General features: G+C 45.5%; 1 protein-coding gene across 2 annotated transcripts; it reads left to right on the top strand.

The window, feature by feature from the left end:
- The first annotated feature begins 563 nt into the window (after positions 1-563).
- Positions 564-60433, top strand: SAE1 (SUMO1 activating enzyme subunit 1). Of its 2 annotated transcripts, XM_020978413.2 has the most exons (9): positions 567-805; positions 13694-13805; positions 19051-19227; positions 21228-21370; positions 23521-23620; positions 33150-33255; positions 53921-54065; positions 57490-57559; positions 59498-60433. In XM_020978413.2, the coding sequence occupies exons 1-9, from the start codon at positions 711-713 to the stop codon at positions 59588-59590; spliced, it is 1041 nt and encodes a 346-aa protein (XP_020834072.1). In that variant the 5' UTR covers positions 567-710; the 3' UTR covers positions 59591-60433. The 2 variants fall into 2 exon arrangements, with proteins under 2 accessions (XP_078001956.1, XP_020834072.1); XM_078145830.1 differs by lacking the exons at positions 57490-57559; positions 59498-60433 and adding an exon at positions 33714-33817 and having other exon boundaries at positions 564-805; positions 53921-53995.
- The last annotated feature ends 250 nt before the right edge of the window (positions 60434-60683 follow it).

Here is a 60683-nt window from a genome sequence, read left to right as displayed (position 1 = left end):
TATCCCTAGGTCAAAGGGCAATGACACTAGGGAAGCTGGTGTGGTTTCTAGAGCCCCGGACTTGAAGTCAAGAAGACCAGGACTCCAGAGCTGTGTGACCCTAAGCAAGGCACTCTGTGCCTCAGTTGCTGAGTCGGTGAAAAGGGAAGGATCCTCCCAGGTCTAAATCTGTGACTTTAGGAATAGAGCGCTTGAGCTGAGTCATGAATGAAAGCAAGGCTCCGAAGCAACTGGGGCGACCATTGAGGGCCCTGCAGGCCGCCAGTGCAGAGGCACAGAGGAGGGAGACGAGGCGGACATCCTGTGTGTGCAACAGCCCCTAAGGAAGCTCGGCCGAGTCACAGCGTGAAGAGGGGAATAATAAATGGGATGAGAACGCAGGGAATGTGGGAAGGGGCGCAGTTGTGAAGAGAAGTGGGAGAGGAGATAGGCGGTGTCACGGGGGAAGGGGAGGGGGCGAGGGCCCAGGGCGGGTCACGTGGCACGGGCACGCACGTGCTTGCCGGCGCGGGGGAGGGATGCGGTTCTGAGCAGGCGCGGAAGCCAGCGCTTGCGCACACGTCTCCCGGAGCGCGCGGCTGGGGGAGGGGTCCGAAGAGGTTGGCGGTTGGCGGGTAGGTCGGGAGCCGGCGCGCGGGGAAGGAGCTGGCCGGTTAGACGGCGTGAGGAGAAGGAGGGAGGCGGCGTGAGGAGCGGAGCCCGGCGGCACCATGGTGGAGAAGGAGGAAGTGGGCACCATCAGCGAGGAGGAGGCGGCTCAGTACGACCGGCAGATCCGCCTGTGGGGGCTGGAGGCACAGAAACGGTGAGGGGTGGCCGCCGCCGCCGGCGGCGGAGGGGGAGGGGAGGGGAGGCGCGGCGCGGCGGAGGGGCCCCGGAAGAGGCGTGTCCGGGGGCGGGCCTAGCCCGAGGGGGGGGCAGGGCTGAGGGTAGGCCTGAGCGGAGGCGGGGGTCCTGGAGCTCATTCTGAAGATAATGGCTCCCTGCCTCCGGCGTGATGTCTCCCTCTAGATTGGAAACTCCTGGAGGGCAGGCTCCCTTTTGTCCTTGTGCTCTCGGCTCTAGATCTGGTGCGGGATAGATGCTGGTGCTTAATGTGTGCAGAAACAGCAGTGTAATTTGAGGGAAGAAAGGAGGGGGTATTGGAGGGGCATTCACGTGTGCATTGTGAAGAGAGGACTGCCTAGTGAGCCTGAGAGTCCTGGGTTCAAGTTCATGCTCTGACGGGACTCATTTATCCGCCCATGGCAATAAGTTTTGGAGAACTTGGGACCTGAAAAGGGGAGGGGGAGGGGCAGCTTTCCCCTTCTGGTCACTGTTGTCCCTGAAACCACTTTTAAACCCCAATCCCTAATTTCACGGATAGGAGCTTTTGAAGGTTGGAAGGGTAATTCACTATTAATTTCGAAAGCATCTAGTTTAGAGGTGGGTACCTGGGGCCTGGAGGCTACATGTGCCCTTCCAGATCCTCAAGTGTGGCCCTTTGATTGAATCCAAACTTTACAGAACAAATCCCCTTAATGAAAAGATTTGTTTTGTAAAACTTGGACTCAGGGGCAACTAGGTGGTGCAGTGAGATAGAGCTGCCACCTTGGAGTCAGGAGGACCTGAGTTCAAATCTGGCCTCAGACACTTGACACTTACTAGCTGTGTGACCCTGGGCAAATCACTTAACCCCAATTGCCTAAAGAAAAAAAAATAAACAAACTTGGACTCGGTCAAAAGGACGAACCCAAGGACTTAGAAGGCCACAGGTTCGCCACTCCTAGTCTAGGTTGCACAGTGGGTAGAGTGCCCAGCTTGGAGTTAGAAAGCCTTTCAAATCCAGCCTCAGACACTTATTTGTCATGTCACCCTGGCCAAGTCAGTTTTCTCATCTGTAAAATGAGCTGGAGAAGGAAATGCCAAAACCACTCTGGTATTTCTGCCAAGAAAACCCCCATGGGGTCACAGAGCATCTCTTGAGACTGAAAAACGTAAAAGAACCTGAACAGGCCTAAGCATTAGGAATACAAATAAGAAAAAGATAGCCCTTGCCCTCCTGGAGCTTACAATATAAGGGGAGTGGGGGTGGTGAGAGACAGTCGGAAAAAGGGAACTGAAAAGGGAAGGGGAGTTAAAGGGAGTTCAAGCAAAGCAGCAAGACAGAAAAATGGAGTTTTGTAGAAAGTCCAGATCCCAGCCCTCTATAAAGAAAGGCTCCCCCGATACAGACCTCTGGAGAGGAAAAGCAGCTGACTGAGATGTGAAGGGTTGAATACCCCAAGCAGACCCAGTCTGGGCTTATTCTGGAAGGGGCCAACTGAGCTTGGATGGAGTGTTAAAATAAAGGGGAGTAAGGAGGCATTTGGGCTCCTCCTGAAAGAGAAAAGAGTAGGAAGGAGTTTGTAGGGTGATCTGGAATCTACTGATCTGGAACCAAGAGGTAGACTTCTGGGTGGGAGAGGAGTAGGGTCTCACAGTAATAATTTGCTGCATGTTGGGGTTTTTGTAATTGTTTTTACTGGACTCGTGATTTCATTTGCATAGTGTATGAAGTAGGTAGCATATTATTATTCTCATTATTTGATGAGAAACCAAAGGCCCAGTTTTGTCGTAAGTTCATGACACAAATTATTCAGTGGCAAAGTGAGGACTAGAAACCAGGTCTCTAGGTTCCTATTCTAGGCATATGTTCCCTGACAGACTCTTTAAAGCAGACTTATTATGTGCAATACATTGTGATAGGTGTTGATCACAGTTATTTTGGGAGTTTGAGCTGTCTTTGGGCCACAAGAGAAGCCCTGTAGCAAAGAGGAGAGTTGAGAGCAGGGGAAAATGTTGAAGACAGTAGGTAGGTAGAGTAATAAGACTCAGCTATGGTTGTAGAAAGAAAAAATGATAGTAAACATAATTTCCCACAAAGGATAACTTTCTGTAACTTCTTACTGTCTCTAACCCCCCCCCCCCGCCCCAATATGCAATCATTTACCCAGCCCTGTAGATTCTAACTTAATGTCTCCTATACACTTCCTACTCTCTTGACACTGCAGCTACCCTGCTACTGGCCCTCACCTCCTCACACTGAGACTGTTGCTACAGCCTTCTCTTTGGCCTTAAGTCTCTCCTCATTCCAGTCCCTCTTCTATTGAAGTGATCTTCCTAAAGTGTAGGTCTGACCAAATCATTCCCCTTGTTCAGTAAGCTCCACTTGCTTCCTTTTGCCTCCAGGATCAAATGTAAAATCCTCTTTGGCTGTTAAATTCTTTTTGTGTCCCCTTCCTACCTTTCTGTCTTCTTATACATATACCCTATAGTCCCATCACTCTGACTTCCTTGTAGTTCTCCCTCGAGACAGTCCATCTCCCAATTCTGTACGTGTGTACTGGATGTCCCCCGTTCCTGGAATGTTTTCTCTCTTGTCTTCTGGCTTTGTTCAAGTCTCAGCTAAAATCTTACCTTCTGTAGGAAGCTTTTCCTGGTCCTCTTTAATGTTAGTGTCTTCCCTTTGAGTTCCTCTCCAACTTAGCATTTATATGTTTGTATGTGTGTATATACACATGTACGTGGATATTTGCATCCTGTCTCTTGCCATTATTAGATTGAGAGCCCTCTGAGGCCGGGGACTGTTTTTGCCCTTCTTTATATACTTAGAACAGTGCCTGGCGAATTATAGGGGCGTAATAAATGCTAGTTGACTTGACTTTCGGATTGAACTGGGAGGGTTGGGTGTTTGAGGGGATGTCAAACATTGATTCTCCAAATACGAGGGCAGATATTGGGGTGGAGGGACTACCAACCAAGTGCTCATGTCCTTGAAAGGAGTCACCAAGGGACAGTGGATAATTGTAGTGACGGTCTGGATAGCGTCACAGAGTCTGGGTCTTTAGAGGCCATCTATTACAAGCCCCTCATGAGGCTTATGAGGCTCCAGTGACTTGCCTACAGTTACCTAGATAATAAGAGCCAGAGCTTCAGTTAGCACCAGGGTGCTTAGATGCCAAACCCAGTAGTCTTTACCCAACGCTGTGCTCTCTCATAGGAAGGTGTAGAATGAACCTCAAAGGAGAAGAGGTCATGGAGCACTGGTTCCAGAAGAGTCTTGAGGTTGTAGTGAGGAATAATAAGGAGTTTACCTGCTTCTCTTTCTGGCCCATTGCCTCATGGCACGTGAGAGAAGGGGTGCCCTGAACTGGAGACATTGACCAAGGATTCAGTGTCTTACCAAGGAACCAGGTTTCTGCCAGTACAACAATTTGGGAGGAAACTGAAAGGAAAAGGGGCTAAGAGGATAGAAAAATTGCTAGAGATCTTTGGGTTTGTAAAGTCCCTGATTACTAGGGTTTTTTTCCCCCAACCATTCTGGAAAACAATTTGTAGTTATGCTAAAAAGGTGACCGACATCTCTACAATTTTTAAAAAATTAAAGTGCTTATTTTTCAATCAATGAAAATCTAACTTGTCTCACCGCATTCCTGCCCCTCATTTAGAAAGAGAGAAAAAGCCTCTGTACAAACAAACCTGTAGTTGTAACAAATAGAATAGTCAAAACAAATTCCCACATTGGATGTGTGCAAAAAAATGCCTTTCAGTTTGCAGTCTGAGTCCAGGAGGTCGACGGCGTGTTTCTTTATGATTCGAATTCTAAAGTCTTTCTAGGTTATTTGTCTTAACAATAATGTCGTAATGTACCTTGTTCTTCTGGTTCTGCTTACTTAGGTTTGCGTTGGATATCCATACCATTTGACCTTGAGAGCCCACTGCTAGGCACATCCCTTAGGGAGGTCAAAGGCAGAAAGATTCCATGTACCAGAATCTTCATAACAGCACTTTATATAGTAGCAAGGAATTGGGAACAAAGTGAGTGCTAATCAGTTGGAAACCGGCTAAAGAAAACGTGGGCCATGAATGTCACAGACTAGTCTTTCACCTTGAGAAACAGTGATTATAAACAGTTCAGAGAACCAGGGACAGATTGGTATGAACAGAAGCATAGTAAAGACAGCAGAAACAGAAAATGTGAGATATTATCCTGACAACTTTTTATGGACCTTTCTTTCTTTCTTTCTTTCTTTCTTTCTTTCTTTCTTTCTTTCTTTCTTTCTTTCTTTCTTTCTTTCTCTCTCTCTCTCTCTCTCTCCCTCTCTCTCTCTCCCTCCCTCCCTCCCTTCTTTCTTCCTTCCTTCCTTCCTTCCTTCCTTCCTTCCTTCCTTCCTTCCTTCCTTCCTTCCTTCCTTCCTTCCTTCCTTCCTTCCTTCCTTTCTTTCTTTCTTTCTTCTTTCTTTCTTTCTTTCTTTTCTTTCTTTCTTTCTTTCTTTCTTTCTTTCTTTCTTTCTTTCTTTCTTTCTTTCTTTCTTTCTTTCTTGGCAGTGGGGTTAAGTGACTTGCCCAGGGTCAGATAGCTAGTAAGTGTCATGTGTCTGAGGCCAGATTTGAACTCAGATCTTCCTGAATCCAGGGCTGGTGCCACTTAGCTGCCTGACATTTTTTTTCCTTCTTTTTTTTTCCATTTTTTCCCAAATATATTTGGAAAATAAAATAGAAAATTTATTTGTCTTGCCTTTTTTTGGGGGGGCAACATAGCTAATATGGAAATATGTTTTGCACAACTTCACATGTATAATAGATATGACCCTTCTCAAAGGGGAGGGGAGCAAGGGAAGGAGAGAATTTGGAATTCAAAATGAAACAATAATGTTAAGATTTAAAACAAAACAAAACAATCTACTTAAGAGCAACACAGACTTTAGCCTTCCAGGCCAACCAAGCCTTTAGGCCCCAAGTGTCCCAGAAGAACAGAGATCCTATTCCATTATATTTCCAAATATATTCTGCTGTCCTTATCTGTGCTTTGTAAGAAAGTTAAGTAAGAAAGTAAGAAAATTTTGTGCAAAAAAAGAAAGGGAAAAAGCAGATTGACAAAACTGACACATTCTTTCGTCTTCTTCTTCTTCCTCTTCTTCGTTTTTTCTTTGTTGAGGTAGGTTAGTGCAAATTTTATTACTCTCATTTAATTCATTTTTTGCCCTTTTTTTGTTTGGAGTCGCAAAGAATCAGACATGACTAAAACAGCTGAACAGTTCTGCTCTTTCATGAGTTCTTCAGTGAATTTTTGTACTTCTTTTTCTGTTTGACAGATTCTGTTTTTTAAGGTATTATTTTCTTTGATGGCTTTTTTGGTACCTTCTTTAGCAAGCTGTTGACTCTTTTCATGATTTTCTTGCATCACTCTCATGTCTTTTTCCAGTTTTTCCTCTACATCTCTTACTTGATTTTGAAAATCGCTTTTGAGCTCTTCCAGGAATTCTTTTTAGGCATGAGACCAAAGCACCTTTTTCTTTGAGGCTTTGTATGTAGTTGTTTTGACATTGTTATTTTCTTCTGAGTTTGTGTCTTGGTTGTTCCATTACCATAGTAACTTTCTGTGGTCAGATTTCTGTTGTGTTGTTTGCTCATTTTATTTCTTGCCTTTTAATTTTATGTTAAAGTCAGGCCCTGCTCCTGTGGTGGAGGGGGCACTGTCTTTTGTACTGCTGGTTTTAGAGCTCTTGCTGGGGAGTCTGTAAGTTTTCAGCTCTCCCAAGGAGGGGTGTGGTCACTGCACTTCTGGTGGTCTCACGCAGGCTGGGAAAGTGAAGCAGAGCACAGATACTCTTTGCCACTTTGGAACTATGATTCAGAGCTGCCATAGGGGCAGTGCAACAGAGTCCTGCACCCTGTGCCATCAAAGGTTCCCTTCTAATTTTCTTCTGGCAGTTGTCTGACCCTCTTACCATCTGTCTGCTGAGAACTCTGGAAGCCTCCATCAGTTCAGTCATCCCCCCAGGCTGATCTGGAACTATGATTCAGAGCTGCCATAGGGGCAGTGCAACAGAGTCCTGCACCCTGTGCCATCAAAGGTTCCCTTCTAATTTTCTTCTGGCAGTTGTCTGACCCTCTTACCATCTGTCTGCTGAGAACTCTGGAAGCCTCCATCAGTTCAGTCATCCCCCCAGGCTGATCTGCGCTCTACTCTCAGCGTCGTGACAGACCTTTCCTGCTGACCTTCCAAGTTTTCTTGGCTGGAAAATTGTTTTACTCTGACTTTTTGTTGGTTCTTTTGCTTCAGAATTCATTGTGAGGAGTTATTTTAATGTTGCTTGGAGGGGAATTTGGGAGAGCTTAGGTGAGCCCCTGCCTTTTATTCCATCATCTTGGCTCAGCCTCCAGGTTACTGTTTCTTGCCCCAGACCTCTACAGACAAGAGAAAGGTACATTTTTCATCTTTTCTAACACATAATTACCTTTTTAAAAATACTTTGTAGTTGTGATTATTTATATTATTTTCCTGGTTCTGCTTAATCAGTTAATGTAAATCTTCCCATGCTTTCTAGATTTCTTCATGTTTGTTGTTTCTTACCAGGCAGTAAAATATCTCATTACATTCGTGCACCACAGTATATCTTGTCGATCTCTAATCAGTGGGCACCTCCTAGACGACTCTGGTAATTGTAAGTGCCAGGTCTGGCTTCTGGGAAGAGTTGAGAAAATGGACTCCCTTCTTTGTTTGCAGATGGGAGGGGGGTCTATTGGCAGGGCATACCTTATGTGTGGTCAGACAGCATTAATGTGTTTCTTGCTTTTGCTAAGTTGTTATTTTCTATTAAAAAAAAAGTTTACAAGGTTGATGGCAGAGGGATGCATTCAGAAGTAAGTATGGTGTAAAAAATGAAAAAGTTAATTAAGATAAAAATTTTAAAACTCAGTAGTTTTGGAGTCAGGAAGACCTGAGTTCCAATTTGGCCTCAGTCAATCTCTCACTGCCTCAGTTTCCTCATTTGTAAAATGTGGATGATAGTAATATTAGTAGTACCTACCTCCCAGGGTCGTTGTGAAGGCTCAGTTAAGTTCACATAGTTTGTAAAGCGTTCTGCAGCTCTTAAAGTGCTTTTTAAGTGCTGCTCTAAAGGAGCTGTGGATTGCTGGATGCTTTTGTTTTTCATTTCTGCACTGCCAGAGAATGGAATACAGAGGTGTACCTTGTTATGTGTAGAGGTGGCTGTTAAGAAAAGTCAGTTCTGGTGATGCTGCCTACTCCCACCTGACCCATCATTCTGGAGAAAATGTCCTAGGAGAAGTCCTAGGGTGGGAGAGTGAGAAGCTATTTTTGAATATATATATATTTGAATATACGTTGAAATGCAGAATGGATCTTACAGTAAAAACAGTATCCCAAGTGACAGTCTAGTACAGGTGAAGTAGGGTCTCTGTTCTTCAAGGACGCTTGGGCTTGGTTGGCCTGGAAGGCTAAAGTCTGTGTTGCTCTTGAGTAGATTGGTTTTTTTTTTAATCTTAACATTCATTGTTTCATTTTGAATTCTAAATTCTCTCCTTCCCTTACTCACTTCCCCACTGAGAAAGGTAATACTTATTATACATGTGAAGTTGTGCAAAACATATTTCCATATTAGCTATGTTGCCTCCCCCCCCCCCAAAAAAAGGCAAGAAAAATAAAGATGGTGAACAAAAATATGCTTCAGTCTGCTTTGACATGGGGAAATGTGACCCAGCTACCTACTAGCAGCTTGCATTGAACCTTCTTTGTAAAGGTAGCTCATTCTTGAGCCAAGGCCTAGTCAGGCTATCCCAAGATAAGGTCTCTGTAGCCTAAATTCAAAGGAGAAGAGATTTTAAACAAATTAGAAGTGTAGCAGGAAAAGCACTGTATTCATTGGGGAGCAGCCATGGTTAGAAGACCAGGGATGCATCCCTTAACCTTTCTGAGCCTCTCCTTCCTCATCTCTAAAATGGGAATAGCAATCTTTGCCGTGCCTAATCACTGTGTTGATTTGCAGAAAGCTCTTATTTCTTCATTTCTCCCCTGGCTGCACTACTTCTCTGACTGACTTCTTCCCCAGGCCCCAGGAAGTTTCTTACTGGGATAATATCATCCTGTAAAGATCCCATCAGCCTTGGTGTACAGCCATCTCATCACCTTCTCTGATTGGAGGGTGGGACCACGAATGCCAGATCTCCATTGAGAGAGCTGAACTCGGGCATCTATCTGCACCTCTCCCACCTGGCTGCACTCCTCCATCTCCACCATGTCCCCTGGTCTGGTAACTCCTCTACCTCCAGCTTCCTTTTGTGGTTTGTCTTCTCCCATTACACTGGAAGCTCCTCTAGGGTAAGGGCTGCCCTTCTGTTTTCATGTTTGTAGCTCTAGCACAGTTCTGGGCACTAGTAGGTGCTTAATGAATGTTTATTGACTCTTTATCCGATTGAAAGGTCTCTCCCCAGAGTCACTAATGATCTCTTAATTAACAACGCTGGTGGCTTTTTCTCAGTCTTTCACCTTCTTGGTCTCTCTGAAGGCTTTGACACTGCTGGTGATGATTCTCTCCATCTAGATACTTTGTCCTTTCTGAGTTTTGGTGACTCTTCTCTGCCTTTATATTCTTCTTACCTGTCTGGCTGGACTGGCAGGAGCATCTTCCACGTCCTGCTCCCTAACTGTAGTCATCCCTTATGGCTTGGCCGTACACCCTCTTCTCACGTAATTCCTTTTCCTTTGATACTTTCTCCAGCTCCCCCAGCTTTGTCATCTTTATGATGAAGACTCCCAGATCCAGCTCCCTAGTCCTAGGTTCCTACTGATTTCCAGCATCATCAGTTGCTCAGTGTACACTTTGAACTGGATGTCCCTGCTGTAGACGTCCCAAGTTAAGTGTGTCCAAAACAATTCATTCTTTCTTTTCTCTTTTCCTTCTTCCCCACTGTTTCTCGTTTTCTGAACTTCACAGTTTTCCCCAGTTACCTATTTTCCTTCTGATCTTGGCTGCATTGGTTTCTTTGTGCAAAAACTTCTAAATTTAATGTAATAAAAATTATCCGTTTTACATCCTGTAATATTCTCTATCTCTTATTTGGTCATAAATTCTTCCTTTATCCATAGATCTGACAGGTAAAGTTTTCCATGCTCCTCTAATTTGCTTATGATATCACTTTTTATGTTTAAATAATGTACCCATTTTGAGCTTATCTTGGTATACAGTGTGTGTTGTTGGTCTATACCAAGTTTCTGCCAAACTGCTTTCTAGTTTTCCCAGACATTTTTGTCAGATAGTGAGTTCTTGTCCTTAAAGCTTAGATCTTTAGGTTTATCAAACACTAGATTACTATGGTCATTTACTGCTGCATATTATGTACCTAATCTATTCCACTGGTCCACCACTATATTTCTCAGCCAGTATCAGATTGTTTTGATGATTACCACTTGTAGTACAGGTTAAGATCTAATACAACTGAGCCCCCTTCCTTTACATTACAGTCATCTGTGGTTCCTCATGCTCCCCACCCCATATGTCTAATCAGTTGCAAACTCTTGTTGGTTCTGATTCAGTCTCTCTATCTCTATCTCTGTCTCTTCTTGCCTACTCACATGGCTTCCATTCTGGTTCAGGGCCCCCTTGCCTCTGCTTGTGACTATTTATGATCACCTACATGATCTTCCAGCTTTAAGTCTTTGCCACTCCAGTCATCTTCCACATAGTTGCCAGAGTATTTTGTTAAAGCACCTATCTGACCATGTCACTTCCTGCTCAAAACACGCCAGTGGTTCCCTATTGTTGGATCAGAAGCAGACTGTTCTTTATAACTTGGCTCCAGCCTATCTTTCCAGCCTCTCCCTCTCATCAACTTGGTGGTCCAACCAAATCGGTCTTCTTGCTGTTCCTCACACATAAAGAGACTATTTGACTAGAACTGAGTACTGCAGTGGAAATGATGAGGACTTTGAGGGGAAGTGACTGCCCCCTCCTAGAGTTTGTTATAGAGAATAAGGAGGGGAAATGCAGGAGGAGTCTGACATGAGCCCTAGATTTTAGAAAACAACTTTGCAGGGAGTCAGAGGAAGGGCAAGTAGAGTCCTGTTTTTCAGATGAGAGTTGGCTCAGAGGGATAGTTTTCCAACGTTGAGATCATTGTGTTTGTGTGGAGGAGTGGTGGGACCTTTGAGTGAAAGTAGATGACAGAGGGCATTGATTACCTGGCTGGGTGTAAGACTTTGTCTTGTAAGAGAGGGGAAGGGGGGTCTTGGGGGTTGAGGGAGACACACACACACACACACACACACACACACACACACACACACACACACACTGTTGAAGGCTTTTGGATGTTTCAGTGATATGATCAAAGAGGTCTTTGGAGGCAATAAATCTGGATGCTGCCTAGGCTCAAGGCTGTGTGGGCCAGAGGCCTGCGTTCAGTCTCAGCTCTGCCACTTTGGCGACTTCCTTACCCTCTCTTGCTCTTGGTTTCTTTGTTTTTTAATTTTCTCAAAATGTTTTATTGGTGCTCTTTTCCTTCTCTCTGTTAGTACGCAATGATCCTTCCCTCCTAAAAGTTAAGCAAAACAATCAACATGCTGACCCTTTTGGACCCAGTATGCTTCATCTGCACCTGTGGTCTACTACCTTTTCTGGGTCACTTGTTTTTGCTATGAGATACCTTACATTTTCTTTTCTTTCTTTAATTTTTTTTTCAGCCTTTTGACTTTATTTTACTATTTCTTGTTGCCTCATTGAGTTATTGGCTTCTATTTGGTCCATTCTAATTTTCAGAGAATTTGCTTCTTGGGCAGGCTTTATATTTCTTGTGCCAAGCTGTTAATTCCCTTTCCAATTCTTTCTGCCATAGCTCTCATTTATTTTCCAGTTTTTTCCATAAGCGCTCTCATTCCATTTATAAAAACTTTTTTTTTTTAACTCTTGCATTAGCTCCTCCAGGTATTTAGTTGAGTTTGTACCCAAGCTATGTTTTCTCTGAGGTAGTAGTACTTGTGGCTGTCTTGGAGTCATTTTCTTTTGTGTTTGTGTCTTGACTGTCCCAATCACCATAATAATTTTGTGAAGGGGTTCTTTTTTTCTTTGTTCTTCCAAGGACTTGATGTTAAGGTTGGGCCCTACCACATCTCTGGGGGAAAGGTCTGTCCTGGTCCTGGTGCTGCTTTTTTGGGGTATTGAGTATTGTGTTATTCCAAGATCTCAGGGACAGCCTGGGCACTTGCAGACTTTTAGTGTTCCCGAAGTAGTCTGATCTAGGGCAAAGTCTGATTGCTGCCCCTCGTCTGGTCTGAGCTCTGCAAGTTTCTGACCTGGATTTGGTCTGAGCAAGAGTAGATGCTGCTGGATTTTGCCTATATCAGCTGTATGGGAAATTCTGCTGGCTCATATTGGCAGAATTGTAGGCTTCCTTTTGGCGTGGGATTCCTGCCCTGGGGGCTAGATGTTGGAAGTGAGACCTTACTCTGTTCCTCGGGTCTGAGCCACACCATTGCTGCTATTGGCTTCTGTCTTCAGAACTTTCCTCCTTTCTCCATATCCTGCCTCCCTTCCTGGGAACACCACTGCTGATGGGCAGCTCCCCTTCTTACTCTGCTCTGAATCTACAACCTGGGACTGGTGAGTGGGCAGCAAAGCTGCCAGTTGGCACTTGTCCCTGTTGCAGTTCCAGGTGTCTGTCTAAGACCTTTTATTGCCCTGATGGACAGCCTTTCTTTGGCACCAGAGTGCCGTGCACAGCATGCCTCTGGCCTGATCTCTGTTAACAGTGTCTGCAGGTCTCCTTATGTGTCTCCCTGTGCTGAGCTGGCTTGGACGAAGGACTCACTGTGACTTTTTCTGAATTTCTCCAGCAGGGTTCAATGTAGGGCATTTTCTAAGTCTGTTAAGCAGAGTTTGTGGAGAGAAGCTCATTACGTTGGTTCCTCTCCCTCTGCTGTCTTGGCTCCACATCTATAGGCTAATACTTCATTATTGTTTGTGTCAGAGAGCCAGCCTCTGTATCTCAGTGCCCCAGGCCACTCTCTGAGACTAGAAGCTACCAAAGCCAGCCTTTGTAATAGGAAGTTTTCTATGCCTCTGAAATCATAGGTCTGGTCTCTGTCCGTATATTTGATCTATTGTGTGTGGGTAAGTGTCGTTTTCTCTTAAGGGCGGAAACTTTTACTTTTGTCTTTATATGTCAGATACCATGTAGGCACTTAATAATTGCTTGTTGAATAATTGATTATATTAATGTCTCAGTTTGTTCAACCATTACCCAGTTGGTAAGCACCCACTTTCCTTCCAGGATGTTGTTACTACAAAAAATATTACAGTAAGTGTTTTTGTAAACATGAAACCTTCCCTTTTGTTTTTTACTTCCTTGAAGGTATATGCCTAATAGCTGGGTCAAAGAGTATGTATAGTTGAGTGACATTTCTAAGTTAACTCCAAATTGTGTTTTTGGATGGTTTGGGCCTTAGTTTCGTCCACTGTTTAAATGAGGAGGTTGGCCTTGGTGACCTTTGAGGTCCCTCAAAGGTTCCAGCTTTAAAACTTGGATGGTGTGATTTGCTAAGGATGATGTAGAAGTCATTCCTGTTCAGATCCAGAGAGACCATGCTAGATAATGGAAAGAGGACTAGGGTTGGAGCCCAGGGAACCTCTTGGGAGGCTTTGGACAAGTCCCTTCAGCTCACAAAGCCTCATCTGTCATGAGAAAATCAGAAAGGCAGACTCTAGATAGATTTTGGAAGGCCTTTTTTAGGGTGGAATCTCAGCATCTTAATTTCTCCTGGAGGGCCTTCCAACTGAGATTCTTTCTGAAAATCCAACACAGCCAGCCATTCCTGAAATTTGTGACAGCAACTCGTGGTCCTTCTGTAATTGATGATGTGTCTCTGTTACAGGTTGCGGGCCTCCCGGGTGCTTCTTGTTGGAATGAAAGGTTTGGGGGCAGAAGTTGCAAAGAATCTCATTTTGGCAGGTGTGAAAGGACTGACCATGATGGATCATCAGAAGGTGAAACTCCATTTTTATTAATCGGCTTATCAGTCTTATCAGCCTCACCACAGCCAAGATTTCATAGATCAAGTGGAGCAGGGTGCTAGTCTGTATGTGAGTGTGAATAGTGAGACGGGATGGGGGGAGTTTGTGTGCTGTTATGAGAGTGAAACTGGGCCGTAACTCTGCCACTTACACACAGTACAGGCGACCTTGTGCTCTATACCTCATTGGAGTCTTTTACTCTTTTTAATTTTTTTTTTTGTAAATAATTATGCTTTATATTCATTTTTTAAAATTTTGAGTTCCCTATTCTCTCCCTTCTTCCAGCCCTTTCCCCAACCTTTGAGAAGGCAAGCATCATAATATCATTGGTGTATGTGAAGTCATGCAAAACATATTTCCATGTTAGCTATGTTGCCGCCACCAAAAACAAAACAAAACAAAACAAAAAAAAGAAAAATAAAGAGGAAACGTTTGCTCTAGTCTGCACTCAGAGGCCGTCAGTTTTCTCTCTGGAGGTAGATAGCATTTCCTATCACGGATCCTTTGGAATTGTCCTGGATCATTGTCTTGATCAGAATGGCTAAGTCATTCACAGTTGGTTATCATTACAATATTCATTTTGCTGTTACTGTATACTGTGTTCCCCTGGTTTTGCTTACTTCATTTCGCATGAGTTCATATAAGTCTTTTTTGGTTTTGCTTTTTGGTGAGGCAGTCAGGGTTAAGTGACTTGCCCAAGGTCACACAGCTAGGAAGTGTGAGGTGTCTGAGACCGGATTTGAACTCAGGTCCTACTGACTCCAAGGCCAGAGCTCTATCTACTGCGCCAACTAGCTGCCCCATGAGTTCATGTAAGTCTTAACAAGTTTTTCTCAAACCATCCTGCTGTTCATTTCTTATAACGCAATAGTATTCCATCACAATCATATACCACAACTTGTTCAGCCATTCCTCAATTGATGGGCGTCCTCTCAATTTCTGTTTGTTTGTTTGGTTGGTTGGGTTTTTTTTGCTTTTAGGCAATTGGGGTTAAGTGACTTGCCCAGGGTCACACAGCTAGTAAGTGTCAAGTGTTTGGTCTGAGGCTGGATTTGAACTCAGGTCCTCCTGACTCCAAGGCCAGAGCTCTATCCACCGCGCCACCTAGCTGCCCCCGTCCCCTCAATTTCTAATTCTACGCTGCCACAAAAAGAGCTGCTATAAATATTTTTGTACAAAATAGGTCCTTTTCCCTTTCCTTTGCTTTCTTTGGAATACAGACCTAGCAGTGGTATTGCTGCGTCAAAGGGTATGCATAGTTTTATAGCCCTTTGGAAACTTGAAAGGTTTGTGTTGCTATGAGCCATTATTTTTAGTCCACATCTTTCTTAAGTCAGAGAGTATCTCCTTGGATTGCCATTGCCTTGTCTTAGACATCTGGGCACTCACTTTGAGGGATGTAGACTTTATTCCAGAGGTAAATCTATCCTTCCAGAAAGGGAAGAAATATTTCATTTCTGTTCAAGCCGCCGAAATGGCTGGCTTTAATTTGATAACTGTAGCAGCTGCTTAATAAATGCTTGTTAACTGACTGACTGAAGTGAAGGCAGAGATGCTTCTAGGGATTGGGCAGGGTTGGAGAATTGGAAGAGTAGCTTTTTGGCTTCAGAGCTGTAGTGAAATTAAGCAGTGAAAAAAATCATAACGGAGTTTATCTGGAAGAACAAAAGATCAAGAATATCAAGGGAATCAATGAAAAAAAAAGTGAAGGAGAGTGGCCAAAGCCAGATCCCAAACTATATTACAACATGGTAATCATCAGAACAACCTAGTACTAGCTAAGAAAAATGGCGGTGGATCAGTGGAGTAGATTGGGTACACAATATACAGCAGTAAATGACCAAGGTAATCTAGTGTTTGATAAACCCAAAAATCCAAGCTTTGGGGACGGGAAATCACTGTTTGACAAAAATCGCAGGGAGACTAGAAAGCAGTTTGGCAGAAACTAGGTCTAGACCAACATCTCACAACTTATAATGAGATAAGGTTGAAATGGGCACATCATTTAGCCGTAGAGGATCATATCATAAGCAAATTAGGGGACCGTTTTGCCTGTCGGATTTATGGATGAAGGAAGAACTTAAGACCAAACAAGAGGTAGAGAAGATCATGGGATATAAAATGGATAATTTTGATTATATCAAATTAAAACATTTTTGCACAAACAAAAGCCAAGATTAGAAGGAAAGCAGGAAGCTGGCGGGGGGGGGGAGATTTTACAAGTTCCTGTGATAAAGCTTCCTTTCTCAAATATGTAGAGAACTAAGTCAGATTTATAAGAATGAGTCATTCCTCAATTGATAGATGCTCAAAGGATATGAACAGGTAGTTTCAGAAGAAAAAAATCAAAGCTATCTATAATCACATGAAAAAAATGCTCTAAATTACTATTGGTTAGAGAAATGAGATTAGAACAACTCTGAGGTGCCACCTCTCACCTATCAGATTAGCTAGTATGACAGAAAAGGAAAATGACAAAGGTTGGAGGGGATAGTGTAAAAATTGGGATGCTGTAGCGCTGTTGGTAGAGTTGTAAGCTGATCTTACCATTCTGAGGACCTATTTGGAACTATGCCCAAAGGGATATAAAACTGTGCATACCCTTTACCCAGCAATACCACTGCTAGGTCTTTATCCCGAAGAGAGCAAAGAAAAAGAAAAGGAGTCATATGTACAAAAGAACTGGAAATTGAGGGGATGCCCACCATTTGGTGAATGGCTGAACAAGTTGTATATGGTTGTGATGGAATACTACTGTGTTATAAAAAAATGGATGAGCAAGATAGTTTCTGAAAAACTTGGAAATATATATATGAGCTGTTGCAGAGTGAAGTGAGTAGAACCGGGGAGCATTGTACACTGTAACATAACAGTGATATTGTGATGATAATTAACTGTGAGTGACTTAGCTGTTCTCTGCAATACAGTGATCCAAGATAATTCCAAAGGACTTGCAATGAAAAATGCTATCCACCTCCAGAGAAAGAACTGATGGAGTCTGAATGCAGATTGAAGTAATCCAAGACCTTAGGAGCTATGATTCTGTGTCCTCCATGGCAGACCAGCTACTGGTCACAAGAGAAAAGAAGTAAATTTCCTGTTTTCCATTATGACTCCCCCCTGCTCTGTACAAAACCTTTACTTTCCCCCTGAATGCTAGTGTAATGCCTTTCCTCTGTAGACGGTCTTCAGTTTATGCTGTGTGTATAATGTTTGTCCATAGGTGTTTGCGTTTTTCGCTCTTTCATTTAGAAGCTCTTGGGGAGCAGAGTCTATATTTTGTCTCTCCTTTTATCCCCAGCACTCGGCACAGTGTCTCACAGATTGTTGTTGTTCAGTTATTTCACTTGTGTAGGCTCTCTGTGACCCCATTGGGGGTTTTCTTGGCAAAGACACTGGAGTGATTTGCTATTTCCTTCTCCAGCTCATTTACAGATGAGGAAACTGAGGCAAACAGGGTGAAGTGACTTGCCCAGGATTACATAACCAGTACGTGACAGAGGCCAAATTTGAACTCAGAAAGACGAATCTTCCTAACTCTGGGCCAGGCACTCTATCCACTGTACCGCTTAGCTGTCTACCTCACAAATAGTAGGCATTGTTTTTGAACACTGCAAAAAAATGATCTGTATTTACAGAGTGACTTAAAGACATTATGCTTTTCTTTACAAATAGATGTAGAACAGGAACTGCCTCCTTTTTTTTTTGTTTTTTGTTTTTTTGGCTAGGCAGTTGGGCTTCAGTGATTTGCCCAGGGTCACGCAGCTAGTAGGTGTCGAGTGTCAGAGACCATATTTGAACTCAGGTTCTCCTGAGTCCAGGACTGGTACTCTATCCACTGTGCCACCTAGCCGCCCCCAGTAAATGCTTGGTGACTCAGGAACATTGATCCTGAGATTGCAGTTTCCAACTTAGAGGCAGCCTTATACATTATAGAAGTTAGCAGCTCCTGGATCTCTCTGTTAGGGCTGGCTGCAGGGTTGGGCAATGCTCCATACAGCTCACATAACACTCTTGGAGGGAGGGGATGCCCACTGCCAGCAGAATGAGCTCAGGCTGTGTCATGGCTTGCCAGGGATTATGGACGTGAAGGAGTTATTTGGATGGTGTAGAAACTGAGGTAAGGGTGAGATGGCTGTTGAGCAGTCCTACAAAATATATTTTTTAAACTTTTTAAATATCAGGCTCTTGGGAGAGTTTGATAACAGTTATGGCTTGCTGTCTCATGTTTTAGTTCTTGATCAGTGTCTGATTGTGGGGGTTTTGTGTTGGGGATATTTCTCTTGTGTGGGGGAAAAAAATCTATGAAGATCCTATATTTAGAGCTGTGAGGGGCCTCAGAGGACATTTTGTTTTATAGTTGAAGAGATTGAGGCCTGCCCTGCTCTGCTCTGCCCAGGGAAACATGACTCAGTCCCTGAGCCAATGTTCAGGCTGCTTCCTGGCCCTCTTGGGCTTGCGTGAAGCCCTCTCTCCCTCAGGCACCAGCTCAAAGGAGGAGGACCAGGGTGCAGATCCGGCCTCACACATGCACCAGCTGGGTGACCCTGGGCCAGTCACTTCACCCTGTCTGCCTTAATGCACTGGGGGAGGAGAATGCATACCACTCAGACACTACTCACAAAACTGACTGAAAAACCACCTTCCTCACTGGCCCTGTGAAATCTTCTGTCATTGGCCCATCCCCTTATGAGTCCCTCTCTTCACAGAGTCCAGTGGCACCTATAGTCAATAGCCTACATTGTGGTGTTTATCTTTCATATGTTATATGTGTCCCAGCTTGTAGCGCACTTAACCAATGCTTGTGATTGACTGGTATGCAGGCCTTCTTTCATTGTTCCCAAGGGTGTTAGTTTTCTGAGGCTTTGTCCAATTGCTGGACATTCTGTCTTTGCCTCCTTATTAAGCCTTATTGATGGACAATCTTGTTTGGGGAATTTTGATACGGCAGTGGCTTTTTTCTTAACACAAGGGGGAGCTATTGACCTCTGAATAGGAAGAACAGTATCAAGTGAAATTTTTCTCTCCTGGGAGGTTGAGGAAAGGAAGCAGGGGACAAAATTGGCTGCTGTTTCTTGAATTTAGGTTTTATAGGTACATTTGTTGGGCAGGGGTGGGAGGGGTGGAGTATCCTTAAAAATCCAAAAGTCCGTCACACTGTCTTTTGTTAGAGATGACTTTAGTGCAAAAGTTTAAGAATTTTAAAATTTATTCCCAGGTCTCTCCAGAAGACACTGGTGCTCAGTTCTTGATTCCTACTACTGGATCCTCTGGCCGGAACCGGGCAGAAGCCTCTTTGGAACGGGCGCAGAATCTTAATCCCATGGTGGATGTGAAGGTGGACACAGAGAATGTAGAAAATAAGCCTGAGACTTTCTTCACACAATTTGATGCTGTAAGTTTTACAGGAAGTGAAATTTTGAGTTTGACTTTTCACAATATGAACATTTCTCAGCATATCCTTTCAAACAGGCCCTCTATTAACTTAGGCCTTTCTGCCCTTTCTTGTTTCTCTTTTGTGGCACCAAAGATCATGACATTTTATACTTGCAGGAAGAATCTCTGTAATTGATTTCTTTCCTCAGTAATTACTTGAAGCAGACATTTGGTTCATTTGTGGCATTCCTTGAATTGTTAACGTTTGAGGATCTGGTTACTAGAGCCAAAGTGTCAAACCGCTAATTGTGATATTTAGATGTACAGTAAATAGGAGCTGCTGCCTTATTGCCCATTAGTCTGACCCTTTTCCTAACAGAGCATCTGTTTGTGTTAATGGGCCCTCTTAATGATACAGGGGGGCAGGTTTCTACTTAATTCCCTTTACACATCTGTTCACTAATACATTTGGTGTAAGCTTTATTGTTGTCTGGAGATAGGAGTATTTTTTGACTAATACACCAACACATTTTTCTCTTCTGAAAAGGAGATTATTTCCATTTTTAAGGCTTACAAGCTAGGACTATGGTGGAGAGAATGTGGGCTCAAAAACCAAAAAATACACTTTTGTCATTTTTTCCTTCACATTCCCTTAAAGGAGGTGTTCTTAACCTAGGGGTCTATAAACTTGTTTTTTTAAAATGTTATTGGGGGGGCAGCTAGGTGGTGCAGTGAATAGAGCGCCAGCCCTGGAGTCAGAAGGCCCTAAGTTCAAATCTGGCCTCAGACACTTGATACTTATCAGCTATGTCACCCTGGGCAAGTCACTTAACCCCATTGCCTAGCAAAAAAAAAAAGAAAGAAAGAAAAATATATAATGAGAACTGTATTTCAATGCACTTAGCTTCCATTGTAATTCTAGGTGTTTTATTTTATGCATTTAAAACATGATTCTGACAAGTCTATAGGTTTCTCCAGACTGCCCATAGGGGTCCAGAATACAGAAAAAAGTTTTAAAAACCCTACCCAGAGAGGAAATATATAGTCTTCGGAAGTTGAATTTCTTATCCTTGATCTGTTTGATCCTGTCTGCTGGTTTAAGTATTAAAGTGTATCATGGCCAGCTCCTTGATTTAGTGGAATACAGACCAGCAGTCCCAGAAACACAGTGATCATCACTTTGAGTGAGTCACTGAGTCTGAATGGAAGGTCACTTAGTTTTGTAACCTTTGTTGTCGGCTATTAATGCAGACATTTTTTCACACCAGATTTTGTGGGTGGGAATCCTAGCAGGGCTTTGTTTTATTTCTGTTTTCCTAACATCAGCCCAAAAGAGAGAGAACATGCCTATTCTAAGGTACATTGATGATCTCTAATGGTCACTTCTGAAAAGTGGTTTTGGTCCTGACTGTAGGTTGGCAACCATTCAAAATTCGAAGAAAACTTTCTCACATGCCTTCATTTGGGTTCATCATGATCTTCACAGCTCTCCTCTGTGTACACTTGGCATACGCCTTTATTAATGCATCCCAAGATCGATGCAGTCACATCACACTATTGGCAGGGATAGAAGGCGTTTTGAGGAAGAATTGTTACCTTCTTTCCTCATCCGTTTCTCTCCCCCACCCTTTTATTTACTTATCCAACTGTAGGGCTTCTTCATTTATTGAAAATGCCTGTGCCCAAAGTGAAGCTGATATTAAGGATGTCTCACTAATATGTTTATAGACTAAGGAATGTACCCCATCTTGTTGTGGGACCTTAAATCGGTCAGTTTTGGGGCTCTTTCTAAACCCATTTGTGGTCAGTAGAGTGGCATTTTAACTTCATTTATATTTCTCTACACTGAAACTTGCCGTTTTTCTTGCCTTCTAATAGTGATATTCCAAGAGCCTGTCTTACCGGTGTGAAACTGGTCTTAAACATGTTCACAGAGCCTGTTCTTTAGGATAGTTAAATGTCAATAAGGTGAATCATTGATTTCAAAAACTCACTCCTAGCTTCTTTCTTTTTCTCTAGGTATGTCTGACTTGCTGTTCCAGGGATGTGTTAGTTAAAATTGACCAGATCTGCTATAAAAATAGCATCAAGTTCTTTACTGGGGATGTTTTTGGCTACCACGGATACATGTTTGCTAATCTGGGAGAGCATGAGTTTGTGGAGTAAGTGCTGGGAGAGGAGTTCACAGCACCCTAAAAGTTAAATTGGATTGGATAGGAGGCAGCTGATAGCCTAAAATGCCACCGCTTTTAGCATCGAGGTAATTCAGTAACATATTTCAACACATCCATTATCTTCTTCATTCCCCTCACCTCCCCACCCCCCAAATCCATTGTGCTGGAGCCCTGGCTCTAGCTGTGGCTACTGATTGTTCACTGAGAATTACCAAGGTCTGTAACTTTGTTAGCAACTGGGGGAAGAAGGGATCTCCATGTTCTAGACTTGGGAATTGGCCAATGCAGACCGAATGCACAAAGCAAAGGAAATCACCCGCGGGGTTTCATTTTAGAGCTAATACACCGGTGTATAAGAGCCTGAAGAACAGTGCTTACACTGACTTGCAGGGGACGGAGAATCTGGACTGCATGCCTCATTCTTTTGAGTCTGCCTACTAACTGCCTCCTTGGTTTCAGTTAATCATGTTCACTGTGGGCCTACATTGTGCAGATCAGTTAAAAGTTTTTAAAGAGCAAGAATGTCCAACTCTTCCCATCAAAGTGCCTGGCACAGTACTGTGCATGCGTGCGTGTGCGTGTGTGTACACGTGTGTGCATGTATGTGTGTGTGCTTAGTACCAGAGAGTGCACTTCAGGCTATTATTTGACTTGGCTTCATTGTGGACCTAAACAGGCTGCATTATTATATATTCCTAGTGAGAAGGGCCTGTGTGTGGAAATGGCGTACACAGAAGAGATGAGTTGGCCGGTCATCCCCAGCAATGACTTATGCCCATTCTGGAGCGCTTGTAAGATTTACCAGGGGCAGCTAGGTGGCGCAGTGGACAGAGCATCGGCCCTGAAATCAGGAGGACCTGAATTCAAATCCGGCCTCTGAACAAACACTTGACACTTACTAGCTGTGTGACCCTGGGCAAGTCACTTAACCCAAATTGCCTAAAAACAACAACAACAAAAAGATTTACCAGCACTCCATGTCTCTCATCTGAGCCTTTGAGGTCAGTGTTGTGATCACATTTTACAGAAGGACCTGGAAGTTCATGGGGTCATGCAGAGAGGAGGTGTCTGAGGAAGGAGTCAGTCCCAGGTCTTCCTGACTGCAGGTCCAGTGCCCTCTCCACAATGCTGTACTGCTTCAGAAAATGGAATCGCAAGAATCAGGTTAATAGGAACGTACTTTGAGGGTGCCTTAGTATCCACGAAAGAGGAAGACAATTGGAGCAAGGCCTTCAGCATGATGGGGCATTGGGGGGGGGATCCTCTAAGGAGAATTTATAGAAAGACTTGCAAAAGAATGATACAAGAGCATAAGGATGGGTTGTGAACTGTACTAGTGGAGAGAAGGACTAAAATACATGGATGTGTTGAAATATGTTACTGACCCCCTCTGGGCCCCAGGCTCCTCATCTGTAAAATGAGGAGGTTGCACTATATGTAGGTGGCCTCTAAGGCTCCTTCCATTTATAAGTCTGGGATCCTGTCGGCCTCATTTTTGGATGAGAGGTAAAAAGTCATCGTTGGATGTTATGAAAGAAGCTATAAGATTAAGCTATGAAGTGGTCTAGCCCATCCGTGAAGTGGGGGCCATGAACAAGTGTTGCTGACGGTCTTTGTAGCACTTATAAATGGATTAAGGGGCCATATTTTAACAGAAATTTTGTTTCTGTTTGTTTGTTTGAGTCTCATTAATTCTTCGAACCTAGAGTCATAGACTATTACCTTGAATGATTTGAAAGGAGCCCTGAAAAGCTGCATATGAAGTCTTCACATTATAGAGGGTTGAGTGTAGTGGTGTGGCTGCATTCCCTTGGATGCCTGTACTGGAGGCTCTGAGAGGGTTTAGCTCAACTCAGAGAGACCTCTGGGAACTGGACAAGTCCTCCTGCCTCTAAAGGTAATCAGACTGAAGATAACATCCAAGTCCCTCTCACTTACAGGCATTCATGGTCTCTGTTGGGCTTGATGTCAGGAAAAGCTGCTGAACCATTGAACCTGTCCAAGAATAGAATGGGTGCCCTTTGAGCAGAGACTCAGAGGCCCTGGGGTTGAGGAACCAGGTTTGGGGGGAGGCAGTTAAACTAGGGACCCCCAAAGCCCCTTCCACGTCTGATATCTATGGCTCATGTTATCTTTAGGGAGAAAACCAAAGTCTCCAAAGTCAGCCCAGGAGTGGAAGACGGACCTGACACTAAGAAGGCAAAGTTGGAGGCCACAGAAACGATGATGGTGAAAAAGGTAGATGTCCTAATGTCCCTCCACCCTTTCCACCTCTCTTCCTGCTCGGAGGGCCGAGGGAGGAGTTGGGGCTGGGCTGCCACATCTGAAAACAGCCTCCTCTTTGAGTAGAGATGCCTGCTGGCTGCCCTCACCTGGGGTACCTGGTGTTTTCATGCTGCACCTCTGGGGCAGCTCTGAGGTTTTCTTAGTGTGTTCTTTTTCCTTTTCCACTTGTAATAACCTTTGAACAAAAGCTCTTAGTGTTGAAAAACAGGTCATAGAGTAGATTGTTAAACGGAGTATCCATAGCCTTACTGACTCCATGCTTTTAGGAAGGTGGGCAGCATCAGTGTGGAATGGATTTGGAGACCGAAGCTCTGGCTTCTTTATCTCCAGTTCATTTCAAGAAACTTTTAAGTGTGTGCTGTGTGTAAAGGCATTGTCATTGGCCCTGAAGATACAGGTTGTACTGTCAGCTCACAGTCTGATGGAGTGGACCAGATTGGGCTGAGAGAGGCAGATGAGAAGAACATGAAGGAGAGGGCCAGTGTGAGGAGGGGAGAGAGCCTTTCACCTGCGAAGGTGGCAGGTGGGCAGGGATCAGGGGGTGATGACTGATGGTGTTTGGATAGAAAGGAGGGGGTGGAAAGAGGTAAATAGTCCAGCAAAGGCTTGGGAGAAAGGGAACATCTGGAGCACGGGCCCTTAATCTGGGCTCCATGTTCTGACATGGAATCCCTTCTGGGCTTCACCAGACTCTCGAAGGGGTCCATGACACACAGAGGGTGAAGAAGCCCTGATCCAGAGCTGCTGGTGGCTTTGGGTAAGGCTTTCTCCTCAGTGAACCTGGGTTTCCTTATCTGTAAAATCGGGATGATAATATTTGAGCCATACCTATCATGTGAGGTAGTTATAAGAAAAGCACTTTGAACCATCTGAGTGTGAGCTTTTGTTAAGATGATTGTTTTATGAGTTGGGTGCCTTACAAAACCAGAGTCCAGATTCTAGAGAAGGGGAGAGGGGAGACAGCACATTAGGACGACTTCTTTGTTGCATCGGCTGCCTTGGAAATTGTTTTATTGTCTGAAGAGATGGAGAGAGAGAGAAGGGTTGGTAAGACGAGGAGGGAGATAGATGGGAGCCAAGAGAAGTTAGTGGAGGCAGAGGGCAGATCAGACGCGGGGAATCTGGCTACTCTTTAGTGTCAGATGTTTTGTGGAAAAATAACGGGCAATGTAGACATTCTACACTGGTTTGTTGTTGTTTGAATCCCTTTTAAAGTGATTGCTAACTGCAGAAACCACAATCATGGAACAGACTCTTAAAGGTGTTGTATTTTATATTTGAGTGTCTTAAAGCCTCGGTAAGAAATATGCCTTAAGGGAATTGTAAAGTCCATATCTAAATATCAGTTCACAGTAACTTAATTATCCTCAGAGTGAACATTGGTGTTTTGGCCAAAACTTAGCAACCCCCCGCCCCCGCCCCTTTGCCCTGCTCAGTCAAGCTTTAGAGCGCTGGGGAGAGGGTTTGGGGGGGGATGAATTGTTAACAAATGCAGGAGTATAAAAGCTGCATTGTGGGTGCCGTCACTTTATAAATCACACCCTCTTAGCAGGGTGACACTTGGCCTTGGTGAGGAGAGGTTTATATCTTTAAGGCCTTCTGGAATTGGAGTAGGGCTTTCACATTTAAATAAAGTTAGTGCCCTGCTTTGTTAGCCGTTCACTGCTGGAAGTTTGACACTGCTCTCAGTCCTGCCGAGCTGCTTTGGAAATCCCCTCGTGGGAGCTACTTTCTCTAACTATGAGGGGAATGTCGGCTGCCCTGTCATGCACTCTGGGGCCTTTGTGCCCCACTCATCCAGCTTGTCAGTTAACAAGCCCTTCTTCCTACCCAGGGCCCAATTTTAAGGTATCAAAATATTCTCCAGCTGACATTGTTAGTCAGCTGTTTCCCTTGGACATTTTGAACCAGTGCTCCAACCCATATCTGTTAAGGTTTTGAGGCATACAGTGCATTCCTATTGATCTTCTCCAACATTCCAAACCTTGGCTTACGGAGCCCTGCCAGGCAGCCCTTTACAGGCCTGGGAGTCTGCACCTCTTCATTGTGGTGGTGATTCTGCCATCAGTCAGGTCTCTGGGCTTCAAGTAACTGCTTCTGCCAAATGAAGCGTTTGGATGAGAATCAGTCATTCTCTGGGGGCCCTTTGCGCTTTCAAATTTGGAGGTTCCCTGATTCAGACATCGCCCCTCTGTCTGAATTGTAACGAGTCACCAGTTAGCAGAACGCAGGCACCTCCAGCTTCTCCAGCTGATTCTTGGTGAGTGCTCGTGCAGGCTTCCCAGGCTTTGCATTCCTAAATCTGCCTGGTGTAGTGACTAGAAACTTTTAAAGGAGAAACTTCTTAGGAAGATGATATTGCTACCTTTCTGGAGGTTCTGAATGCTTTTCTGAGGCCCAGAGAGGGCCAGTAGGAATGGCCAGCCCTCTCCTTGTAGAGGAAGGGTGGCGGGTGACCTACCCGGTCACGTGGGGTGAGGGCAGAGTCAGGTGCAAAAAGCCAGGTCTTCGGGCCCCACCTCCATGTCTCTTTCTGGCAGACTCAGGTCACTGCTCATCTCCACCAGAATGAGGGGTCATGTGCCCACTTGGTGTGCTCCCTCCCATCTGGTCAGTGAACCTCAGACTTAATTAGCCCATTCCACTTGAGAATCTCCTTCTTTTGGGGCAGCTAGGTGGTACAGTGGATAGAGCACTGGCCCTGGAGTCAGGAGGACCTGAGTTCAAGTGTGGCCTCAGACACATAACATTTTCTAGCTGTGTGACCCTGGGCAAGTCACTTAACCCCGCTTAGCCAAAAAAAAAAAATCCAAAAAACAAAAAAAAAAACCCTCCTTCTGTGAATCAAAGACTCCCTGCTCTAGTTCTGTCCTCCTTCCCCCAGAGCATGCTCTTATACATGAGAGCCTTGGGAATATTTGAAAACAACTGTCATGTTCCCTACAAGTCAACTTTTCTCCAAGCTTAACAGCCCTGGGGCCTTTAGCCAATCTTTGTATGAGACTAGTCTTGAGGCCTTTAATCATCCTGCTTGCCTGCCTGCCTGCCTGCCTTGCCTGCCTTAGGGCTCTCTCCAGTTTATCAACATCCTTCACAAAATGTGCCAGGTGTCGTCTGACTAATACCCAAATCAGCCTCACCCTGTCCTCCCGCTGTCCTGGATAAGCTGCCTAGGGTAATAGGAGCTCTTTTGGCTGCTCCCTCACACTTGACTCCTTGAGCTTGCAGTCCACTAAGACCCTCAGATCCCTTGCAGACAAAATGCCATCTGGCCACATGGAAGCCATTTTGTAAAAGCCAAGTGTGACATTTGACATGAATTTCCATTAAATTTCATTTTGCTAGATATGCCCCACATTCTAGAGTGTGACTTTTTTTTTTGATCTTGAGTCTGTCATCTACTGCTTACCAATCTCTTTTGAGTGTAGTGTGATCTCCACATTAGATAAACCATGCCTTTAATCCATGTCGTTGCTGAAAATGCACCAGTCCAGGCTTAGCTACTGGGATACTCCACAAGTTGACATCTGGCTAGAAGAGATGACGCTTTGTATCTAGTCCTTCAGCTTGTCGTTTTGAATCCGTGTAACTACTGTTGTGGTTACACATCTCTCTATCTCGGCCACAAAAGTAGCACAAGAGGCTTTGTCCTGTGCTTTGCTAAAACCCTGATCGACTGTGTCTAGAGCATTTCCCTCATCTCAGTTTAATAACATTGTCCCCCAAAAAAGGAAATGACATTTTTGATGCTGTGATCTTCAGCTCAAATAAAGCAGTGTAGAAACAAGTTGTTGTTATGCTGCCTGCTGCCACCAAGTGACTGAGAAGGAAGAACCTGGCCGGGATTCCAGGGGGAGGAAGATCAGATCTGGGTCACAGAATCAGATGGCTGGAAGGGCCTCGTTGCAGTCTAATTCCAACTTCCCACCCGCCATAGGAGTCTGCTCGGTAATATCCTCCACAGATGGTTTTCCAGCCTCTCACTGAATGAAGCCCTGCAGTGACTCTGAGCCCACTGTCGCCCAGTCTTGTTGGATAACTGAGAGTGAGAGGGTGTTGTGTTCTGCACTGAAACAAAGTGTGTCTCCAGACGACTGCTCGGCATTGCAGCAGCAGCAGTAGTAGAGGAAGAAGCACGAGTAGTAGTAACAAAAAGATGAGTAGCCGTTGATGTTTCTGTAGCGCTTTAAGGTTGGCAATAAACACTTTGCATTTTTTATGCCGTTTGTTCCTCACAAAGACTCTGTGTGTGGTGGGTGCTGCTGTTGTCTGCGTTTTGTTGAGGAGGAAGGAAGTCAGCGTGGTTTGCCCCAGGGTTACAGAGCTGGTAAGTATCTTAAGGGGGATTTGAACTCAGGATCCTTCTGGACCCCAGATCCAGCCCTTTGACTGCTATGCTCCTTAGGCACCTCTAATATTTCCTGACTTACTTGAGTGTGAAAATTGTATAAGTAGGTTCCCTTTAGTTAATCACTTAATTTTTCTCTTTTTTTAATCACATATTTCTATTAGGAATCATGTTCAAAATTAATATAATGCCTATTTTCAAAGGATAAAATAATTTGTGAACTTATGATAGTCCTTGGAACTATTAATTTTTTTCTCTGTACCCCTTGTGTGCCTGGCTAATTAGAAGTCACATAATTCTGTAAGTACACCCAAGTGTCTGCTCTATTATATACCCAACAAAGGCTCACCCAGAGAAGATGCCAGCCTGCACCGATAGAGGGAGTTTCCTCATAACCACTGACATGGCCCGTCCAATACTCGGCTCTCTCCCTATTTTTATGAGCCATACTTATGCTGTGTAAATTTTCACTATCTGTCATCCGACCCATAAATAAATTAGTCTTGCTTTGATGGTGCTGGTCTGTGAGTGGCTATTGATTGTCTGTTCTGATCAGTACTGGGCCGAATCAGGCAACCGGATTATCTTGCTGTTTACATGGTGCTTTGTAGCCATTGTGTCCTTTAATGACAGTACCCCTCTGAGGCAGTTCATGCAAGTATTAAATCATTATTTTACAGCTGAGACAACTGGCTCAGTAGGTTTAATTTGCTCAAGGTGTCCATCCACTCAGTGACAGAGCCAGGACTTCAGCCCAGTTCTATTGAGTGCCATTCTGCTTTGTTTCCTTTGCCATGGCATGGTGGTAAAGACTGGGATTTGGATGCCGAAGGCTGACTCTGCCCCTTGCAACAGGTGTGATATGGGACAAACTACTTGCTATGAGTCCCAATTTCCTCTTATAAAAGGAAGAGATGAGCTAGACTTTTAAGGACCTATTCTAAATTGTCTGATCCTAAGAAAATACAAATGGTATTTGGAGATGGAGGAGACCCAAAGAAATGCATCGACTGCAAATTCCTTCTGTAGTAGATGAGTCTGGCTAGGCTAGTATAGCTTAAGTGGCATTTACACACACACACACACACACACACACTCTCTCTCTCTCTCTCTCTCTCTCTCACTCTCACTCTCACTCTCTCTCACTTCTATTCCATCCTGTCCTGTCTCATAGCGCACTTGGATTCAAGGCCACGCATGATTTGTGGAAGAGGCAAGCCTTGGGAGTTGGCCAGGAAAGTGGGAAGGTGGGCGCTGTAGGGAGTTGTATCGACTCGGAATTCTCTCCTTACTACAGATCAGGTCCTGATTGGTTGTCTGAACGCTCTGTCTAGTGATAAAATGCCTTTTATTTGTTCCAGTGGGATGGGTGTGGCAGGGGTCTTACTGATAAAGATCCTGAGGCTGTGACCCCCAGTCAGGGGATTTGCCTCAGGTCAGCCAGGACTGGAACCTGTGTCTCTGGATTTTGAGCAGTTCCTTTGACACTCCCCAAGCAGCCCATAACTTCGCCCTATGCCATAGATGTACTAGATGAAATCAGTAGTGCAGGAAAATCTCAGTGATCACAATAGTAAGAAAAAAACTAGTAGTAAGATGCTTTTAGTAGTATTTTTCTTGTGAAAGGGTCAAGTGATGCCTCTGAATTGATGTTTATAGTTTTCTAAACTTGTTTAAAAAAATAAAGTAGGTTTCCTTCTGTCAGACTGTGCAGTGAATAGTTTGACTTCTCTTGTAAGACTTCCTTAAGAGCTGTCTGGCAGACTGCTCTAGTATTCAGCATCACTGGATTAGCTCTGTCTTTTGAGGTTAGTATCATTTGCCAAAAGTGCTGGGGCAGCCGAACAATCTATGGTGTGTCATATAGCACTGTTTACAATGTGTTGGAACTGCTTGGCAGCAGCTGTGGGAAGGAGGAAAACCATGTTTGTTTAATCTTCTCCAGCAATTTGAACTTCCCTTTGCTTAAACCATCTTGGTCCTGCCTGGAAGATGTGGTTGAGCTTCTCAGTATTCCAGATATTCATCTCTTAGAATATGTTAACAGTCTTTGTAATTGTCCTTTTCATTTTTTTCGTAGATTGACTTATATGGACTGACTCTATGTAGACTTTAGTAGACTGATTAATAGTGTTTTTTTGTTATGGTTTAGTTTGGTGCTTGTTTTATAAACTGGCTCTCCGCATTAAGTGACTACTGTTTAAGTAATTATAGGCCAAAGGAGATTTTCAGGTGGATTGTTCGACGTTGTGAAGTGGATAACTCTAGCAGAGCCCAGGAGTGATGGAAGGTGAAGCTTCATACAGCAGGAGTCTGAACCACAGAAGAAGACTGAGTCTGGGAGTCAAGGGTCAGTGGCAGCAGACACACAAGCGCCATTTTCACATGCTCCAGGCTACCTAGATAAAAAGGGAATGGACGAGGAGTTTGGAGAGATGTTGCTAGGTCAGCACAGTGGTGGTATGACAGTGAGGGGGGACTTCCTTTTTCTAGGCTTCTGTAGGACCTCTCTCTGACCAATGTAAAGCATCCAATAGTTTCTTGACTTCTCTTACTGGTAATTTTTTCTTTAGTGGAGAAGTCGCGTAGGTGACTTGATATTCTGAATTTGCTTTTTACCAAGAAGTAAGAATTGATTATTTGGGATGGAAGTGATTGGTTTATTGGGGAGAAGTGATATTATTTTTTAGAGTTTGAGGTACAGGAAAGGAAAATTGTAAATATTCTGATACTCACTCTTTACATAGTGTTGGAAAGAAAAACTTTTTTTTTTTAAGCATAGGTATACTCTTATATATTGATTTTAAAAAGAAAAACATTTGGGGCAGCTAGGTGGCGCAGTGGATAGAGCACTGGCCCTGAGGTCAGGAAGACCTGAGTTCAAATCCTGCCTCAGACCAAACACTTGACACTTGCTAGCTGTGTGACCCTGGGCAAGTCACTTAACCCCAATTGCCTAACAAAAAAATTTTACAGGGAGTCAGAGAAAGGATTGAGAGGATCCTATGGCCTAAAATTCTATGGGGGAAGTCAGCAGCAGCCTGTGTGGAATGGGAAACTCTCAAGATTTAAACTTTGAAGATACAAAAAAACAGTTCTGCTGAGAAAGAAAGGGGAGAATTGTTTAAAAAAGAGACTAGTTTGGCTGCCCAGGGAACTCACTCATATTTATTTTATTTTATTTTTAGGCAGTTGGGGTCAAGTGACTTGCCCAGGGTCACACAGCTAATAAATGTCGGAGGGCAGGTTTGAACTCAGGTCCTCTTGACTCCAGGCAGAATGTTCTACCCACTGCCCCACCTAGCTGCCCCCTCCCTCAGATTTAAAAAGACATGTACAGAAAATGGAAGTGAGGAGAGATAACAGGGGAGACAAGTAAAAGGATGGCCTGGTCCTCTCAGAATAAAGCTCCTAGTAAGCTGAGACTAGTGCAGATGCTGAGGGATAACAGAGAGGAGAGTCAGAGAAAGGTTGGGTATAGCTTCTGCTTGGGGGGATGGGACAGTTACAGTGACTGAGGAAAGGCAGCGGTGCGCCTCAGAATCTGCTTTTGTCTTCTCTGCCGGGGAGAACGATCTCTGACCTGGAGAACATGGAACAGAAATAACTGATAAGGAATGATACCTGGTATAAGCAGGGACAGAGTAAGAGGGCACCACACCATCCTAGGCCCCTCACTGCTCCAAACAACTGGCACATATATTGCTGCACCACTTTGAGGAGTCCTTGCAAGTCCATGGCCATTGCGAATAGTGCTACAGAATTAGAGATGGGGTGATTCCCAGTTTTCACAAAAGATCAGAGTGGAATCTGCGTACTGGAGACCAGTGAGCTTACTGAGTCCTGGCAGAATTCTAAAACCTGTTTAAGGGGCTGGTTAGTAATCACAAGAGAGCTAGCATGACTTGGATGAGGAATTGGTTGTGCCAGACTAACCACCTTTCACAGAGGTGGATTTAGACTCAATATAAGGAGACTGTCTTCCTTGTGACTGGAGCTAGGGAGCCTTGGAATGGGCTGTCTTTGGAAATGGTAGGTTACCCCTCACCAGAGCTCTGCAGGTCCAGCTTGGATGACCACTGGTTGACATTTTGGAGAAGGCGTGGCTTCTTCAGATCTGGGTTGGACTGGATAGCCTCAGACAGCCCTTTTCCCTGAATGAGTCTGACGCAACTCAGGTCCTGTTCCAGTCCACTCTCATGGACTGTCCATCTTATTTGTCATTCTTGGTTCAGTTACATCCAAAGTTGCTTGAAATATAAGGACTCTTACCTGTTACTGAGCATTTGGCGATCTTTATTGTGTTGGTTGTGATTGCGCTGACTCCTGAAATTGGAAGAGACCTAGAGGTCGTCTTGGTCCAAATGGACGGATGCCTTTACGAGATCAGGGGCCATCTTGGCTTGGCTGGGACACCTCCCATGATGAGTAACTCACTCCCTCTCTCATGAAGTAGCCTGTGCTGTTCTTAGCTGGCCCTTGTTAGGAAACTGCTGCCCTCTAACTTCCCTCCTTTTGCTCCTGGTTCTCTTCTCAAGGACCAAAAAATCAAGCTGGTCTTCTGTGCTTTATTTGTAGAAGTATGATAAGACTTTTAAAAACAAAGGATTGTGGGTTAATGTGAAATTAATTCTCTTCAGATGTCCATGTAAATAAGGTCAGAGTAAAGAAACAATGCTGTCTTTATTTGTGGACTAAAGAAACTGAGGCATGGAGATTTTCTTCATTTGGGAGTTGGGCAAGACCTTAAAATTTGCTGAGTCAACCCTCTTTATTTTACAAAAGAGGACATTCAGTCTCAGAAAAGGGAAATGAGTTTTCAGGGTCACTGGTAAGTAGATGGGAGAATCTAGGAGTAGAGAAAATTAGAGAGGTTTCCTGACCTTGTTTTCTTTCCATTGGACCTAGCTTGCTCTGCCTTCCCTAAGAAAAACAAAGTTGTGAAAGAGCCAGGAGTTGAGCATTGCGCTCTGCTTGTCTTAGTTTTCTGGCTCAAATGTCTTCCTTTCCTCAAGAGTTGTAAAAAGGACTTAGCTTGTGGAGTTGTTCCCTCCTAGGGGAGACTCTGCTTACACAGATCCCAGGCTGATGCGTTTTGTAGTTAAGACAGCTTTGGTTTTTTTTATCCCACAGAAAGTGGTTTTCTGTCCATTCAAGGAGGCTCTGGAGGTGGACTGGAGCAGTGACAAGGCCAAGGCAGCCCTCAAACGGACCACTTGTGATTACTTTCTGCTCCAAGGTAAAGCCCTGCCCTCCAGAAAGCGCCCGCTCCTGTTTGTCAGCTCAGGACAGACTTTGTGCAAACATCCTGTGGTGGTTAGGACCTGTCCCTAGCAGGGGTTTCTCAGTAGCCATGATCAGGCTGAACAGGCCTGTGTGTCTTGAGAATTTATCATCTCTAAATTGCAGTAAGTAACCATATGGTCTTGCATGGAAATCTGGTGTGATATGTCCAGAAGCTGGATTTTTCCTCTCTTCTAGATCTTTTGCCATTTGTTCAAAGGAAGTTAAATGGTTCTTTGGCAAATTGTCTCTTAAAATGTTCTTTATATGCTTTAAAGGAAGGATCAAATGATCTGTGATTGACCTTAGCAAATATTTAGGCAAATCCCATCGTTTTACAGGTAAGAATACTTAGGCCCAAAGAAAGGAGATCATGCGGTTTGTATTTTACCTTTTCCCTCTTCCTGTTTGTAGGGCTTGAAGTTTCACTCACACTATTCCCCTTCCTGCTGCTCAGCATACTTAGATTCTGATTATACATTTGTTCCTCAAACGTTGATGAACATTGACTAGATGATGTAAGTGTTTCATTTCCAAATCTGGTGACTCCTGGTGTGGGGGTGTGGGAGTGTGGCGGTGGCCTGGTGGCCCGGAGTTTAAAGGTTACAGAGAGACCAGCCCAGTCAGCTTCAGAGACTCTCCTCCCCACCTTGGTGGCTGCAGGGATGAACTTTTTGGCCCAGCTAACTCTCAAAAGACTGTCTGCTAAGGTGTAGGGAAGTTCCGATCTAAAGACAGTAGCCAAACTGTCACAATCAAGTATTAGCCAGCTAAGTAAAGCCCTTTGAAAAATGCTGAGAAACTGGAGAAGACTAAGACCTGCCCGCAGGGAGCTTCTTTGTTTTTAATCTCCCAGCATTGGGACCTTTGTGGTCTTCTCGGGCCTTGGCAGATGTGGGACCATCACCAGATTTGGGGTCAGGAGAATTGGGTTTTAGTCTTGGCCCTGACACAGATGTGTTCTGTGGCTTGAGGCAGTTACTCTACCCCACTCCCAGTTAAATTTTCTCATTTGCAAGTGGAAATAATAATAAATTACTTGTGGAATTTTTTTTTAAGGCGGTTGAGGTTAAGTGACTTGCCCAGGGTCACACAGCTAGTAAGTGTCAAGTGTTTGGTCTGGGACTGGATTTGAACTCAGGTCCTCCTGACTTCAGGGCTAGTGCTCTATCCACTGTGCCACCTAGCTGCCCCTTAGAATTTTAACCAACATAAAAGAAGTCTTGATAAGAAAAAACATATTACTCTCTCCCCACTTCTGCCCATCCTTCACTAACTTGCCAAAATTATCTTTTTGTTGTTGTTGTTGTTCAATTTATTTTATTTTCAGTTCTGCATGTTTTCCCTCCCATCTCGTCTCTATCTGGGGGTAGATAATATGTTTCAATATGAATCTTCTGGAACTAGTTGGTTCCATTATCTTAAGCAGAGTTCCTAAGTTTTTCAAAGTTAATTGTCTTTATAGTTGTTATGGTTTGTTTTGCAACATTTCATCATACATGCACAATAGCATTCCATCACGTACATATATCGCAACTTGTGGAGCCATTCCCCAATTGATGGGCATCCCCTCAATTTCTAGTGAAAAGAGCTGCTATAAATATTTTCTGTATTTGTAGGTGCTTTTCCTCTTTTTTTTTCTTTTTAATGTCTTTGGAGTAGCATGTCCCAAAGAGTATGCGTGTATCTCTACAGTTTAAAAGCTTTGGGGGCACATTATTCCGGGTTGCTTTCCAGAACGGCCAGACCAGTTCACAGCTCCATCAGCAGTGCATCAACGCGCCTGTTTTTCCCATAGCCCCTCCAGCATTTATCATTTTCCCTTCTTGTCTTGGATTTCTTTCTCTGAAAACTTTGACCATTTATGAATTGGGGAATGGCTCCCAAGTGATCTTCTTAAAGCCCTGACTGTATCACCATCCCCCGTTCTGTCATCTCCAGCGGCTCCCTGTTACAGCATCAAATGCCTCGTAAAGTCCTCTGGCTTTGAAAGCCCTTCGTAGCCCACCCCCCACTTTTCCAGTCTTCTCACACCTTACTCCTGGATCCAGTGACGCTGGCCTCCTGCCTGGGCCTTTTCCTTCTTTCTCAGAATGCTGTCCCTTCTCCTCTGAAGTCTCCTGGCTTCCCTGGCCCTTCGGAACTCAGTTCATATCCCACCTTCTTCTGCAAGATGCCCTTGCCACTGCAGTCCCTGCCCACTGATGCCTTTTCCCTGAGGATACCTTTCATCTAACTGGGCTGCAGCTTGTTTGCATATTGTCTCCCCGTTAGATTGTGAGCACTTTGAGGGCAGGGACTGTCTTTTGCCTTTCTTGGTATCCCTAGTGCTTAACACTAGAGAGCAGGCACCTAGTAGGTGCTTATTAAATGCTTGTCACCTCACTGACTGAGAAGGGGCCTCAGCTCATTGGGTGGATTCCCTGTGGAGGACTCAGAGGAGGCAAGAATGCCCACAGGATGAGAGTGTGAGGATGAAGTGTAGCCTGCACCAGTGTGACGAGTGCCCACCTCAGGGAGGTCACCAGTCCATTGAAGAAGTCCATACACTGCCTGCCTCAGAGAGATATCAGGCTTATGTGCAGGAGGGGACTATGTGAATATCTTCCCTTGAAATTGGTATTTCCCCTGCTAGAGCAGGGTCCTATGGCCGTTAGAGTTTGTGGAAGTGACCTTAGAGATCATGTAGCCTCCGGCCTTCGTGGTTAGGAAAGCAGTCAGCTAGAATGGAGTAAGTACCTGCTCCGTGTCAGGCCCTGGAAGTATAAAGAGAGGCAGAGTACAGCCCCTGCCCTCTCGGGGTTCATGTTCCAATGGGGGAGACAATGTGCAGTCAATTCAGGATAAATTAGGGGTCATTTCAGAGGGAGGCAGTGGCCATTAAGGGGATTAGGAGAAGCTTCTGCAGAAGAGCAGTCTTTAGCTGAGCCTTGGAGGGACCCAGGGAAGCCCAGAGGCAGGGGTGGAGGAGGAGAGCTTCTGAAGTGGGGACCCGGAGGCAGGACCTGTTTTTTGTGAGGAGCAGCCAGGAGGCCAGAGTCAGTGACTCAGAGAGTGTGCAGAATAAGACGGGAAAGGTGGGAAAGGGCAAAACAGAGGATTTTATATTTGGTCCTGGAGGTGACAGGGAGCCCTGGAGTTTACTGACCAAGAGGCTGACATGTAAAGAAGGTCAGCAGTTTGTCCAGGGTCCCACAGCCAATAAGTTACGGGGCTGGACTTCAAAGCTGGGTCTTTGCCTGGCTAAGATCCTCCCCAGCTAAGGAGTGGCCTGCGCTCCCACTCAGCCCCGCTCCCTTCTCTGATCAGCCTGGTGGTCTTTTAGCCCTCAAAGGTGTGCAGGGATTGTTTTCCTTACAGACCTCAAGTGTTCTTGAGGCTCTCCTGAAGTAGCCACCCTGGTATTAGAGTGTGGTGGCTGTTGTGACATTTTTCCAGTTAACACTGAGATAGCCGCTGGACAGAGCAAAGGAACACTCCGCTCTGGCATTTTTTCCACTAGATTGTGCCCAGTCCTCTGAGCTGAACGGTCTTGAGCTTCTTTATTATTCTCCCATAGTATGTTTCAAAACACCGAGTCTGAGCTAGTTTCCTGTGGCAAAAAGTGGACTTTGATTTATTCTCTTTTGAGGTAATCATGAGTTTATCAAAACAGGAGTGCTAAAAATATCAGGGCTGGTGTGGAAACATTAACTTACCCGCAGTGAATAATAACACACTTGAACTTAGAGCAGGAAGAAATGGACTTTGCTTATCACTGAATGCATGAAAAATCAGTTCCCTCGACTTTTAAAATATTTGTTCCATTGAGCTAATTAAAGGCCAGCTATGAGATGGATGAAGGAAAGGGCTTAGTTATGAAAGACCTGGTGAAACTGGGCAGTATCAAAGGACTCATAATGAAAAATGCAATGAACTGATGGACTCTGAGTGCAGATTCAGGGAGACTTTTTTCACTTTATTTTTTTCGTGCAACATGGTCTAATATGGAAGTGTGTTTTTCCTGATTTCATACTGATGTTTGAGATCGTATTGCCTGCCTTCTCAATGGGAGGAAGAGGGCTGGAGAGAAACCAGAACTTAAAAATTTTAAAGACATGAATGTTGAAAAATAAATTTATTTTTTAGAGAAGTGAAAAAAAAATTCATCTTTTACCATCTTTCTAACTTAGTGCAGCTAGGTGGCGCAGTGGATGGTGTGTGGCCTGGAGTCATCTTCCTGAATTTAATCTGGCCTCAGACATTTGACTAGATTTGTGACTCTGGGCAAGTCACTTCACCCTGTTTGTCTCAGTTTCCTCATTTGTGAAATGAGCTGGAGAAGGAAATGGCAAACCACTCCAGTATTTTTGCCAAGAAAACCTCAAATCGGGGCAGCCAGGTGGTGCAGTGGATAGAGCACCGGCTCTGGATTAAGGAGGACTTGAGTTCAAATCTGGCCTCAGACACATAACACTTACTAGCTGTGTGACCAAAAAAAGAAAACCTCAAATGGGGTAACAAAGAGACATGACTGAAACAACTGAACAATAATTTCTTAATGGGTATAGAATAGTAGCTCAGAGTTATTTTAATTGGAATTTCTCTGCTTATTAGTAAATATCTCAAAACTTTTTTTCAGATAGTTACTGTGTTAATGTCTTTCTTATCTCAAAAAATTGTATTTACTTCAAAAAATTTTTCATTCATTTTTTACTATGAATTTGACAGATGTCAACTAATGAACATTTATTTCTCTCTTTTTCTCTTTGTGAAACTTTCAGTAATAAAAGTTTATCACTAAGGGGGAAAAAAGAGAGTACTTAGGTGTAACAGAATGTTAATGTTCCCTCAAATAGCCTAACTTCCCCCTTCCTTAGTCTTCTGTTCTCTCACAAGACCTTCTCCTCCACTCCACCTCAGCTACATGAAGGAATGGTTATACCTTGGATCTTGCCATCCCTACTAGAGTTCCATTCCCATGTTCAAGAGCTCCAAAGTTACTTTATCTGATGACCGTATTTTTGTCTTTCCTCTCTCCCTACCTTAATACTTCTCATTCTATTCATTATCCTTACCATGACTTCCAATTTCTTGCACATCCTCCTTCCCGATCCTGACCCCCTCAATGGACCAGTTCAATACTCAACTCTCCCTATTCTTGGATCTGTTGCTCTCTTCTCCTGTTGCCAGGCACCCCTTGCCACGTCCCTAACCCTGGGTTATCCCCACCATCTACCTCCTCTGCTTTAATTCAGGTACTGCTGATCAGAGCTAGTGGGAATCACGTCATTGTTTCCATACAAATTTGTTATGCAGGCAAGCCTGTCCTTCTGACCTTCTAGCTCCATCCGTGATTAAGGTCACTGCTCTGGAGTCAGAGGGCCGAGCATCAGAACCTGCCTCTAGGACCCACTACCTGTGCGACTGAGCAGGTCACTATATAGCCTGGGCCCTGGGGTGCTCATTTGTGCAATGAAGTCCTCTGAAGAAGGCCCTTTTCATTTTATATCATCCTAGGATTCTGCTGTTCCGTCACCAGTTCTTTGTCCTGCTCACTCCCGGGACTGTTCCAGACCTTCTCTTCTCTCCCCAGTCCCTACACAGCTCTTCCTCCCCCAGACCATCTCAGCCAGAGACCTTACTTACCTCATGATGCATCAGAAAACTGAAGCTAGTTGCCAGATTTCCTTTTCTTCTCATCTGTTATCCCCATCTGCACTGTCCCACAACTAGGACATCTGTTGGATAGAGTTGGTAGGCTCAGAGTTGGGAAAACTTGAATTCAAATCCTGCCTGAGACCCTTTGTAGCTGTGTGACTGTGAGCAAACGACCCACCGTCTCTGAGCCTCAATTTCCTCAGCTGTAAAATGGACACCATAACCGCACCTATTTCAAAAGCTGAGGACCACAGAGATAATATGTGTAAAATGTTTTGCCAGTCTTGAAGTACGGTACCGATGTAATTGTTGTGGTGGTCATTTCCTCTTTTCTCCCAGCCTCCGACAGGCAGGCGGCCCTCCTCTCTACACTTCTGCTTGATCCCATTTCCTGCTGTCCCTTCCAGCCGATGGCCCCACTATCATTCCCTCTCTCCAGTCTTCCTGTTTATTGGCAGGAATCAATTTCTGTTTTTCTCTACTTGCTACAGACAGACTATCCTTAAAAAAACCTTCATTAGATCCTACCATCCAAGCTGTTGTCCTGTATCTCTCTTCCTCTTCTTAGCTAAACTCTGCTCTCATTTCCTCTGTTTTCTTTCCTTACACTGTCTTCTGAACCCACTGTAGTCTGACTTCCAGCCTCATTATTTACCTGGAACTGCAGTCTCGAAGGTTATCTGTGGTCTCTTAGTTGTCCAATCCAATGGCCACTTTTCTGGATCTCTCTGCAGTATTTCATCCTCTTCATACTCCCCTGGATACTCTTGTCTTCTCTTGACTTTTAGGACATTTCTCTTTCTTGGTTCCCCTCTGGCATGTCTGCCTCAGCTGGATCTTCTTCCTTGTCCCACCATCTGCCTATGGATGTGTCCCAAAGCTCTGGAGTGACTCCCCTTTTCTCTCTAGACTCACTTGGTGATGTCAGCTTGTGGGGTTCAGTAATCAGCACAATTCCTAGGTCCATAGATCCAGTGGTGTCTCTCCTGACTCCAGTCCCGGGTCATCAGCTGCCTTTTGGACAAATGCATCTTAAACTCATCAGGTCTCAAACAGAAATGCTTATCTTTCCTTCCAGCCTTCCTGTCGAGAGTTCTGTGCTGTCCTTCCAGTCCCAGAGGCTTGAAATCTTTGTGGTGTCCTCTGTTCTTCCCCTGTACTCACCCCAGCACACCCGGTCAGTTGCCACATCTTGTTTCTATCTCCACTCCATGCCTCACGTAAATCTCTTTTTGTTAACACAGTCACTGCCCTAGTTGAGGCCGTCACCTCTTCAAGTCTTTTCCTACCCTAATATCCACATGGTGCTGAAGTGATTTTCCTGACCATGTCATTCTGCTCCTGCTCCATAAACTTCAGTGGCTCCCTGTTATATCTCGGGTCAGCTACCAGCTCGAGCTCCTCTCTCTGTTACTTGGCCAATCTTTTTCCAAATTACTCCTCTTCCCGAACTACAGTCCAGTAACACTGGCCCACTTTCTGTTCCTTTACACAGTAGTCCTTGTTCTGCCTTTGCGTTGGATATTAAAGAAATAATATCCAGTTGGATATCCACTGGATATTCCCAGGCTTGGAATGGTCTCTGTTCTTGCCTCTGTTTTGTAGGATCGCCTCAAGAGCCGCTTTCTACAGAAGCTCTTTCCCTGCCCCTCACCCACCCCCCTACAACGCAGCGTTTCATGCCCCTGACCGCTGAGGTTACCTTTCTGTGTTCTTGGTAGATATCATGGATGTACCTATCATTTAGCTTTCCAATAATTGACGTTATAGTAGAAATAATGGCCTTTATGTAGGGAATGCTTACAGGAAGTTGTACCCTGTGGCTGGAACAGACTGTTGGAAGAGAGGCATTGTACCAGCAGTTGCATTGGCACTTTTAGGATGAAAGTTCTGTTCCGAGCGTGATTAACAAGGCACCCTCTGAAGACAGTCCTGGGGAAGCCAGATTCTTCGATGGAGGCGCTGGCCTGCCCCATTTGCTAGAATCAGTTGGACAGAAGCTTGGTTTATCTTCCATTCCCACCCATGCTAATTTGCATGACTGTTTCTGGGTATCCCTTGGGATTTTTATTGATTCTTCATGCTTGGTTCTCCCTCCCATTTATTTGGTTGGTTGATATCTTCTGGTCTCCAAGGTCCATTTTTGCCTTAAATAGATCATCCAGTCAGTTTTATGGCTGTACATCATTCTCATTCTCACTGTCACCAAACTAGTACTAGCCTGAATTGCCCCTCACCGATTTAGTGCTGCTACTTGCCACCCCTTGGGCCAGTGATTGAGTATTATCCTAGGGTTTTCCAAAACCATAGTCATCTTTGACTCTTGCCTTTCTCTAGACGGTCACCTGAGGAGGCAGCAAGGTCTAGTGGAAGGATGTTAAACTTGAGTTCAGAGAACCTGGCTTGGTCTGACTTTTTACCCTCTCTGACCTTTTGGAAATCCCTTGACCTCTGTGGGCCTCAGATTGTTTCTCTGTCACTTGTGATGGACTTGACCTCAAAGATCTCTTCTGACTTGCATCACTGGAAAGCTCTTAAAACTCGGGAACCTCCTGCCTTGACTTTGAGGACTTAGGCACCAGCTCACAATTTATTTTGGCAAACAGTTGTTTTTTTAAGTGAGTCAATTTGGGAGTTAAGTGACTTGCCCAGAGTCATACAGCTAGTGAGTGTTATGGGTCTGAGGCCGTATTTGAACTCGGGGCCTCCCGAGTCCAAGGCAGAAGCTCTATCCACTGTGCCACCTAGCTGTCCCCTGAACAGTGTTTTACAAAGCATTTTTGTCCCTCTCTCTTATCCTTCACAACTTTCATATAGATTTAGAAATTCATAGGTGGGTATAAATAACATGGACACGTTACTGTTCGGAGCGTAATGAGGACTGCTGTTCCAACTGGGAAAATGAGGCCCAAGAATGGAACCAGCTGAACCCTTGTTGATCTGAAGCTATTGTGACCAAGGATGTTTAAAAATACTTTGTTCAAAGTAACAGCATCTTTGCCCCAGTCTTATCACAGATCTGTGGCAATGTGGGATTGGCTGATGTAAAAACCAAGTTGCCCCATGAGACCACAGTCATTCAGAAAGGAAGAAGTCACAACCACATTGAGAAGGGGGAAAGAGCATGGTCGTGGGCAGACATTCACATCTTTTTATCAACAAAGTCATCACGTGGGAAAACCTGCCTTGGTTGCTGGCTAGCTCGTAACTGGGGTGGGGTTGGTACCTCAGTCCTCCAGCCTCTGGGCCATCAGACCAACAAGGCTTCTGCTCTGGATGAAATTTCTGTCTCTGCTTCTTAACCAGACAAAGATGTCACGGGAGAGTCATGTGCTGCCCGTGGTCACTAGAGATTATGGTCACGTGCGGCTCAAGTGCTGGGCCTGAGAGGGTCAGCAGTATTGTCTGCCTGGTCACCATCAGCCAGCCGGCCTGCCCGCCCCTCAACCCACTTCCTGGCAGGGATTCTTGTGACCAAGAAAAGCTGCTGCTGGGAATGAAGGGTGCCCTGTTGGGGACTCTCACTGTGAACAAAAGATGCTCTTTGGAAGCAGGAGACACCGATGGGGATGGGACTGAAAGTGCTGCTGAGGCCACGTGCCCCCTCAGTTTCTTTTTGACTTTCCCACTTGTAGCAGATGCGGCAAATGCACACTTTCCCCACTGGGAGGGGGCGGGGGGGCGGGGGCTTGTGTGTAGTATCATCTATAAAGAGTACAGACCAGATGGAATGGGAGCCATCTTGTAGAGCCCAAAGACACCAGCTCCTGGAAGGAGGAAAGCCCCTGCAAGGCCCACAGACAGAACAGGTGATTAGCATCATGGAAAGTGGGAGCTTTAATGAAAGGTCCCCAGAACAATGGGAGGCAGTTTTCCCAGAATGTATATAGGCCTTGTCTTCTGCCGTTCTGGACCTTCCTTTGCACTTTTGATCTTTATCCAGCTGTTGCCTTGTGGCCTTATCCGTTTGTCTGACCTCAGAGGACGCAGTGCTAAACATACGGCAAGGCCTGTTGTGGATTGAGTCTCAGGCCTCGTGCTCTTCCTTCACCTGGGCAATATTTAACATCATCAGCTCCCATCTTCTTTCTCTGGGAAATTTCCATTCTCTCTCTCTTTCCCCCCCCTCCTCCTCCCTCTCCCTCTCTCCCCCTCTCCCTCCCTCCCTCTCCCTCTCTCCCCCTCTCCCTCCCTTCCTCTCTCTCTCTCCCCCTTCCTATCTCTCCCTCTCTCTGCTGTCTTGGATCTCCTGCTTCTCAGATTCTGTTCTGACTGTTCCACTGGTGGATCTCCTGGCCTCTGCCTCCTTTCTGGCCATCCCACCGGATGACCCTCCAGCTGCAGAGGGAACCTGCAGAGTTCCCTGAGTCTCGTATTGTGTGAGCAGCCAGGGTAGAGTGAAGCTGTTAACAAATGGAAAGTGAATAATGGGGGGAAGAGGGTGATGTGAGAGAGAAAGAGAAGAGGAGTATGAGGCCAAGGTCTAGTAGCAATTCTGAGGCTGCTAGCTGTTGGTGCCACATATTTCTTTCCCCCTCTGTGGACCTATTTTTTCTAACTGAAGTGCTGACTCTCAAAAAGAGTTAATAAAGTTCTGTTTGCTTTGCTACAAATAAGGGGGTCTGACTGGCTTCTTTCCCAGAGGCCCTGAGATAACTTTAGATGTGGTCAATGAGGTATGTGTATGGTGCCAGCCCGCCCAGTTATGAGCATCTCAGCAGACTGCACCGCTAACAGGCAGGGGTCCCAGATCAACATCAGAGCCAGCTGCTGGCTGTGTTAGATCCTCATCTCATCATTGATCTCATTTCTCTTCTGGATGGCAGAGTTTTTGCTTGACCTCTCAGGTTTTATCACCCACTAAAGTAATTGCTGCTTTGCTTAAATGACCAAGATGTCTCTGTGACTTGCAGGGTTTCTTGGGAAGGCCCAGCCAGCACACACAGTAAGCTCTTTGGGATTTGCATCTCCAAAACAAGCATGTACGAATGCCCACATGGAGATCTCCCAAGAGGAGTCTTCCGCCAGGGCCACAGTGGACAACTTCTGAGGCCATGTTAGTTCAGTGCTTTCAGCAGTGACATTTCTTCTGGATCTGGGCTTTAGGATGAGAACAAATTCAACTTGATTTTCCTACTCGAGGATTGAAGATTAGGAGGCATAAATTCTTGTAGAGAAAATCCCTATACTGGCATTTATTAAGCACCTACTGTGTTCTTTTCTGTTCTTTTTTTACCCTTTTTTTTTTTTTGGCAAGGCAGTTGGAGTTAAGTGTCGTGCCCAGGGTCACACAGCTAGTAAGTGTCAAGTATCTGGTCTGAGACTGGATTTGAACCCAGGTCCTCCTGACTCCAGGACTGGTGTGCTCTATCCACTGGGGATACAAACACAGAAATGAAATTATCTTTGCCTTCAAAGAGCATCCAGTCTATACAGGGAGATAACATGTACATAAATAAGGGTATACAAAAATAAGCAAAAAGTGAAAAAGGCATTCGGGGAGGACATTCCAGGCTTGGGTGCAAAGGCAGGAGGCTGGACATGGAAAGCATTGTGGGAGGAAGACGAAGGGTTGGTTGTCCCAAAGAACGTGTGGATTGTCTGCAACAGGAAGGGGAAGTCAGGTTGTGAAGGGCCTTTTAAGAAATAACATCTTCATTTGGAGAACAATTTGGAACTGTGCCCAAAGGGCTACAAAAATGTGCATACCCTTTGATCCAGCAGTAGCACTTCTAGGGCTATATCCCAAAGAGATCAAACAAATGGGAAAAAGACCCACTATGTACAGAAATATTCATAGCAGCTCTTTTTGTGGTGAATTGGAAATTGAGAGGATGCCCATCAATTGGGGAATGGCTGAACAAGTTGTGGTATATGATTGTCATGGAATACTATTGTGCTATAAGAAATGATGAACAGGCTGTCTTCAGAAAAACCTGGGAAGACTTACATGGTCTGATGCTGAGTGAAGTGAGCAGAACCAAGAGGACTTTGTACACAATAACAGCCACATTATGCGATGACTGATATTGTTAAACTGAACCCTTCTCAGCATTACGAAGATCTAAGACATCTCCAGAGGCCTCGGGATGGAAAATGCTGTCCACATCCAAAGAAAGAACTGTGGAAGTTGAATTGCTATCACTTATTTTTACCTTCTGTTGAGTTTTGTTTCATCTTTCTGATGGTTCCTCCTATTGGTTTTAATTTTTACTTACAACTTCACTAATGTGAAAATATGTTTAATAGGAATGTAAATGTATAGCCTATATGAGATTGCGCGCCATCTTAGGGAGGGTGGGGGGGAGGAAGGGGGAGAAAAATTTTCATCTCAACAGCGTATGGAAGTGATTGTTGATAAATTAATAAAATTGGGGGGGGGAAGAAATAACATCTTCATTTTGAACACCCAAAAAAGCATTTCCAAACACAGCAGAACACAACAGAGAAGTCAGTGAAACTATTAATCTTTTTATGTCTTTTGCTTTAAAAAACAAGTACATAAATTCTCCACTTTACTTTCAAAACTGTCATGCTAGTGGGTGCTGCTTTCTGAACTTCCTACTCTTACCTTCTTGGGTTTTTTGGGGGGAGGGGCAAGTGTATGATTTTTAATTTTTTTATTAAACTATTAATTTTTAGTTTTCAACATTCACTTCCATAAACTTGTGAGTTTCCAAATTTTCTTCCCTCTCCCTCTCCTCCCCCCTCCCCAAGATAGGATACAGTCTGATATAGGCTCTACATATACCTTCTTTTTAAAACATATTTTCACATTAGTCAGGATGTAAAGAAGAATTAGAACTAATGAGAGGAACCACAAGAACGAAGAAACAAAACAACAAAAGAAAAGGAGAGCAAATCGTATGCTTCGATCTGCATTCAGACTCCATAGTTCTTTCTCTGGATGTGAGTCTTTTGGAGATGTCTTATCCTTGCATCCTTCTTGGCATCTTAAGAAATATTGACGTAACCTTGTTTTTGTGGCCTCACCCTCGCTAAGCGTCCCTCCCCAATTTAAAACGAGAGAAAGGAGGAGGGGGAAAACTAGCCGGCCAGCCTGGTCACCAGGAAGCCGCCAGAAAGACTCCCCAGCCTGTGGGCCGAGTTTGGGGCAGCTGCTGTCCTGCCCAGGACTCTGTGGAACAGTTCTGGGTCACTGAGATCAGCACTTTGTCCGGCCATTGCCTAGTTGTCTGAGGGGCTTCTGAGGTGGGCCTGAGGTTTTGGGTCCTTCCTTTGCTCCTCCTTGACAGATCAGAAAGCTCTTCCCTCTTCTTTATCATGCTCTCTCTAACCCCTGCCCCTCCTCCTTTGTTTCCCTGCTCAGTTTGATGTCTTAAGCACCCCAGACTCTGTGCATTCCACCCTCCTTTGTCTGGTTCAGGATCATGGAATACCTGTTCCGTACACCCTTCCTGCGTGCTGTACACTCGGCATCTCCTCTCACTTACGGGAAGCAGCAGGCTCTGGCCCCTTCTTCCTTTCTACACTAAATGCATTCCTTTCCCATTCCCAGGACCTTTGTTTTTCTTATTTAACTCCCTTAGTAGAAAGCTGCATAGCACAATGAATAGAGGGCCAGGCCTAGAGTCAGGAAAACCTGAATTCAAATCCTGCCTCAGACACTTTCTGGCTGTGTGACCCTAAGCAAGTCCCTTAGCCACTGTTTACCTCAGTTTTGTCGTCTGCACAAGAGAGAGAAATAATGGCACCTCCCTCCCAGCGTTGTCAGGATAAAGTGAGGTGATATCTGTGAAGCACTTTGTAAACCTTAAAGTGCTATGGAGATATACTTACTAGCTGTTATTAATACTCTTTGAAGACGTTAAGATTCTGAAGAGACAGTTGGATGTCTTGGTTTGGTTTTGGGGTTTTTTTGTGTGTATGAAATGGCCAGTAGTGTGTGTTTGTTCCTAGAGGTAATAAAGAACCGCTGGAGTTTATTGAAAGAAAATGACATGATCACACCTTTTTTAAGAATATCACTTTGTTGTGGATGAGGAATTAGGGAGGGGAGCAACTTGAGTCAGACACTTATGAGAGCAGGGAAGTTACCTCTCCCATCCTCCCCCACCCATACCTTCCTCAGACTTAGTGGGACTAAGGAAGGGGAAGGGTCTCCTCAGTATCAGTGGCTCTCATCTCATCTGGACTTACCCAGTTCATCACCCTCTAACCCAGTCCTTGACTTTCAGCTAAAAGAATGCCAGTCAGGGCAACTAGGTGACGCAGTGGATAGAGAGCTCCAGCCTTGAAGTCAGGAGGACCTAGTTCAAATCCGGCCTCAGACACTTGACACTTACTAGCTCTGTGACCTTGGGCAAGTCACTTAACCCTGATTGCCTCACCAAAAAGAAAAAAAAAAGATTATTAGTTACCAGTTTCCATATGATCTGCTGAGGTTGCCCTGATGCCCAAGCAGTCAGGCATTGGTGACAGAGTCTTTTCTATGGTGATTGACAGGAATTAGTGCTGATCAAGAGGAAAAGTGAGATAGAAAGAAAACAGACCTGAGATCTTCTCCAGCCACCTTTCCAGATGCCTTCGTTGTAAGACAGCATTCATGGTAGAAAAGAGGCTTCCATCACCATATGTGGTCATACTAATTTCTAGCCCTTATTCCATCGTATGTCTGACTGTCATTCGCAGTGGGATGCATGCCACCAGCCTGGGGACAAGGGGAGGCCTGTATATCCCATGCAACAGCATCTTTGAGTCACTCGGCAGTCAGTCTGCAAGGATTGAGTGGGTACTTGTCTAGTGGTGCTAGGCACTGGAGACAGAGACAAAATTTAAACCACCTTTACCCTCATTGTGCTTACCTTCTGTCAGAGGAATCAGTATGTACCCATGAGTGTATGCAAGGGAACCTCAGAAGAGAGGTGAGATCAGAAAATGCCTCCTGGAGAGAGGCAGTGTGTGAGCTGAGCTCTGAAGGAGACTAAGAGTTCTCAGAAAGGGAAAGGGGGTGAGGAAGGAGGGCATTCTGTGTATGAGGGTCAGCGTGGGCAAGGGTGCAATGACCAGGGCAGAATGCTCTGTTTATGAGGAACCAAAACTGACCAGGTTTGGCTGGGATGTGAAGCCAGGCAGGTGGGCCCAGATTGTGAAGGGCCTTTGATCTGAGAGGAGATGAGGAGCTGCTGGATAAGGGGGCGGGGTGGGGGGGCGGGCGCGCAACAGAGTCACCTGGGCAACCGTGGGGAGGACGGATTGGAGAGGGATGAGACCAGAGGCAGAGCTACCAGTAAAAGCCCTGGCAGATGGTGATGAGACTCTGAACAAGGGGAGTGCTGCATGAATGTAGAGAAGGCGCTGGTTGAGAGATGTCGTTGAGGTAGAATAGACAAGTAATGCAGGAAGGGGGGTGGGCAGCGAGAGAGAGTGGAGAGGCGGGGGTGACTGGAAGGATGCTGCTGCCCTCAGCATAAACAGGGAAATTTGGAAGAGGGATGGGTTGGGGGGGGGAAGATGAGAAGTTTTATTTTGGACATGTTGAGTTTGAGATGTCTACAGAACATCTATAGAACTTTAAAATATCCACGTCAGTGGGTTGTGACTCACTGGAGTCAGGCTATAGACCAGGGCTCTCTGTGAAGATTTTAGAGTCCTTTGCACCTTGGTGGTGATTGGATCCATAGGAGCTGATCTGGTCACCAAGAGAAGGGGTGTAAAGAGCAGAGAGAAAGAGAGACCAAGCCCTGGACAGAAAAGGCCACTTTGGGGTGCAAGTGTATTGATATGATAGGACATGGATGAAGAGCTAGCTGTCCATTAAAGGAGATTGAGAGGAAAGGAGAACCAGCAGAGAAGTGTCAGAAAACCTCAAAGAGGATGAAGTGTCCAGGAGGAATGATCCACAGGGTGAAAGTGCCAGGAGGTCACGAAGGACGAGGAAGCATTGGTAACTAGAGAGCTGCTTGAGGTGAATGATGAGAGCAGGAGCCAGATTTCTAAGGAATGAGGACTGAGGAAGTGGAGATAGTGAGTAGAGAGAGCCTTTGGGGGCCACATGAAAGGGAGAAGAGCTATAGGACAGGGGCATGAGAGGGGTTGGTTTTTTGTTTTAGGAGGAAGAGACCAGGGTCTGTGTAGACAGGAGGAAGTGAGCCAGTGCCCAGTGAGAAATCAGAGATTTGTGAGGAGTGGGTCAGCTTTGCAGAAAAATCTGAAGGTAGTGGGATCAGTGGGGAGGAAGGTGCCCAGAGAGTATGCGAGGCTTATGTTCTCTCCCTAAAGTATGAGGTGCTGGCCCGCTGCTTGCAAGGTGAAGGGAGAAAGGAGAAGAAGCAGGGCTAGCTGGAAAGGCATCAGGGTATATGATAGGAAGACTACAGGATTTGGAGTCTTCTCAGATCTGAATTTGGGCTCTGCCACTTAGGACCTCTGTGGCCTTGAGGAAGTCACTTCCCCTCTGTGGGTCTCCCTTTCCTCATCTGTCAAATGGGAGATTGGACTAGGGCATGTCTTTGGTTCCTTCCAGCTCTTAAGTCCTGGTGATAAGGGCTCATTCATTCTGATTTGGTGTTCCCTGTGTATGAAATAGGAGTTTGTGAAGGGTGTCCAAAGGCTTTGTCCTCTGTGAGTCTGGTTCAGTCAGGGATGCTAAACAACTCCTTTTGGTGACTAGAGGCTTGCCATAGGACTACCATGCTGAACTTGCGAGGATCATCTTGAGCCCGACTGTCCCATAGAGAGGTTTATAAATAAAGCAATTGTCCTTCTCTTTGCTTCATTTCCCAAACACTTGGCGCCTGCTTCATGTAGCGCACCATCCTGGGTACTAGCATGGGAAAGATTCACAAGTTGTCTAAGACTGTGTCCCTCCCAAGAGCTCATAGTCATGGCAGGTGAGTTCACCACCTGCAGTCTGAGAAGAGCAGCTTGTTACTGATTGAGGGTATCAGGGAAGGTCTCCTGGAAGATAACAACCTTTTGAGTTGAAATTTAAGAGATAGGTTGGTAATAATAAGCAAATAAATGATGAGTCAGCACATAGGAGGAGAAATGACATTTCCAGCATAGGGAGTGAAGAACAGGCATAAGGGTGGAAAAATATATTGTCTCTTCAGGGAGCAGAGAGTAACCCAGCTTAGCTGTCCCAGAATTTGGGGGAGGGGGAATGAAGGGCTAAGGCCCAAAATGTAGGCTCATGCCGGTTTATGGAGGCCTAGACTAAACTTTGGGCGTAGGATTTGGAGTTAGTAAAAAAATGAGGCCCTTAGTGACGGTTTTGGAGTAGAGGCCTAGGACACACAGAAGAGATGATTCTGGCATTGATGGGGGATGGTCGTGGGTGGGACACATAGGGAGCCTACTAAGGTACTAGAGGTGGTTGGGAATGAGGGCCTGTGCTGGGGCAGTAGCTGAGCCTGTTGGAGGCTAGCATTGACAGGATTTGGTAAGTGGTTAGCAGTAAGAGGTAAGGGAAAGGCAAATGTGGTGAATGAAAAGTTAGAACGGTCGGAAGCCAAGTCCAAGTCTATGACTGTCATTGATAGGACTATTGAAACTATAGCTCACATTGGCTGGTGTTAGCAAGAACAAGCCCAGATCTGCAACAAAAACTCTTTTTGGCACAGAATTGATGATAAACATTTATCGACTAATTGATAAAGGAATTCTCTCCATGTCTTTACCAGGCACTGCCAGGGGCATATATCTTGGTGGGAGTTACCTACCTGAATGATCCTTGGGGTGTGGAGGGCAGGGCTATACACATGGGAAGAGGAGAGTCCTCTCTTTTGTAAGCTAATAGGTTCTAAAATTTAGTAAGCCAGGAAGCACAGAAGTCCAGAAATTTCATTCAAAAAGAACAGTTGCTATAGTGGGCCACAGTCATTCTGGCAGTGGCACCAGGCATTGGTATGAGATCACAGAGTTCAGCATTGTAAGGGTCCAATCTATATCGGAAATACTGTATTATACTGTAACTGATGGCTACTGACAAGTGGTCATTTCATCTCCTTTGAAAGACGTCCAAGGAATAAAGTAACCCATCCCACATCCCACAGCAGCCTGTTCATGAACAGCTTGAATTTTTAGGAAGGTTTTCTAACCTCACGCTTATTTTTAAACTTCTATACCTTGTTCCTGGTTCTGCCCTTTGGGGCCTACTCCCTGTCTGGGTGGAAGCCTTCCAGATACTTGAGAACATTTATTGAGTTCTCCTAAGTCTTTACAGAGAAAAACATTCTCATTCCATTAGCTTGTTCATCTGCCATGGATGGCCACCCAGGCCCTCAGCTATCCTAATCACCCTCCTCTTGGACATCCAATGCTTCATCATTGTTCTCCTTAAACTTTGGTCCCCTAACTAAACACAGCCCTCCAGATTGGTGTGGCCAAGGCTAGAGGACACTGAGGTGAGGACCATTGTTCCTAGGGTTCATTGGAGCCAAAGAGGTTGGGATCTCAGAGTGTCCTCACTGCTGGCTCACAGAGCTTCCTAAGACCCTCCAGTTTTTCAGACAGATCCTGCTTACCTGGGTCTCCCCTGTACTTGAGAGAGCAGATTTTTGGGAAGCCCAGGGGTGGAACTTTGCACTTCTTTAATGATATTTCATCTTAACAGATTCAGTTTAATGTCTTAGCCTGCCACAACCTTTGTGGATCCTGTCATCCTGGGTGTGTTAGCTATCTCTCCTTGCTTCTTGTCATCTTCAGATTTGATTAGCACGCCTCTCGGGCCTTTCTCCAAGTCATCGATAAAAATGTTAAACAGCACAGGGCCAAGCTCAGATTCCCAGGGCACTGCCTAGTAACAACCACTCTTGGAGTCTGGCCATTCAGCCAGTTCTGAATTAATCTAATTGGATTACCATCTCGTCCACATCTGTCCACCTTTTCCACATGTGTGGTATGAGATCAAATGCTTTGCTAAACTCTGTAGGCCTGCTATGCTAGACCAGCCTACTCTGATAGAAAAGACTGCCTTGCTGAAGCCTCGTGATCTATCCCAGAATTTTTACCTGAAGAGAAGGCGTGCTCACTGGCTTCTAGCTTGTCGACTCTCCAGCCCAGACTCTCCAGCCCACGGCACTTCTCCAGATTTTTTCTGATTCTCTAGTGTGGTTTAGTGATTGCACCTGCTCCTTCATTCGGGCTGGTTGATAACCAAGGGCAGCTAGGTGCTTTAGTCACCCTTTGAGTATCACTTCCTCATTAGTGATTGTTTTTCTCTTATTCTCCTTGATAAAGAAAACACATGTAAAAAAGTGATTGAGCAGGTCCGACTTCTCTTTGTTGTGGTTTATCATCCTTCCATCCACTCCAGGCAGCCCTCTAATCCCTCAGTTTACTCCTTTTCTGCATATCTTAAAGACTTTTATTTCTTGTCCTTGACTTGCCTCATGCACCTCAGCTCATTCTGAGCTTTAGAATTCCGGGCACTATTCTTACAGGATTATGCCCTCTTTTTGTATTCATCCTCTATTACCTATCCTCTTTCTTCTGAGGGGTCTTTAGCCTGGGTTAATGAGTTCCCTGTGTACCTATCAGTCACTACAGACAAACCCCCTTTTTCTTCCTCATTAGAATTGTTTTTCTTTGTCTTTAGAATTTCATTCCTGAGTTTCCCATCCCTCCTGGGCTCACTTCCCCTGAACCACCTAAGGTACATGTCAGACTATGTTTCCTCTCCTCTTATCACTATTTCTGACCTGCCACTGATAAGGTAGAGAATACTTATCACCAGCCCTTCAGCCGCCAGCTGATTAGCCTCCTCCCCAGCCTGGGCCCCCCCCCATCCCCGTAGCTGTTGAAGGCCATCTCCTCAGGTGTGGCATGATTTCCCACCAAGATGAAATCACACATATCTGCAAGTATGTCAAAGGAGCTTTTATGCTACAGTGAAAACACTAGGGCAAGGGTTTCTGGGAACAATGCGCACAGTCCTCCCAGCTTCTCATTTCCCTTTCCTCAGAACCCCCTCATTCTGTAGTTTGGTTTATTTTTCTCCAAGTAGTAATTATTAAATATGTGCCTTTATTTCAAGTCAACAAGCATTTATTAAGCACCTGCCATGTGCCAGGTTTGGGCAGCTAGGTGGCGCATTAAATAAAAGTGCCAGGCCTGGAGTCAGGAAGACCTGAGTTCAAATCCAGCCTCAGACAACGTCCTGTCTGTGGCCCTGGGCAAGTCCCTTCACCCTGTTTGCCTCAGTTTCCTCACCTGTAAAATGACCTGGAGAAGGAAATGGCAAACCACTCTGGTATCTCTGCTAAGAAAACCCCACATGGGGTCATGGAGAGTCAAACATGACTGAAATGACTGAACAGCAGCAAAAATGAACCAGATGCTGTGCTGAGCACCAGGGATTCAGAGAAAGGAAAGACCAGCCCCTGCCCACAAGGAGCTTCCAATCTAATAGGGCAGACAATGGGAAAACACCAGTGTACATACTAGATTATATAAAGGAGAAATTGGAGATACTCTCAGAGGGAAGACGCTAGCATGAAGAGGACTGAGAAAGGATTCTTACAAAAGGTCGACTTTTAGCTGAATCTTAAAGGAATCCAGGGTTGATTCTGGTGCCTTCCTTCTGTTTGATAAGCTCCAGTTTTTCTGGTCCGTATCTCATTTGTACATAGTTGATTGCATAGTTGTCTCCTCTGTTAGACTGTGAGCTCCTTGAGGGCAGGGCTGTCACTGCTTTTTGTCTCTCCAGAAGGTTAACACAGTACCCGGCCCCTCGTCCAATGCTTTTTGACTGACTGGCTGACTAAGGAAGGAGAATACAGGGAGGGGAACAGCTCGGGGCAGCCTGTGAAGGTTCCCAGTATCTGGAGGAGCTTCTTGTTGGAGGAACAGCGAGCGGGCCAGTGTCGCTTCACATCTCATTCCTCTTGGTTTCTCCAGTTCACCCAGGACTGTCTTGTGCAAGTAGTAGGCACAAAGAAATGTTTCTTGAGTGAACAAATCAAAACTCTTCGTTAAAGTGGTTTTTTATGGTGTCTACTTATTTTTCTTTTCCTTAGTGCTCCTGAAATTCCGTACAGATAAAGGCCGGGACCCTCAGTCGGGTGCTTATGGTGAGGATTCTGAGTTGTTGCTTCAGATCCGAAATGACCTCCTCGAGTCCCTGGGGGTGAACCCTGATCTGCTTCCTGATGACTTTGTCAGGTGGGTCTCTCCAACACCTCCCATCCCTCAGACCTCTCTCAGGCCCCAGCGCACATAGCTCCCAGCATCCTGTAAGGTGAGAGAAGATACCATTTCATGAGTGAGGGGAAGAGATTTACCCAAGTCCCATTAGTGTCAGAATCAAGATTCAAACTCAGGGCTCCTGATTCCAAGCCCAGAACTCTTTCCACTACACCCACCAGTCATCAGGCATTTATCAAGCAGCATCTGTGTGCCAGGCAGTGTGCTAGTGCTGAAGACACGTACATAGAAATGAAACAGTCTCTGCCCTCTAGGAACTGATACTCCCATCAGGGGAACCAATATGTACTCTTATGTGTAGATTAAAAAATATATAGAGAGAACTTAACATAAGGTAAGTAAAACAAATTTAATTCCAGATTTGTACCTCATTTGGGCTGAACAATACATGGCTTGTGGGACATACCCTGGAAGAAATCCAACCTGACCATGGTTGAGGTGCCTGCCCACTAGTGGACAAGCACATGTGTTACTTGTGGAGGGCGGTCTTGGTTTAGGAGAGCTGAGGCCCATCGACCAGTTTTTGTTCAGAGAAAGGAAGTTTCTGGAGCTAACAGGCTTTGATCCTCTCCCATTCTCAGCTCTCTTCTGTTTGGCTTGTGTTTGATTGGACCAGGTTGTATTCTAGGCACAGGGAACGGGATGGAGAAGAGAAGGTAGGGCTTGGCTCTCTGTGCTTTCCCTACTCTGAGGGCAGTCTCCCTCGGTTCAGCAGTGGGGTTCTTTTGAAGGTGGCAGCATCCTCGGATGCACTTCAGAAGTCCCCCCCATCTCCCTTCTGTCTTTGATGAGGACCTCTTCCAGATCCAGGATGTCCTGTCATTACAGGTCAACCTCAGGACCAGCAGTGGCCTGGAAGCAGTTTATTCCTTTAGAACCACTGCCTTAGAAGGAATTAAAATCTGTGGGGAATGATGAAAATAAGAGAATTTTTGGATATGAAAAAAAAAAAGGAACTTAGAAAGTATATTCCCTGCTCCCACCCCTATCATTGTGCAAATAAACAAATTCCCATGAGGGGGAGAGACTTAGCTGAAGTCATCTTATTAATTAGGAGCACACAGGCCAGACAATGCTTTCTCCACTGTGTTTTTACAAGAAATTCGCCATAAAAGTCATGCACAAAGAGGCCTTTGACAGTCTTTCTGTACGAGTTCCTGGCTTTATGGTGAGGAGGCTGGCCTGAAGGAGAGAGATTGTTCTGAGGTGATTCACCTCAGTAACAGCAGGGCTACAGCCAATGTCCAGGTCTCTGGGCCCTCATGGAAGGAGTCTTTGTAATTTGAAATTTCTAAATAATCTTGAGAAGAGCTTTGACAAGCCTGCAGGTTGGACCCACCACAGAGATTATACACTTAGCAAAAGAGTTGAATGATTTCCCATTTTTCCTTTTAGACTTGTCCAGTGGCTCATCCAGGCAGGAAATGTCCCTGAGGAGAGGGCAGTGTGACCTCTGGCCCATCCTGGCTGGGTGACCCTGGGCAAGTCACATAACCTGTCATTGCTCCAGGCAGCTCTCCAAGGCCCCTGAGGGGAGCAGGAAGCCTGTCCCAAAAGGTGGTTCCCAAGGCTAATGGAGTCACTGGTCAGGATCACAACCAGGGGAAGGGAGGAAATGGTCTACAGTGACAGGGAGTATATTTAGAAAAATGACTGAAAGTGTAAAAAACCAGAAGATCAGGTTTGTTTGTTTGTTTGGTGTTAGGTCCTCCTAAGTTGGGAAGGCTTTGTGAATGGCGAGTTTGGCAGAGTCCCTACAGTCCTGGCCCGGCCTCTCTGTGCTCAGGCAGCTTATCAGGCCACAGGCAGGGAGATGTGTTGTTGAGCCCCATCAGCCCTCAGGGAGGGCCTGGCCTGGCACAGGGAAGACGGGCACTAAGCAACGGTGGGTCCCAAGGCAGAATTCACACTCCTGACCCCTCATCAGAGGGACTCCAGAAGAAGGAGTTAACAAGAAAAATGTCCTTGCAGATACCCTACAGATGGACACACTCACCCTGAGCTACAATAGCTGAAGAGAAGGCTATTCCCGCCGATGATGAGGCACAGTCTTCAGAAGGAGTCTGTCTTTCTCTTTGCTCTTTTCCCTCTCATTTTCTCTCTCCCTCTCCCTCTCCCTCCTCCTCCTCCTCCTCCTCCTCCTCCTCCTCCTCCTCCTCCTCCTCTTTTCCCTGAAAAGGATAAGGGAGTGGCCAGGTAGGGTGCAGGGGAAGGAGCTCGAAGGTAGAAGATTCTGTGACCAGGCGGCCTTGTGAGCACCCAGCTCACACAGGAGGCCAAGGTCTTCGACCCTGCCCAGCCTCACAGGAGCCTGGCTTGGTCTCGGGGTCTCCTGGGCAGCCTGGTGCCTGCACAAATGAGGTGTTATTGGCTCTCCTGGGGTTTTCACTTAGAGCCTGGGGACCCTTAGCATGTTTGCAGGTAATTCACTTGTGTTTTCAGAGGTAATGAATAGGGTCGATTTACCAGTGACGTAGGGGCTGGAGGCACCATTCTTGCATGCCCAGGTGACCTGTGTTGTTTTCTTGTTGTCTCCCATCCCTTTTGGCTAAGATGACTTTGTTGGTCGTCTTGCATGCTGGCGATTTTAGCCCCTTTCTCTTCAAGAGGTGCTGGGTAGCCTCTTCAAGTTGGCATGAGACCGCTTGAATGGAGGGCCTGTACCTAGCCCTGCCCCCCGGACATTAGACACATGATTTGAGCTTTCCCTATTTTCTTGCTCTAGTGAATTTGTTCTTTATTAATAAGGTTTTGTCATTGACTTAAAAAACCTGTTGGGAACTCAATAACCTTCCTGGTGCTGAGGGCTGGCCGAGGCCCTGATTCCTGGGATGTTGTTGGAAGAGATCCTTGCCTTGGGGGTTCCCTGTGATCTTAGGAAGTGAGCAGGTTCTGATCCCAGGCACTCATTTTTGTGTAGGCAGTGAGGACTATTTCCTGTGTTTGTATCTTGGTTTCAGCCCCCATGCAAGCCCTTCCTACATGTTAGCACAGGCCTGTACCCTGGCATTTGTCCATAAGGATCGTATAGAATCCGCTCCTGACTCTGTGCTGAAGAGAATGGTGAGAATGTGACCGGGGCATTGAAGCATCTGAGACTGACAGGGCCTTATTTTTAGGAAGTGCTGGCAAAGGGTGGGGGAGAGGGGAGGAAGAATTGAGAGAGAGGGAACAGGAGAGTTATTTGTTAGTTTGTTTTAAAGGTGTAAGTTGTGAAAGAAATCCCAGCAGAGTTCCCAAGTCTTCCCCAAGCATCTCCTAGCCCTTGGATTGGGTTGGCTTTTCACAATTAAATGTCAGTTCGTGCTACTGCTTGGTGAGAGGCGTGGTCTCTTGAGGGGAACCTCTGCCTCACATCCCTTTTGTTTTCCTTCTCCTTTAGCTACTGCTTCTCTGAGATGGCACCAGTCTGTGCAGTTGTTGGCGGGGTGCTGGGACAGGAAGTTGTCAAGGTAATTAATACATGAACGTTTTTTGAGAGTAATCTAGTTTGAAGATAAATGAATGCTTCCTTGGGTCTTGCCTAATGTCCACCGCAACTCTCTGCTCTGCCCTTCTTCGGCCTTTATAAAAGTGCCCGGCACTAGTGTCCTCAGCACGCACCTTGGTCATTTTTGAGTGAGAAAGAGGGTGTGGCAGAGAAAAAGAACTGTGTGGGACCCAAAACAAGGACCTCCTCGCGGGTTTTCTTGGGCCACTCAGGGATTTGTTCATTTCTTCTTCAAAAGAAGAAAATTACATAAATATTGATAATAACACTTCTCCTGTGACTGTTGATAGTAGCAAATGACTAAGAGAGAGAGAGAGAGAGAGAGTGTGTGTGTGCGTGTGTGTGTGTGTGTGTGTGTGTGTGTGTGTGAGTGTGAGATTTCAGCGCATCCAGGATCCCTAATTCACCAATAACAGCTGACATTTTTGGAATCCTGGATGCCCCAAATTCAGTGTCCTTTTTCATGCTTATTTTTCAGCTCCTTTGTTCAGTCTTTACTGGAGGTGTTTATTTTCCTTTGCCTTATCTCTACATCATATCTATGCTCCCTGAATCCCCTGTCCTTTACTGAAGCTTTGTGTTGCCTATCCTTTGCCCTCCTGGCATGTGGTCCATCTTGTCATTGGCCTTCCTAAACTGTGGCACCCTAGACTCCCCCCTTACTCTTGGGATCTGGTCAGGATGTGGGTCTGCCCCTCTCTATACTCTTAAGATTTCATGGGCAGGAGTGAGGAAGGTGGAAAGGGCAGAAAAGGGCACGTGCTAGAGTGGTGAGGGCTGCCCATCTTTGCCAGCCTGTCGAGGCTGTGCCCCTCTGGCCCTGGCTGGCCAAGGCTTCAGGAGCCTGGCAGGGACAGCTCTCCCCCATACACTTCTTAGGTTCGATGAGGTTTTCCATTTTCTGCCCAGAGTGGTGCCCTCGTCCCCTCTGTACATGACGGTGTCTCTCCTCACCGGCCCCTCCTGCCTGCCCCGACAGCTGTCTGCTCGCGTCCTGTTTCTGTTTACCCCAGATGGCCAGAGTACTCCGCATTCTTGGCCTGGGGTGTGTTTGGAATCCCTTCCTGCCCCATCCTCTTCACCTCTTGCCCCCTCAGTCTGGTGTCTTGCGGAGCTGTCCCTGACCTTCTCCGCCCCCATCGTGCCAAGCCCATTTCCTGAGCCCAACCTTGGCAGCTCAGGCTCTCCAGTAGGCCTCAGGACCCCAGGGAGTCCTTTGTGTACTTCAGAGCCCCATGTAAATGTGAGGTACTGTTATGGCCAGAGTCAGGGGTGGGGTGGGGTGAGAAGGTGGGAAAAGTGGGCTTCCCCTGGGCTCAGAGAGCCCCAAAGTGTCAGAGCTAGACAGGAACATGGAAACATTCCAGTCCAACTGGGTCCCTCTGCAGAGAGCGCAGACTTGGAATGATTGCGTGGCAGAACCGTGCTGGCAACCTGGTGTTGTTGACCCCCTCTTAGGGCCCTGCCTCTCTGCACTGCCCGAACTGGGGTGCAGGAGTCTGCCAGCGGATGCTGCTCTCCCCCTCATCCCTCCCACCGTCAGACACACTCTCACCTAAAGGGTGACTGCCGGCCTTCCGCTTTCACGTCTACCTTGAGACTGGCTCCGTCTCTGGCATCTCTGAGAAAGCCACTTGAACATGTCCAGAGATGGGAAACTCACTTCACACAGTTGGAGTTGTTAGAAACTTGCTGCCCCTGCCTCCTTCCTGGAGGATTTCCAACCCTGGTCGTGTCCCTGAGCCCACAGGTTTGCTGAGTGAAGGGACAGCCAGTTTTTCTGTGGAAGGCCCTTGAGGAGAAAACTGACCAGTTGCTGCCTGCATGTGAGAGAGCCTCATTTTTCATCTGTCTCTTCTAAATACTAAAGTGGAAATTGTTTTTCTGACTCCCTCCTCAGGCCCTGTCTCAGAGGGACCCTCCTCACAACAATTTCTTCTTTTTCGATGGCATTAAGGGAAATGGGATTGTCGAGTGTCTTGGTCCAAAATGAAAGCCAGCCTTGGGCCCCTGGATGATGACCTGCAGCCTGCTGTCAAAGTCCAGGCACAGCCCCTCCCCCAGTGCCCCAAAGAGGAGAGCCTTCAACATTGGCATTCAGCAGGTGTGCTTCCTGCCATCATTAACAGATGCTGGTCGATGCAAGAGGGCTTGGAGATTGACTGTTAGCATCTCAGCATGAATCATGCCACGTTTGTCCCCCATGGGCAGAGGTCACCCACCCCAGCCAGGCTTTCTTCCTTTGTTACAGTCCTTGGGAGCTTCTCACCACCCTCTCCTTACTCCCCGCCTGAAGTCACGGCCAGAGTAGTCTGGCTTCAGGTGGGGAATAAGGTTCCAGATTTAGGCAGGTGCCCTTGGGCGAGGCACAGGAAGGGAGGGCACCAGGGCTTGGCACAGGGCTTGGCAGTTTAGTTGAGAATCCCTTTGTTAGAGTCCAATTTAAATTGGGGCTTACTCCTGTTCTCTTAAGAGTCAGTCACCCTCGGAGTAGGACATCGCTCTACTCGTTGGCTTCCTAAAGGGATCATCGTTGTGACTGACGAACAGTTGCAAGCATTTTGAGGAAAATCTTTGAATTTGAAAATCACCCCTTAGAAAGGCTGAGCCCAGTGCCTGCTGCTGCAGGCAGTATTCTGTAAGCTGGCAGAATCATTCACATAGCCTCTTTAGACAGGAGTTACTTGTGTTTTTTTTATGGAGTTGGGGGGGGTGTTTTGTTTTTTAATAATGCGTCATTCTTTTGGCCATCCTAGAATGGCAGCTGTTGTGTTTTACATGTTTTCTATGTTTTCCTGGATTCTCAAAAACATAATAAAATAAAGTTGGTTGCTTCTGGGTTTGTCTTTCTTGTGCGCTAGAAATCTTTTCAGAGAAGAGGACTAGTTTCCTGACAGTGATCTCTTGGATCCTAAAGGCACTCTCTTTGCTCTGGCAGCCCAAGGTTCCTTCCTGCCCTTGGCCTTTAATTCTTACCACATTCCTGGGGATTACAAGAAGGGTTGAGAGTTTAGACACAGGGAAAGGGGTCGGGATTTGAGTGGTGCAGTGCCCCGGAGTCTCGGGGGAAAGAAACTGTCATCTGC

This window comes from Phascolarctos cinereus, unplaced genomic scaffold (assembly GCF_003287225.1).
Source record: "Phascolarctos cinereus isolate Bilbo 61053 unplaced genomic scaffold, phaCin_HiC Scaffold_726;HRSCAF=1367, whole genome shotgun sequence".
NCBI classification, from domain to species: domain Eukaryota; kingdom Metazoa; phylum Chordata; class Mammalia; order Diprotodontia; family Phascolarctidae; genus Phascolarctos; species Phascolarctos cinereus.
This window is presented reverse-complemented; position numbering and strand designations above follow the sequence as displayed.

What these genes read in the sequence shown, in the direction of transcription:
- SAE1 (XM_020978413.2), top strand. Translation starts at nt 711, where the DNA reads ATGGTGGAGAAGGAGGAAGTGGGCACCATCAGCGAGGAGGAGGCGGCT. An exon ending in CCATGATGGATCATCAGAAG is followed by an intron (nt 13,806 to 19,050) that starts GTGAAACTCCAT and finishes ATTTATTCCCAG; the next exon opens with GTCTCTCCAGAAGACACTGG. An exon ending in TCTTCACACAATTTGATGCT is followed by an intron (nt 19,228 to 21,227) that starts GTAAGTTTTACA and finishes CTTTTTCTCTAG; the next exon opens with GTATGTCTGACTTGCTGTTC.